The 72,089-nt window shown below is 33.7% G+C and overlaps 4 protein-coding genes across 4 annotated transcripts; all 4 read left to right on the forward strand.

Annotated features, from left to right (window-relative positions):
• Window positions 1–2,121: 2,121 nt before the first annotated feature.
• LOC128546040 (uncharacterized) lies at window positions 2,122–11,572 on the forward strand. Its single transcript, XM_053522654.1, has 6 exons — window positions 2,122–2,173; window positions 2,477–2,593; window positions 3,309–3,413; window positions 3,564–3,633; window positions 10,884–11,033; window positions 11,322–11,572. Exons 1-6 carry the CDS (start codon window positions 2,171–2,173, stop codon window positions 11,570–11,572), a joined length of 696 nt encoding a protein of 231 aa, XP_053378629.1. The 5' UTR covers window positions 2,122–2,170.
• A 460-nt stretch (window positions 11,573–12,032) lies between these two features.
• On the forward strand, window positions 12,033–27,003 carry LOC123527876 (C-type mannose receptor 2-like). The gene is made up of 9 exons (XM_053523600.1): window positions 12,033–12,215; window positions 19,352–19,504; window positions 19,816–20,058; window positions 21,122–21,400; window positions 22,136–22,312; window positions 23,382–23,408; window positions 24,623–24,907; window positions 25,105–25,299; window positions 26,910–27,003. The coding sequence occupies exons 1-9, from the start codon at window positions 12,140–12,142 to the stop codon at window positions 26,945–26,947; spliced, it is 1,473 nt and encodes a 490-aa protein (XP_053379575.1). The 5' UTR covers window positions 12,033–12,139; the 3' UTR covers window positions 26,948–27,003.
• Window positions 27,004–35,313: 8,310 nt separating this feature from the next.
• On the forward strand, window positions 35,314–48,799 carry LOC128548518 (macrophage mannose receptor 1-like). Its single transcript, XM_053523601.1, has 10 exons — window positions 35,314–35,374; window positions 36,090–36,330; window positions 38,314–38,383; window positions 40,899–41,021; window positions 41,865–42,143; window positions 43,070–43,237; window positions 44,322–44,348; window positions 46,419–46,703; window positions 46,894–47,088; window positions 48,714–48,799. The coding sequence occupies exons 2-10, from the start codon at window positions 36,097–36,099 to the stop codon at window positions 48,743–48,745; spliced, it is 1,413 nt and encodes a 470-aa protein (XP_053379576.1). The 5' UTR covers window positions 35,314–35,374; window positions 36,090–36,096; the 3' UTR covers window positions 48,746–48,799.
• Window positions 48,800–57,560: 8,761 nt separating this feature from the next.
• Window positions 57,561–68,631, forward strand: LOC123526220 (uncharacterized). The gene is made up of 11 exons (XM_045305273.2): window positions 57,561–57,619; window positions 59,540–59,780; window positions 61,333–61,402; window positions 62,391–62,456; window positions 63,483–63,734; window positions 64,077–64,355; window positions 64,648–64,824; window positions 65,545–65,805; window positions 66,735–67,019; window positions 67,408–67,599; window positions 68,512–68,631. The coding sequence occupies exons 2-11, from the start codon at window positions 59,547–59,549 to the stop codon at window positions 68,544–68,546; spliced, it is 1,851 nt and encodes a 616-aa protein (XP_045161208.2). The 5' UTR covers window positions 57,561–57,619; window positions 59,540–59,546; the 3' UTR covers window positions 68,547–68,631.
• The last annotated feature ends 3,458 nt before the right edge of the window (window positions 68,632–72,089 follow it).

Consider the following 72,089-nt stretch of genomic DNA (forward strand, 5'->3'; position numbering starts at 1 on the left):
ACAATGACGTCACACCTATAAAAAAGTGAAGGTCAAACAAAACATACAATTGTAATTATTTCAATATTTCTGTTTCATAAACAAAGTTTGACCGTAGTCATATCACATAGATAAACTGTATGCAGCGTACCTTCATTTCAGTGTAATGAGATTCAGTCATTATAGAGCATATACATAATGAAACAGATTTCAACTGAGTTCAATATTTGCATACCATACTAAAGAAAAATATTCACATATAATAAATCAGTTAAATAATTTATATTATTATTATACCAGATTTATATAGCGCCCTTTTCATGATAAACACGTTCAAAGGCGCTTTACAGCAACTTCAGCCACACAGGGCGCGAAATCATCCTCTACTAGTACAGACACAGAGCGATCTGACCAGAGGGACAGAGTGAGACAAAGCCCCCACAGAGAGATCAGAAATCCGATACAGGCTTGTCCGGCTAACTTAGCCTAGCTCGTTGCGAATAGACAGCCTGGTTCTTTAACGTGCCCATTGTAAAGCACTGATACACGCAAGGATTGCCTGGGTTCCTGACCAGTACACCTCTAGCTGGGTGGGAAACACTGAAAAGCGTTTCTGAAAATTCCCGAGTAGCTGCCGGGGATCGAACCCCCGACCTCAGGATTGGAAGGCCAGTGTGCAAACCACTGAGCTATCAAAGCAAACAAGTACTCATTTTAATATGCAATCTGTTTCATATACAGACGACAATTGTAACAAGGAAAATCTTTTAAAAAGCACTTCTCTACATAAAAGACTCTTATCACACCCTTATTCATGTGATACGCAGACCGTATTCAGCTCTTTCTTTAATTTGATATATGTTGGTATTTGAACAGGTTTTTATCATATTTATTAGCTTACTTATCATTTTGAGATATATCAATATTCTTGCTAAATATACTGAGCCAAAGGTAGCTTTAAAACTGAACAGCGTCGTTTAGGATAAACGCTTTGTCTACATTTCACTCAGCGTAGCACAATCAACAGAGTGAAAGAAATTGACACTCTCGTCCAATCAGACAGAGTGTTGCATAAATATTCCATTTTGATAAATTATCTATAATGCGTTATCAAGTAGTTTGATTTGCAAACTGAAGTCACGTGGCATAGGTAACGAAAACGAATTTAGACGGCGTCGCCGAAAAAGTGGACTATTTAATATACACTGTTTAAGTTTATCTTTCTTCAGTTGCAATTACTATATTAAAATGCTTAACCATGGCCTACTGATCTATTTTCTTGCTTTTGAAGCTACAGCAAAGAGATTTGGACCACCTGTATAATTTTTAACAGATTTCAGTAGTTAACTTGAATATTCTTTACCTAGCTTTTTGTTCTGTTTTTGAAGCTTTCGCTAAGAAATATGTTCTAGAGCAAGCAACTACACTCCGATGAGAGATATAAACCCTCTTGCTGATCATTCTGATTTATTGGATCGTAGGTCGTAAACAAAAAACAGTCATGCTATTTATTAGCTGATTTTACAGTAAGTTGTTTTTCGTGAAATTTGTATTCTTCCCTTCTTTCGTTCTGGATTTTATTTAGCTTCTAGGCTTAAAATCTTTTCGCAGATTTAGAAAGAGACATTGGTGTATACAACAACCCTTTGAAGTTTATCTATTCATATAGAGTAAGCCATCTATATAGTGTGCAACCTTCCTTTTTGACTGATCAGAGCGAGTTATTTTTCAAAGAAAAATGTAGTTTCTTATTTCTTAAGGCCAATGTGACTACAGCAATAAGAACAGCTCTACACACTGAAAAGCGTCGACTGAATGCGCATGTGACCCACTGACTACCCCTTCGTCGTATTTCAAAGGAAGCAAACACATTTTTGTTAGTCAAAGGTAGGCGGAGAATCCGACACGACTTATTCTGCAATTCTGAACGGTCAAACTTAGATTTCACACTATGTCACATAGAGTCCATGAAGAGAATTCTTCGAGAAAAAGAACCCTGGCCGGTCACTATGCTCCGTTTCCTACGCGATCGGTTTCTTTTTCACGAATAATTCACTTCATAAACGCTATATATACCTTAGAGTTTGTATGCCATTGTCGCTTAAAATGAGAACAATGCTATCTTAAAAGTACACAGACAAAAATGTTCTATGTTAACACTCATTATCAGCACTGAAATTAGATCGCGGCGATGGTAAGCAGGCTAGCAGTTTTAAATTGAATTCAATAAAAAGAAAATATTTGTTTATAAAGCTAATGAATATGTCTTGTACACTTACATATTTGATAAATTTACTACTAGTAATATTGAACATATTTTTTCTGCATACTTTTATATGAATATTAAATGAATGTGACATTAAAAGCGTGGCTTAAAGTAGTCATTTTATCAATAAGGAATATAAGAAGTATCTTCGATAAAAGGTTTATATATTTATAGCTGCAAAATATCATTTTTCTCACACACCAGTGTTTTACAAACGAATATTATTTCCAGCCGAGTTTATCTATATTGATGCTGTTTTGTTGTTTACTGTACAAGATACATCCAATAAGTGGGGACTACACATGCATATGCAACAATGGTAATTTGCCAAAGAACATATTCAAATCCGTAAGTATTGATAAATACAATATTATTGTTCCTTTCATATCTTGGAATCTGTTTGCAGTTTGTAGTGTTATTTATAGACTTGATTCTTTACCTAGTCGTGTCCTTAATGGTTGTGTTATTGGTGCTTTTACTTCAAGTTTGATTTTAACCTAATTGTCGTACTGTAAACCTTTAGAGCGTGGTAAGTACAGCGTAAAACCATAATATAAAGGCAGCGGGCTCAACCCCCGAACGTAGGTTATATTCTCCGTGACGATTTGTTTGGAGAGCAACTTGTCCTCCATCACAGTTTCAGATGAAGAAGTTGTTATCTGAGAACAAGTCAGTCATAGTACAAAACTAAGATAATCAATACTGGTAAGTTCAAATAACCTTTGTCACTCAGTTGAAAAAATGCAGAAAAACAACGTTAAACGCAACAAATAAACATTGGTCTACTGACACGGTTACTCCGGATTGACTGTGTTTATATACTTTATTAATATTAAATAAGCAATCGGGTGTATACGCTTTCGCTAACCTGTTTCCAGAAGAACTATCCTATGTCAAACTAGCTAAATACATAGTAAGTATGAGGTTGTTGAGCCACAAATGCGTTCCGTTTTCCAGGGTGGTGCACTTTACCTCTCTGTATGATTTGTTTGTTGTTTTGTATGTTCGTGGTCGTACTTTACCAAAACACACACATATACAAATCTAGTTTTATCTATTACAGCAAACAGGCGACAGTGATGTCCTAGGATACCTGAAAGTTGGTTTCTGTAAAGCAAATCATACTGTTACCAATGGACTGTGGCTGTCGGTATTGTATCAGCATCAGGTAAACGTTTTGGGATTTCTGCAAGGATAACTTTTTCAAAATGGTGCAGAATCAAATTAAAAAGACTTTAGGCACATTGCTATTTTAACTCTTGCGATACTCTTTTGTTAAAGACGAAAAAAGTAGTAATTAAATATTTTACACTTGTAGGTCGGATATATACAAAATGACTCAACCATTCACATTTTAAAATGTGTTGGCGATCCAAGAAAAGAAGACGGTAAGTCAAGCATTATGTGCGATTGGAGAACTTTCATTTTCCCTTTGCGTTCTTCATTAACAACAATTTGAATTAGAAATCGCCTGAAATACAATCTGTAAGTGAGATCTTCGTATCTTAATATAGAATATATGTATTTACCTTAAGGTTCTAAACCATAAGATGAAAGTTAATTAAACGAGAGGAAAGCAACCACGAAGTACAGTCAATTTAAAAGAATGCAGCTATATTACAACAAAACCCATGATAAGTGTATACTTTGATGATGCATACATTTTACGTACATACACAAAAGCATAGACAAAGTTAAGTACAAATGTAGAACCAAAATAGATGACATATTTCAATAAGCCTTCAAATAAACCTGTTTTTGTTACTCAGACAAACAGATTTATATTATCTTTTTCCAAATGGCTATGAATTGTATTTATAATGTTTTATAAAGTTGTACTAAAGTGTTGAATATTAATACATAGTAAACCCATAATTTCTAAAGGCATTTATAGATTTGTTAGAAAATCTTTTTTCTTCATATACCCTATTCTTAAATGGTAAAGTGCGGTCATTGTTTAAAATAAATAGACCATTAATTTAAATAAATACTTAAGACATTCATTTTAAACATAGTATCAATTAATTATAGTCAATGCATTTCTAAACTATGAGTAACAGGGTTGTAGTAAAAGTCTCTGCTGCAAAGAATACATTTTACAAAACAAGTAAACACGAATATGGTTATAAAATTAGGAATGTTATCTGATTTCTCCTTTTATTTAAACATCATCATATAAAAGCGCTCGCAAACGGGTCGATATTTACTCCAACACCGTACCAATTTGGTTGTTTCTAGGTTAAAGGTCAGTAATTCAAATCCTTCTTTTTTCATCTAAAAAAGGACAACTTCATGTCGTCTTTACATATCTTTAGAGAACATCACTTTTTCCTACACCAATTTATCATGAAAGTTCTATCACAAATTAACAAAAAAAAAAATGAAAAGAAAATAGGGAGTTGAATAGTTCCTTGTGAAATGCCAGTCAGTTGTGGTCTGCTACCCTAAAAATGGCACATAATTGCTCTCCTCCGCGCAATAAACACCTACTTCCGGTTTCGATCTGCAACACTTGCCATGTGGGTTGTATGAACATGAAAACCGTCTCATTTTATGCAGAATGTATTTTAGTAGCAAAAACATGTGATTAAAGCACTCGTTCTACACGAATTTGCGCAGAAAATGGGAAAATTAGGATCTATTCATTATGGATTTCTTTCGAATACACCACAGAAGCACATTTTCGACCGAATTACTGACCTTTTTTCCTCTAATCGATGTAGCTCATTGCAGACTTGGAACGGTCTTCTGCGCATGCCCGGAAGTGATTATCTAATGTCGCGTACGGCAAAAATGCGCAAATTATTGCATGTTCGTACGCATTTAGTGTATAATATGTATGATATACTGACTAGAGTTTAGGGTTAGTATCACCATGGTTATAAATTATATACATTTACAGTACTTTTAGTTCAAATTGCTTCAATCCGGCATATACCCGAGTCTGTAATTTATACCGACGCTCCAACTCTGCATTGAGTCACATCCGTTTCTAATCCCTTACCGTACCCATACCGTACATCCGTAAACTGTAGGTTTTGTTAGGAGAAAGGCAGAAACTTACATCGTTCTATGACATCAGAATACTTCAGGAAAACGTTAAAATCCGCTTATAAAGAAATCTGCCGTTTGATAATTTGATATATCTCTGAGTCATTTGCTCAAACACTGAAAGAGTTTCCGTGGCATTAGTCGAGAAGCCTTTAACCTGTACTTTTCAAACTTAGTAGGGTGATTGGCTAAATAGAGTGAATAACACCTATTGCTTTTAAGATCAACATGTTAAAGGTACGGGATGCGGCAGCCGAAATGATGTAAAATGATTTCTTCCTATAGAAATCCAGAGAAAAAATTTCTACAATCACACTTTCAGCGAGTTTATTCCAAATGTTCCTAAGGTGAGCGACCTTTGGCCATTTGATCCTCTTGTTAAATATCTCTGCCTTAAACTGTGGACAAATACAGAATAATGTCATGAGTTTGGCTGAATATATGCCCTTGTTTGAAATAAAAATTGATTCGTACCATCCTGTGTTGTATAAATGCTCGCCACACCCACCTCGTTGTAATTTGATTTAAGCGAAATCTAATATGGTGACCTATAAATCTTCTTTTTGTTTTAGATTAGGTAGATATAACAAAAGGTGTACAGAGTTGGATTTAATCCCTTTATGTAAAACTCGATAAAATAACAGAAGTACCAACTTAAAATTAACAAAAATATGCAAAGGAACTCTATTACATAGATAATGAATGTGACTCCTTGATCCCAAAGGACTAGAAAATATAACATCACTGAATTCAAGCACGGGGAGACATTTTACAGCAGCCACACGGCACTTAAAAACTGCTGTTATGATATTTAAAACAAAGGTATGAAGCTCCTTGTGAAACACAGAATTGAACCAAGTAAAATAATAGCAGACTCACTTTGACTGTGTCTGATCATGAGAGGTAATGGAAAGTGTAAAATATGGGTGTCATAAATCAGGTGTAGAAAATGATAACTTTAGGGCAACAATGAATGTATGACTATATGACTGTTAAGAATTGTTTGCAGCATGACTCAAACAAACACAAATTTCAGCATAGAACTAGATGGTGTAACATTAGTGCATCTAAATTTAGATATAATTAAATCTATCTTTATGAAATATTGAATTCCACATCATCCCGCATTTCCCCCACACGCTCACTGTAACTGAAATACCAGAAATTATTATAGTCTCAAATATTCATATGAATTAGAAATCCATTTTTCGTAGGAACATATTAGTCGAAATGAGAATAGATTAAGTAGTCCAACTACAAATGTTATATTTTGCACACACAAAAGCATTCGATAACCTTTTTTTCCGTGATGTGATAACTTCACACAATTGCTAAGTATTAACAGCTCCAAAAAAGAGACCTTATCTATCAAAAGTACTCATGAAAGAGTCTTGAACAAGGTCTTCTTATAGCACGTTTACGTTTCTTCAACAAAGTCAGCTCAACAGTTTGTCAACCACGAATATGGCAAACGTTTTGTTAGACTTTAGTGAGGCAGTAGGGGATTTTTACCATTCTCAGAATTATGTGTACCAGTGTCTATTTCTTGACATGAGACAGAAACTGAATATACAAAAAAGGCTGCAGAATAAAATGAAAGTGCCGTGGCTTGGCTTGCTTTACCTTTTGTGGTACCAAGAAATGGTAAGAGACCACATCCGAAAGGTGTATTCAGTATTGCATGAATCTGCTTAGATAAGGAATAGTTTTACTGTACAAATGTTAGAAGAATAAATATTGTCGTTTCTAGTTTAAGCATTACCAAGTCTTACCTTTGCACTTCCCTATATTCTTCCATTTTTACCGTCTGTGTTGGTCTTTTGTAATCTATTTCATTTTGGTCAAATCAATGTTGAAAGTTTTCTAGATTTCGAAAGAAATTTCTTACGCTACCAATTAAAATCCTGGTTGTATGTAAATAATTTACTATATTTATTATTAGGATTTATTAAAGCAAGAATAGCCAGGGCAATATCTTTCTATTCTGATAAAACCTTATAATTTAGTAATCAAGTTTGTCTCTAAAAACTGGGCTATGAAGTTCTGTTTTGTTGAGTTTCATATCACATCAAAAGAATATAGGACTATGGCAATTTTCCATCTTTGAATTGTATAGGGCAGTCCGAGGTGCCCTTACGGACATAATTATACGCACAGACGGGTGCCTGGTTACGTATAAACAATTGTCTTTGGTTAAATGCAGCTGCATTGCTACCTCATATAATAAATTTACGTTACTTGATGGGTTTCAACAAAGTAGAGGTGATTGGAAAGTGATTTGAAAATCAACGTCCTTTAGCCACTAAGCCATGCATTGCTCTGAGATTGCCGTCATTGAATAAATGTATAACACCATAAAAAGTAGAATAATTTGATAATGATAGCAAATAAATATCTTAAAATTACTTCCCTGTATCTTCTATTTATATAATCTAAGCTAAAATTTAAAAAAAAAGCATTTTGTTTAACAACGAAGAAAAACAGGTACTATCTTAATGTTCATTATGCATTTTGCAATTATCTTCTTTTGTATCAAAGTTTAACCCAAAATATAAACACTGATTAAAACACTAAAAGTTTACCTTGACTTATTTTAGACAGTAAATGTAATAGCTGATGAATTAATAATGGAAATAATATATATATCATGCCAAGAAGGAAATGCACATTTTATTATTATTAATATTATTATTATTATTTTTTTTGCCTTTTTAGCTCGACTATACGAAGTATATGGAGAGCTATCCTACTCATCTCGGCGTCTTTCCACGTCTTGGTTAAAAGTTTGTTTTTTACACTTTCTCGTTCTTTCTCATTCCATCTGTAATTACGTGATGGATTTGTTTTAAACTTAACATAGTTATTCCTCATCATCACCCACATCATCTGACATAAGGATCATAACTCTTACACCAATCTGTCATGAATCATCCCCATTTTTACTTAACATTTAAAGTTTTGGTGCACTTTCACCTTATCTCAGTTATTACTATATGGATTTGATTCAAATTTAAAATAATTGTTACACATCATCGCCACATTATTTGACACAAGATTCATAATTCTGGCACCAATTTTTCATAAATTTTGCCCCCTTTTTCAATTGAAATTTCAGGTTAAAGTTTTGTTGCACTTTCAATCTATCTCAGTTATAACTAAATGGATTTTATTCAAACTTAAAATAATTGTTCCACATCATCACCCGCATCATATGATACAATGTTAACTCTGACACAAATGTTTCATTAATTATACCCCATTTTTACACAGAATTTCAGGTTAAAGTTTTGGTGCACTTTCACTTTATCTATGTTATTACTATATGGATATGATTCAAACTTAAAACAATTGTCATTAACATCATATGACACAAGGGTCATAACTCTTGTACCAATTTTTCGTGAATTATTCCCTTTTTGACTTACAATTTCAGGTTACAAGTTTGATGCTCTTCCACCCTATCTCTGTTATTAGTAAATGGATTTTGATTCAAACTTAAAATAGTTATTTCACCTTATCACCCACATCACGTGACACAATGTGTATAACTCTGGCATCAATTCTTTATGAATAATGCCCCCATTTACTTAAAAGTTAAGGGTAATTTGGGGGCATTTTCACTAAATCTCAGTTATTACTAAATTACTTTGATCCAAACTTGAAGTAGTTGTTCCACATCATCACCCACATCATATGAGACAAGGTGCATAATTCTTTCACTAAAACGTAATAAATCCCCCCCCCCCCCACCCCCCAAATGTTCGCTTAAAATTATACTTATTTAGTGTTTAAATACACTTTATCCTTATCTCTCTTATTACTTAATATTTTTGACTCAGACGAAAGCTATTGCACAAGATTTCAATCCAACATTAGAATCATTTAACACTCCAGTGACACCTCTAGCTTCCTCAGATGTGCCTAGTTTTACTATCCAACATCGAAATAGTCGAGCGCGCTGTCTCCTGTTAAAGCACAAATAATTCAATCTTAAAGACACACAATATAATTTAATTGTTCCATTTAAATTTGTTTAACACACTCTAGCATTTATGTAACACGCAACATGCATACAGAACAATTAAGAAAAAAAAAAGATCTAGATGGCCGCCAAAATAAAGAGGATGAATATGATACCTATGGAGTTCAAGAATCTGGTTGTTTAAACAGTTTTGTAAAAACACTTGATAAAATAAAGCAAAAACGATCACAACACTTATCGTTTTAGACAATTTACAAAATTCACCACAGATAAGTAGACAAAAAAATAATCAGTTCTAAAGTGATAATTTATAAATATCAGTTTAAAGTTCCCTCTTGCTACAGGATCCCGAACTTACAGAAAACTACTTATAAATCAGGACACACTGCTCATATTTCTTTTCCGCTGACTTCGTATCTTACGGTCATAAAAACACATGCAGAAGTGATATGAATATATAAACTCTTATGTTAATCTGTTTTGGTCCATCAATAATTCCGGAGATGTTAGCAAAAACTGTTGAATATACATTACAAGTCTTCAAGTATCACAACTCATGATTTTCCTACCCTTTGTGCTAATTTACTAAATAATTATATAAAAGAAAATCTCGTAACCTTATTTTAGAAAACATCTGAGTACATCAAGTTTATCTGCTTTAAGTTTGACACACTTTTATTATGTCAATAATGTTACAGATTTTCTCAGCTGGGTATTATTTCATTTTCATTGTCTTGTCTTATAGTGCATTTTATTTGACCTGGCGGGGCGTGGTTTCGCGACGGTCCACTACATTATTGTGCAGGGTATGTAGTACATGTAACCATTGTAGCGTTGAATTTTAGTCGTTGGTTACCGAAGATTTCGGAATTAAGCAATTACATTGCTCTACCTATTTTGCTCGTTTTTTGAGATTACCATTATTTGCATATGTCAGAAATTAACTCCGCCCCTCCAGGCCGAATAAAACGGACTATACTAGTAAAAAACACAGAAAATGTGAAGTGGACACACTTCAAACTCGTTTAAACCTCGAGTTTCCTTTATATAGCGTACTGACTGTTCTAAGACTGCCCGCTTATGTTATATATATATAGCCTTGTAAGTTGGCGATGCTTATACCTTTCACTCTGATTCCCGTTTGTTTGCCATTCTACTATTGATACCCCAATTTTTATCATTTAACTTCCTCCGACTTTTTAGCAAATGCCCATTTTTGATATATCTCATGAATTAAAATGTACTTGATGTATGTTTGAAACAACCTAGTGTCTATTTTGTTATTGATCTGAACACCAATCTTAAGGTTTATCCACACAGTTGGACCATAACCCTTTTAGATATTACCTTTGATAAGTTTAATAAATACATAACGAAAAGATGACATCGAATTTGAAAAGTAAAATGCCTAATAAGACAGGGTTGGGTATATCTTGCCGTAGCATTGTTTTTAGATTGCCATAATATTTTACAACCACGTCACACTTTCAAAGACAGCTATCTTGTACATGCATGTTATTGGAAATTATTGTTCAAATTGCAACAGTGTATGCAAAAGGCAAATACACTATATGTAAAAATCAAATATAAGACATATAATTTTAGCATTGACAACACCTGTCCCACGTACAACTGCAGAACCAATTATATCTACAGTCGGCAGATCCGAAACGACTGACACTACTATGTTGTCATCGACATCAGATTATAAAGAAAGTAACACTGACAACAAAACCACAACTTCTGAGGCAGTAGGTGAGTAAAACTCTGTTGTTAAAGCGGGAAATAAATTATTTATATATATACCGTGTTGTACTGATATGCAGTTATAATTATTATGTTGAAATCAGTTAATGATATTCTGTTTTAAGACTTGTGTTAATATTTTTATTAATTACAGAAAAAACACTGTTGTATTCAATTATATACAGTTATTATATAATTACAAAAATACAACCGCAAATCTCTATGGAGCCAATATTTGCAAATAGCGATTAATTAAACGAAATGCTAACTTTAAGAATCATTGTTCTTTTATACCAGATGTGACTATACCTCGGCCTTACACAAGTATAGTATCAACAGATATTATCTCAAGTATAACGGAAGCAACAAAAAGGCCCGCTTCTCCGACATCAACATCAGTTGTTTTGACCTCCACAGTTTACAGCGGATCTGACAAAACAAATTTTATAACAACTGTTAAAACGATGCAAGAAAATAGTTCCGGAATACCACACACTACTATTTCAAATAAACTGCATAATTCAACTTCTGTTTTACTAGGTAAATAAGAAATAATTAATTTAAAGCTTTATGAAGATGTACGGAAAAATTACTGTGATTGGCATTATGTTTTAATGTTTTAATGTAGCAGTTTCAGATTTTCTATTTCTGGAAATGCATGATATTTGGTTCTATCCATCGATTAAAGTGCAACATTTTTAGAGCAACACCATTTGGTAAATACAAATATTTACTGTTATGTGGAGGTTGTTGCTCTGGGGAAGTTTATTTGATAGTATATTTCAGCATAAGGAAATTTGAATGATGTTGTTATAGAGATTTCTTTGCTGAACAGAGGGCCTTTTTGGAGAAGTTATACTGTAAATTGTATTTTATTCCGTTCAGTTGGTTTCTTGTTATCTAGATTGTCCAATATCTGAATTGTGCTGGCAGGATGTAATCCGTACATATATTTCGGGATATTATTCTTTTCGATAAATTCATTTAAATTCTTATAAATCCGTATAACGGAAGCAACAAAAAGGCCCGCTTCTCCGACATCAACATCAGTTGTTTTGACCTTCACAGTTTACAGCGGATCTGACAAAACAAATTTTATAACAACTGTTAAAACGATGCAAGAAAATAGTTCCGGAATACCACACACTACTATTTCAAATAAACTGCATAATTCAACTTCTGTTTTACTAGGTAAATAAGAAATAATTAATTTAAAGCTTTATGAAGATGTACGGAAAAATTACTGTGATTGGCATTATGTTTTAATGTTTTAATGTAGCAGTTTCAGATTTTCTATTTCTGCAAATGCATGATATTTGGTTTTATCCATAGATTAAAGTGCAACATTTTTAGAGCAACACCATTTGGTAAATACAAATATTTACTGTTATGTGGAGGTTGTTGCTCTGGGGAAGTTTATTTGATAGTATATTTCAGCATAAGGAAATTTGAATGATGTTGTTATAGAGATTTCTTTGCTGAACAGAGGGCCTTTTTGGAGAAGTTATACTGTAAATTGTATTTTATTCCGTTCAGTTGGTTTCTTGTTCTAGATTGTCCAATATCTGAATTGTGATGACAGGATGTAATCCGTACTTGTATCATAGCTTGGTGTTTTTTCTTAACAAATTTGGTGCAGGTAATTCGTATACTCATGAGTACAGGGTGCGGTAACTAAAAGTGTGCAGGTATTTAATACCCTCACGCTAGTTACCGCACTGTTAGATAGAAAAGTATGCCAGCGTGTCTGGAACAGTAGATAGCAGTGTATTTTATTGATTTTCTGCTCTTGCATTGGTTTATTTTACCTGGGCTTTACACATTTGTATAGCAAGGATTTTAAGTACTCACTGAACTGCTGTATATGGCAATGTGGACCGCCTACAACTACCATATATGGATGGCTATGATACAAAACAGAAAGAACATTTAAACTCTCGGGTAAACGATTTATACTCGGGGGCTACGCCCCCTCATACAAATCGTTTACCCTCGAGTTTCAATGCTCTTTCTATTACATATATTTCGGGATATTATTCTTTTCGATAAATTCATTTAAATTCTTTCTGTCGGCAGTTATATTGCCATAAATATATCAACGGAGGTAAATGTTTTAAATGTCGTTTCATACTGTTTCTGCCAGAACTGGGATGGGTTCCCCTGTTGCACTTATATGTTGATAATAATAATGATGATTATAATAATAATAATAATAATAATGATAATAATAATTATTATTATTATTATTATTATTATTATTATTATTATATTTTCACTTAACTATATGGATTTGGTTCAAATTTAAAATGGTGGTTAATTGAAATTTCATGTTTAAATTTTGTTGCACTTTCAGGCTATCTTAGTTATAACTAAACGGATTTGATTCAAACTTAAAATAATTGTTCCACATCATAACCCACATCATATGATACAAGGTTCATAGCTCTTTAAGGATCTTTGATGCACTTTCACTCTATCTCTATTATTACTAAATGATTTGATTCAAACTTAAAATAGTTGTTTCACCTTAACACCAAACATCATATGGCACAAAGTGCATAACTCTGCCATCAATATTTTATGAATTGTGCCCCCTTTAGTTAGAAGTAAAGGGTAATTTTGATGCATTTTCACTAAATCTCAGTTATTACTGAATGGATTTGATTCAAACTTGAAGTAGTTGTTCCACATCATCACCCATATCATATGACACAAGATACATAACTCTTGCATCAAAATTTGATTAACACACAATGCTCCATTTAAACCTGTTTAACACACTCATAATTTAATTATGCCCCCTTTTCGCTTAGAATTATACTTATTTAGTGTTTAATTACATTTTATCTTTATCTCTCTTATTACTTAAAATTTGTGACTCAGACTCATGCTTTTGCGCAATATTTTCACCCACCATTAAGGTCATTTAACACTCCAGTGACACCTCTAGCTTCCTCAGATATGCCCAGTTTCACTATCCATGATCGAAATTGTCGAGCGCGCTGTCTCATGTGACAGCTCTTGTTATTTTGTCTTTATCACATTAAAGATATGCTTTTAATGGTAAATATTTTAAGTTATAAGACAAGACATATGTTTGATTTAGACGCATTACTTAAAATTGTTTTTGTTTGTTTCACATCAATATTTTGAAGAAATAACAAATTATATGACAAGAGTTTTACCTCTCTGTAAGCACAAATATTTCAATCTTAAATACACACAATATAGTTTCGTTGCTTCATTTAAACCTGTTTAACACACTCAAGCATTTATGTAACACACAAAACGAATACAGTACATTTAAGAAGAAAAAAGGATCCAGATGGCCGCCAAAATAAAGATGATGAAAATAATACCAATTGAGTTCAAGAATATGTTTGTTTGAACAGCTTCAAATATATAAAACAACTTGGTACGATCATAACACTTATAGTTTTTAAATTAGACAATTTACCAAATTCACCATAGATAGATAGACTAATAAACAGTTCTAAAGTAAAAATTTATAAATATCAGTTTAAAGTCCCCTTCCTGTTACAGGATCCCAAAATTACAGAAAGCTCCTTATAAATCTGGACACATTTCTCATATTTCTCTCCTGTTGACTTCGTATCTTACGGTCATAAAATCACATGCAGAAGTAATGCTCTGTATAATATATGAACTCTTATGTTAATCTGTTTTGGTCTATCAATAATTCCGGAAATGCTAACAAAAACTGTTGAATATACATTACAATTCTTCAAGTATTAACACTCATGATTTTCCTACCCTTTATGCTAATTTACCAAATAATTTTATAAAAGAAAACTCGTTGCCTTATTTTAGAGAACATTTGAGTAAATCAAGTTTATATGCTTTGAGTTTCACACACTTCTATTTTATCACTAATGTTACGGATTTTCTCAGCGGGGTATTATTCTATTTTCATTGTCTTGTCTTACTAGCAAAGAGAAACCATAGAGAATGTGAAGTTGATACGCTTCAAACTCGTTAAACCTCCAAGTTCATTTATATAGCGTACTGACTATTCCCAGACTGCCCGCTTATGTTATACATTTTTGTATATATATTGCGTTGTAAGTTGTGGCGATGCTTATTCATTTCACTTTGATTCCCGTTTGATTGCCACCCTACTGTTTATACCCCCATTTTGTATTAACCTTCCTCCTCCCGCTTGTTATCCTTTGCCCACCTTTGATATATCTCATGAAATTAAACTTTATTATTATACAAAATTTGTTGAGCGCCCTTTTCATATGTAATATACGTTCAAAGGCGCTTTACAATTAAACATGTGACACATCGCAGATATGTAGGAAAATAACAAAACATGACATATGCAATCACAAAACTGAAACTGAACAATTTGATTAAACGTCTTTTTTATAAATGATATTTTCAATGGCGTTGTACATAATAATAAAAAATAATAGTTATTACAACAATATCATAAATGAACAATGATAATATTTACAGCCTTATTGTAACAAACAGCCATGACCGTACCCCCCACCCCTGAGGTCGTTTTACCCCTATTGCCAATACCAGTGCTTTAAACATCTGGTACGCCCAGACGGGCTGCATATAGTGGTTCAACCTCCCGGTAAATGGTGCCATCATGTACTGTTTTAGATAGAAATACCACACATTTCAAGTGAAACTCAAGCCTTGCGAAAAACACACACATAGAACGTCATAACCCTTAACATGTGACATGATGAAATAAAAGATGGACTGTCAATTTAGTTAATTACATGATGAATTGTACAGTTAAGAGATCTTCGTCAGCGACGAATGACCTGCTGTAGTTCTGTATTACAAAAATAACAATGGCATATTAATTATGAGTAGAAACAGTCTCAGTTGGTATCTATGTGTTGTAGAAAATTTTGAAAAGGTGTGTTTTGAGAGCTCTTTTGAATGAATTAAGTGATGAATTTTTTCTGAGATTGTCAGGGAGAGAGTTCCGTAGTTTTGCGGCGGCAACCCTGAAACTTCTATCCCCGTAGGTAACCAGTCGACTTTTTTTGTGGCACAAGGGTTGTTGCTGCATTTGCTGACCTCAGATTTCTAGTTGGCACGTACACCTCCAGTAAGTCTCTCATACACACCGGCGACTGTCCATGCAAGGCCTTGAATGTTTGAATGAGAATTTTGTATTTGATTCTATCTTGTATTTGAAGCCAATGAAGATCTTTAAGGATTGGTGTTATATGTTCAAAACGGGTTGTTTTTGTAATAAGACGTGCAGCTGTGTTTTGGACATTTTGCAGTTTGCTCGTTGTTGATTTTGGCACGCCGTACAAAAGAGCATTGCAGTAATCTAATCGTGAGGTCACAAGCGAGTTTATCAGGGTTTTTGTGGCTTCAGTTGTCAAATATGGTCGAATATGACCAACGTGTCGTATTTGGCCGTAGCATGTTCGAGTCACAGAATTAACATGACGGTCCATGTGCATGTTCGAACCAAGCGTAGCACCAAGGTTTCGAACAGTTTTTGATGGTCTTATGCTCGATTCGCCAACTTTCAGTTCTAGATTTTCAACATGTTTGGAGTGTTTTTGACTCGAGAAAAGAATTACTTCAGTTTTGTCTGCATTCAATTTTAACATGTTTGAATTCATCCATGAGATGATTTCTTTTAGGCATTGTTCAACTTGTGTGATTGTGGCTGCCTTTGATGCTTGGTCAACTGGTTTAAACGATAGATAGAGTTGGGAGTCATCTGCATAAAAGTGGTGGTTTAGACCGTGGTTTCTACAGATGGACCCGACTGGCTTTGTGTACAACGTGTAGAATTTTGGGCCTAGAATAGATCCTTGAGGAACGCTGAATTTCATAAGGACTGGTTCAGAGAGTTTGCCATCGATGCTTACTGTTTGGTAGCGGTCTGTTAGATATGATGCCACCCATTGAAGGGTTTTATCGGCGAATCCAAAATTAAATTTGAGTCTGTGAAGAAGGGTGTTATGGTCAATGGTGTCGAATGCAGCCGACAGGTCCAACATCACAAGTACTGTGACGTCACCGTTGTCAAGGGATTCGAGAATGTCGTTCTGAACTCTTAACAATGCGGTTTCAGTTGAATGAAATTTTCTGTATGCTGACTGGTTTATTTCATGTAATTGATTGTTCGTCAAATGTTCCTCAATTCTTCTGTTTACCACTTTTTCAAGGATTTTTGAGAGGAATGGCAGATTGGAAACAGGCCTGTAATTCTTGAGTGTGTTTTGGTCAAGACTTGGCTTTTTTAACAATGGTCTTATTCGTGATGTTTTAAATGATGCTGGCACGATTGCACTTTCTAGAGAGATGTTAACAATTTTCGTCAATATTGGGAGAAGTTCGTTTATACAAGATTTCAAGAGCCATGTAGGAAGAGGATCTAATTCACATGACTTATTAGCTGACTTTTGAACAAGCTTTTTCACCTCCTCCTCTGTTGCTGGACTGAAACTAGTCAGACACGCGGTATCACATAGTGATATGCGTCCGTCTTCTGGAGTAAATGATTCATTCTGATCCTGGGATGCAATATTAGTTCTGATTTTTTATATTTTATCTATGAAGAAATCGCTGAACTCCTGTGCTAGTAGTTCTGGGTTCTTGCCTGATGGAAGTACCGCTTCACTTGGACCGTTCAATAAATGTTTCTTTATTTTGAACAAGCTGTTTTGGTCTCGTTCACTTGATTCTATTTTCTCTGAGTAATAACCAGTTCTTGCCTTTTATAACATTTTGTTAACGATTGCGCATTGGTTCCTATACATTAAGTGGTAAACGGCGAGTCCTGAAGTCTGCCATTTACGTTCTAGTTTACGTTTCAAATGTTTGGCGTCGTGGAGCTCCTCCGAGAACCAGGGACAAGATGGTCTTAATGTGATGGTTTTTGAACTCAAAGGCGCATGATTGTCAATTAAAGCTGAATGTTCACTGTTGTATAATGAGACGAGAGTTTCTGCATCTGATGTACTCTGTGACAAATTCAAAAGATCGGATGATAGAATATCAGCTTTGAAAGTATCAACGTCAATCGAATGGAGTTTCCTGTATGTCACAGTCCTCTTTACCGGAGGGGGTTTCGCGGCAAGTGCATTAAACATTACCACAAAATGGTTCTTGGCTATTTTTCCAGAGCTATCTGATAACCCAGGATCAGTCACTGCTACTGCCGATACTGTTTTATCTATGTCTCTGGTGATGACCACGTCTAGGGTATGACCGTGGACGTGGGTGGGCCCTTTCACATGTTGATACATGCCACAAGATTGCAACACACTGTTAAATCTGATGGTGTCACGATCAGAAGGAATGTCTAAATGAAAATTCGGATCGCCAGTTATGATGATATTCTTGTCAACTTCGGCGTATTTTGAAAAGAAATCTGGCCAATCGGTAGCCAAAAAATCATTTGTATTCAGACCATTTTTCTTTGATGGAGGAGGTCTGTAAATAACGGCCATGAGCAATATGTAGTTGTTGATACTAACATTACACTCAATATGTTCAAATGTTGAAAAAGTATTGTCACTACTTTTACATCTATTACCGATCTATAAATGAGAGCCACCCCACCTCCACGCCTACTACCAGGGCGTGGCACATGCTTGATTTTGTACCCATCAGGTAACAGTTCACCTAGACATGCTTTATCGATGGAGGTGCCTAACCATGTCTCAGTCACAGCAATAAGATCTAGCTCATTCGAGATAATAAAGTCACAGAAGGCTGTCGTTTTGTTTTTCAAGGATCTTGGGTTTATGCAACAAATGTTTATATTTTTCTGGCCTTTAACTATTGCTTGAGTTTCATATTTTATGTGGGATAAATTCATTGTTCTTTTCGAATCAAGCACTTCTTTGTTGATATTTTTCTTATGTTTTGGTCTATCTGTTGATATTACAGTTGAAATTGCCTCAGGTAATGTTCTAATATTGTCCAGTTTACTTTACTTGATGTATGTTTGAAACAACATAGTGTCTAACTGTTAATGATCTGAGCAACAATCTTAAGGTATGTTCACACAGTTGGACCATAACCCTTTTAGGTATTTCCTTTGAGAAGTTTAAAAATACATAACAAAAAAGATCAAAAACATCTCTGGAATTTGAAAAGAAATATGCCTAATAAGATAGGCTTGGGAATATCTTGCCGTAGATTTTCTTTTGATTGTTATATTATTATTTTAAAACTACGTCACACTTTCAAAGATAGCTATCTTGTACATGCATGTTATTGGAAATTATTGTTCAAATTGGAACAGTTTATGCAAAAGGAATAGACACTATAATAAAAATAAAATGTAAGACATATAATTTTAGCATTGACAACATCTGTCCCACCAAGTACAACTGCAGAATCAATTGTATCTACAGTCGGCAGATCCGAAACGACTGACACAATAATGTTGTCATCGACAGCAGACTATAAAGAAAGTACCAATGACAACAAAACCACAACTTCTGAGGCAGTAGGTGAGTAAAGCAGAAAATAAATTATTTTATGATATATATATATATATATATATATATATATATACACACCGTGTTGTACTGATATGCAGTTATGATTATTATGTTGAAATCAGTTAATGATATTCTGTGTTAAGACTTATGTTAATATTTTTATTAATTACAGAAGAAAAAACACTGTTGTATTCAAATATATACAGTTATTATATAATTACAATGATACAACCGCAAATCTCTATTGAGCCGATATCTGCAAATAGCGATTAATTAAACGAAATGCTAACTTTAAGAATCATTGTTCTTTTATATACCAGATGTGACTATATCTCGGCCTTACACAAGTATAGTATCAACAGATATTATCTCAAGTATAACGGAAGCAACAAAAAGGCCCGCTTCTCCGACATCAACATCAGTTGTTTTGACCTCCACAGTTTACAGTGGATCAGACAAAACAAATTTTATAACAACTGTTAAAACGATGCAAGAAAATAGTACCGGGATACCATACATCACTACTTCAAATGAATTGCATAATTCAACTTCTGTTTTGCAAGGTAAATAAGAATTTAAAATTGTTTGTAGAAGAACAGAAACAATACTTTGATTTGCATTACATTTCAAAGTAACAGTTATGTAGAGCAACACCATTTTGTAAATACAAATATTGACTGTTATGTAGAGGTTGTCGCTCTGGAGAGATTAATTTGATAGTATATTTCAGCATAGGGAAATTTGAATGATATTGTCATAGAGAGGTTTTTACTTAATAGAGGGCAGTTCTGCAGAGGTTATACTGTAAATTGTATTCTATTCCGTTCAGTTGGTTTCTTGTTGTCTAGATCGTCCAATACCTGTAATTTGCTGGCAGTATGTAATCTGTACATATATTTCAGGACAGTACTCTATTCGAAAAACTCATTAAAATTCTTTCTGTTGCCAGTTATATGCCATCAATATATTGACGGAGGTAAATGTTTTAAATTTCGTTTCATATTGTTTCTGCCACAAATGAGAATGGTTCCGCTATTGCACTTACATGTTGATGATAATGATGATGATGATGATAATGATAATAATAATAAAAATAGTAGTAGTAGTAGTAGTAATGCTAATAATAAATACAATAATAGTTTTACTATACAATTTTCAACTGAAAAGAATCATCAATTTAATTGTATGGTTTACTTCAGTTGCACTTATGTTTCATGCTATATGCATGCATGCTTTCTTGCTAATGATTTTTAAACAATGAACATATCATACAATTGTATTTAGTCGCCAATTTCTCCAAAACATTTTCTTGGAGTATTATCAGATTATTCGTGGGATTAATTTGGAAAACATGAATTTGCGCTTACATTAGTGTCTTAATAGATAGTCAGAGTTTATCTCTAATTTATTGCAACGAGGAATTCACTAAACTGTCACAGTTGATTTAAAACATTTTAAGTATATACATGGAGACATTTGTTCTGACATCAGTTTTACTGGAATTAAAAATCATTTATTTTAAATCAGATTTTCATATTTTCAAAACTGTACTTCGTTGTTTTGGAATAGGTAAAATGATAAAAATCCATTGTCGAACTATTTTAAGTTGTTAACAGTTCTTTTTAGGTCATATTGAATTGTGCCCTAAGAGAATACAGCATCTCTCGAAGCAGCCCGGAGAACTGATAGCACAGTTAGGAAAGAATTGCTACGAGATTGTTCAGGCAGCTGTATCCTGGTCTCATGCTGAGTCAAACTGCAAAAGTAATGGAGGGCATCTGATACATATTGCTAACCAACAGGAACAAGACTTTATCAACAACTTTCTTGTTAAACATCATAGTCATGAAGTATGGTTAGGTCTACACGATAGAAATCAAGAAGAAAATTTCGAATGGACGTCAGGTAATAGTCGACACCCTACTTACACACTAATCTTTACTTCATTACAATTGCTAACACAGTGATATCTGGTACTTAGGAATCAAAAATAGTTTGTTTTTGAATTAAAAAGATTAAATTTAGTAGATGAAAAACGAATAAATTTCACTGTGTCATTAATATAAAAATGCCCGTTTAAATACAAAAGTAAATTTACTTTAATAATAACTCCTTCGTAGACTTTTTCAAAATAATTATCTAGACCAACGAGACCAAGTAAATGTAAAAACGTGACAGAACATATAATTTTGAAGAAAAATGGCTTTTGGCAGATTTCCAGAAATACCAAAATATCAGGATTTTCGGACTTCACAATTTGACTAAAACCTTCTTTTACACTGAATTCTTGGTATTATTGTAATATTAGTTAAATATAAGTTTATGGTGTGGTTGATCTATTCTAAATAAGTTTGCCTCATATCTGATGACAATGTTAAGGGAAAGAATATGCTACATGTAATAACAACCGTATTAAAAAGGTCTCAACAGAAGTTATGTAGAATGGTTCGTAATGTGATTGAAAACAAATATTAGGTTGAACGTTCTGAAGAGTTAAACAATTGTTAAGCTTATTGCAATATTCTAGTGTGTAGAACTGATTTTGTGCAAAAAATATATCTGTGTTTTAGTGAAACCAGTCACGTGAATGTTTTTCGATATAAAAATGGAAATGACGTCATTACTTGTAACATTGTTTAGGTAACACCATAACGTACACAAATTGGAAGCCTGGGCGAAAAGATTACAGGTATCACAATTCCGAGGATTGTGTTTATATGTCACCATCGACTGGGCAGTGGGATGATGTACAATGTGGTGGTGATACTTCGTTGTCAGAACTCTTTCATATACGTCATGCGTATATATGTCAATATGGTATGTTTTATACTTTAAGTTAGTATTTTAGCTACAGAGTCTCATTTCCATGTGTTAAGAGTTTGGTTTGATCTTAAAGCAGTCACAATAACGAAAAACGCATGCACATGTAACGGTTTTGTGCCTAATTGGTAACATGTTCCAAGGAAATTTCCGGAAGTTGTTACTGCGCAGCCTTTAGCGCATGTGTCGATCTATTACTTACTGTTTCTCATTTTGGTTTAAATATGAAGTTGAGTTCTTGCGAGCGGTATCGGATTATTTTTGTTAATTGCACGAAAATGTTTCAGCTGATAAAAACAGTTTTAAAAATGGTGTTTTATGTATGGAAATTAAGCCAAATGCTATAAAACAAAAATGTCTGTTTGCAAGCAAAAAATCTGAAAACAAATGAAAATGCAGTATATGGTTATTACTGTATACTTTTTAAAAGAAGTAAGTATGCTTCAGTGACAGTTTATCTATTGTTAATATATATACATGAATTCATTCTTACCAGTAGATGCTAACAGAAATAAACTAAGGAAAGATATTTATTTAAATGTTTGTGTAGAAATGAGTTTTTTTTTTGTAAAAGTCAGTCTGAATACGAGTATTTTATCTAAATATTTAAGAAACAACATTGATATCAATAATTATTATGTTTTCGTTCTATTTATAATTTAAACCACTTAATAATTATACAATAAAAATGAAAAAAAAGTTGTTTGTTATGGTAAAATGTTTTTGTTAAATTTTATCTAAATACACAAGAAATTTTCTCGAAAATATAAACACAAATAAATACATTTCAAGTTAATTTTGGAATAATTTGTCTAGAGATTTAATGCATAGTTTGCTTCTGTTCTTGGGTCTCTTATTTGAAAACCAAGTTCTAATTGGTCATTCATTTATTTTGTCTATACTTTTAAACCGTGCACGGTGACATATTCTGGTCGTCGCTGAAAATGATAGAGTAAATATTGAAGAAGATATGACTGAATTTAAAGACATCTGTTTGTAGAAAAAGCATTCTAAGACATGTTCTTAATATATTGTCTAAATATGATGTTATATGTTTTTTTTTCAGCTACAGTTGATGCGGCAACTTCCGACGGTAATAGCACATGGTTATTTTATGTTTGATAACAAATTACTAAGAACATAAAATATGGGATACAATGTTCCTTTCAATTAATCCGTTTTCCTTCATTATGATAAAAGTTTATCAGGAAAATATCAATACGACTGTTAATTTGGTGGTTGTTTAGAAACGAAGTGTATAGAACAGTGACATAGGACGTAAGTCTTTTATGTAGAGTTACTATGACTGCATGAGGGTTTATCGTAGGAGATATATCAATGTCAAATAAGTCATGAAAAATCAGTTTAACAGTTAGTTTAATATAAGTAACAGCTTTGGATAAACCTTACAACTAACATTTATGTACAGGTATTGCAATGATACCCCACGTGTTAGTTTTGTTGGGTTTAACTTTTACCCTTCTTAATTTCTATAATGGTTTTGTCCATCTTTCAATTTGGACAGTACCATTAACTGCTTAAAAGTGTGCTTACCAAAAAGATACTGACTGAATAGCGAACACTGTAGATCATGATCAGACTGCACGGATGTGCATACTGATTTTGATCTACACTGGTCGCAAAGGTAGAACCAATCGTGTCCTGCACGGTAAGGGTTAACAAGTTTGTTTTATTTCAGATATAATACTAGTGATGACACGAAGATAACTTAACCCGAAATCCTTAGCCAGTATAATTCATTTTCTTCGTGAATGTTCTGGGACTCGAAATGATTCCGCTTTATTATAGACCGGATATTCAAATCCACAGAGCACCTGCGCTATGTTAGTTGTATCACTTCAATACTAATAGATATTTCTTATATTCGTCCATATGCATATCCTTGGAAACAAGATTGCATATAGTCATAATACATGCTTATAACTAAAACAAAGGAATTTTAAACAATTATACTGTGGTGTTGCATAATAAAGAATGGGATATTTGTATTGACTGAATTATTCCTTTACTACGCTATATAGCATTGCACCTGTGGGATAAAGATCCAGTGACAGACTGAACAAGCCAATTTACATGTAGTGCTGTCAATGGAATGTTTGCACACTGTCTTTTAATATCAGTTGTACATGGTATATATTACGCTCCTGTCCATATGTTTGTATACATTGCCTACTCATCACTGTTACTCTGGTTTGAATCGGAGGTGTATACAGAATTTAAGAATATACTTGAAGACTTTGGCCTTGGCCTGTGATGTATGGTATGACAGTTTCCGTGCTATTTCAGGTAACATAAATATGTGTTCTTATAACCTTCATCAGCAAGCAGAGAGAGACAGAGGCGTTCTTGGACAGTATGACCATAGTTGTTACGAAATCGTTCCAAATGCTAAGGTTGCTTGGCAACATGCTGAAGACATATGTCATAGTAGAGGAGGTCATCTTGTCTACATAAGTAGTCTACAAGAACAAGCATTTATCCAAAGATTTCTGAACAGATATTCTCCAAGCCATGCTGTTTGGATTGGCCTTTCAGACCACAACTCGGAGGGACATTTTCAGTGGACATCAGGTTGGAAATTTATTTAATCTAAATTAATTAGAATATTTAAAATATATTCTAGAAATATACTTTGATTGATTTGTTGAATAAGAAAACACTTATGTTGAGGCATATGCGAATATTCTCGGACAATTAACGTTTATTTTTATTTTAGTGAGAAAATGAAAACAAATTTATGAAAACGTCATGTGTTTTTTTCATACTAGGAGCTCCTGTGCACTTTACAAATTGGGTACCACATCACATGTCCAATTATGTCAGTTCTAGTCAAGAAGATTGTGTTGCATTTATGCCATATAAAAACGGACAATGGGATGATATACCATGCGGAAGCACACACCATTCCATATTTGGCGGAACGTCCTCATCCGGAGAAATACATCCTCTATTATGTCAATACCGTAAGTATTGGCGTTTTAGAAAGGATGCAATCAAGTTGCAAGAAAAATAGCAAGATCAGTTAATAAAATTGACGTTTTTGATCTATAGGTTTTGAAAAATAAAGAGTATTAGGTTACTGCCTTCCTTAAATTGGGTCTATTCCACAAGTCGGTAAAAGTGTTATTCATCCGAGCTTCTGCTTTTGGGATAAACTTTTAGGATAGAAGCTGGATAAACTCAAGTTCAAAAACACAAGTAATCTATTATTTTGTTTATTCTTTAACTGATAAAACCTGTATAAAAAGTATTTCATAGCAAATTGCTCAGTATAAAATATTATATCAACAGTTTGCAGGCGTGTAAATTCCTTCACTAATTGCTCGATTCAATTTCACGTATTTGCTCAAATAATGAATAAAAAAAATCCTTAACTTGCAATCTGACAACTGTGTTTCACGGCCATGCATTCGTTTGCAAAGGAAGTAATAACGTTTTGACTTGAAAATACTGTGATTTAAAATCAAATGCCTTGAAAGCAATCTTAAATTGTTCCATTTCCAGCAAGAAAGTGAGATTATAGTGCACAACAAATGCTTTAGATCCAAAAATTGCTATAAACGCCTGCCTAAAAAGGTTAAAGCCTCAGTTTCTAACCAGAAATGTAGTTCACGTAACAAACACAAACGTTTACAAGTTCAGGATCGATTGAAATGTTCAATACCCCTAGCGCCGGCTTTAGCAGACCTCTATTTTCCGTAATCTTTGACTGGACTCCAAGATCCCAATAGCAACACTGAGTAAAAGTACCAAAATACTACAAGCACTTAAAGGCTGCTGTTCTCATAGATTAAGCAAGAAAATCTGAAAGGCTATCCTGAGGAAGAACAGGACGCTACCTAGCAAAAACAATAGCAGACTGTTCACGAGAGGTAATGAAGTGTGCAACATTCCACATGCCCCCTAGCACCGTCTTCATACCGTTTCGCATTGCCCTGGAATAGATTAGTTTTGAACGATTATTCAATATTATGAAATCTTTACAAAGATAACAAAGCCTGCTGCAAATCTATTTTAAACGTAGTTCGTCAGAAACTGCTTTGTAAGTCAGTCGGGCTAACATGTAAATAAAATCTGTGAAAAGATTCTTTGTATGCATAAAACACAACCAAGCAACATAACAGAAGACAGTTTTATTAAGTCTGTTCATGAGAAGTTATGAAATGTGCAACACCACTCACGTACCTTAGAACCAGCTAAAGCAGAAGAATTCGATTAGGGTAATGAATGAATGAAAGAAGGAAGGAAGGAAGGAATGAATGTACTTTCAGATCAAGTTGATACGCAGTCCGATTTGAACGAAATAAAGTGGTAGTCTTTATAAACAAAATCCGTTCAAAGGAAATTATTCACAGCATGAGAGCAGTACATTCGCCAGCTGCAAGTATATGCACAGTGCAGTCTTTAAATTATTTAAAATGGGGTTTTGAAGAATTGAGTTGCCAAACATTTAGTTTTTAACAATTTTTGAAAGAAAATACGTTCATAGTTTAACTTGTTGAGTTTTTTCAGGTTTATAGTGTTTTATTTGAGAACATTAGTAATATGCTTCTTATATTTTTTCTATTTCAAGGTATTCCATCTGTCAGTGAACCATCGTTGATTGGCTAAATGGATTTAGTTATGTGTCTTAGGAGAATATATTCTGAAATAAAATTGAAAAATAATGTGTTGTTTTTTCCTGTTTGTGTATAGAACGCAGTTAAGAACGTAAATAAACGCGGCAAGGAATAACAAAAGAAAACATTTCCAGACCGACTACACAGTCTGCCACCGAATAACTGATGTTGACAGCATTGTTTGTCTTTGTTGTCAGCAGTGTAGAAAATATATATTTTTTCAGGTACATAAGCTATATCTCACCAGTAAGTGAGATAGTTTCTGTATATATAAGACATAGCACTACAGGTTTTCACCAACCGCCAGCCGCCAGTATTTTTATTTGTAAAAAATCGTATAGACATGGCATATCTTTGTCTATGTCTCATAAAATATTATGGACGTAATGTAAAATGACCACGTCTAAAATAATGTGTTAAAGGTTATTGGATATCAACAGACAGAAATTCGAAACTAGAAAACTAATACATTGTACATAAAAACAATATAGTTAGCAAGAAACTCCATTCCAGAACTAAATGTATTTACATTAAACAAAAAAATCAAAGTATTCACTGAGTAACATAAATGTGGAAAATGGTTCTACCCAGGTGCCCGCTCGTGATGAAATAATTCACGGAGGGCCACCTGGGGTCTTCCTCCACCATTAAAGCTGGAAAGTCGCCATATGACCTATCATGTGTCGGTGCGACGTTAAATCCAACAACAACAAAAAAAAAATGAGGAAAAGCATAGAATCAAGAAGTATAGTACATGGAAATTACAGATTCACTGAAAATTTTTCCATTTGATAATTGACAACACTTGTAATTGTTTCTGGTTCACTTTTTGAAATAGACCTTTCTATGGCATTTGTTTTTGTTTGGAGAAAACGAATTGTCTGTTGCTGGTTTCTTGTCGATCTAACACTGGATCACCACACAATCCTTAAAGATGCGGAAACATGTGTAACAAAACAGAACAATTATATCTTACATTAGGAAAAGCACGATATAGTAAAATATGTAATTGTTATTCCTACAAGTGCCTGTGCATTAGACATATCATAAACAACAACAACAACTAAACATAAGTTAACACCATATTAAGTACCGTATGAACGGCTTTAACATCCAGGATTATAATCATTGGCAGAACAATTATTGTATTTATCATTTTATGCAGTTTGGAAAAAAGCAAGAATTAAGCAAAAATTTGTTTCCAATGTGTATGTGTATTCCATCCATCATCACTGATGATGCTATTGTTTTAAAATTCTAATTGCTGTCAAATCTTAGTAAATCCATTATTTGGAGAAGTCAGAATTCAAAACAACTTACTTGCACACTTTCTTACAGGATTTGCTCAAACATACTCTAACGTGACAAAAATATAACTCTTATGACAAGAGCAAGTAATAGTACTTTCTATCAAACGCAAGGGACAGTTGAGTGATCTCAGTTTTCATGTTTCTTGGTCTAAGTCGGATAGATATTGAATAGACAAGTCTATGAGCTTGTCTATCCTATCTTTTACTTAAAGCCATTCTAAATGTCATGAATATGATTTATATTCTCCCCAAATGTTGTCAAAACATATGTAGGTTCGGTAAACTCGGATTTCGGGAATGGACACGAAAAAATTGAGAAAAAGTCGTATTTGACCCGCACAAAAATGTCCCGTGCGTCGGTTCGAACGTTCTGCCCCTTGTCAATCAAAGTTCCGGTAAATGTTTATATCGTTCGCCGCCACAAGCGGAAGTATGTCAGTAAACGGAGCGTCGTATATTAATAAGCTACTGACAGATGTCAATCGCGCCATGCGCCGACTGCCATGTGGTCATCTGTCGGTTTTTATTTAGTACAATAACGTACTTTATTATCAAAGTGTTTATTGATCAATGTGTAGAAGAGCAGCCTATTATCGTGTTCCTACCACTTGTTAATTAGCGGTACACAGAAGGGTACAAGGAAAGGTTGGAGACAATAATGAAAGGTTTGTTAGTTCTATAATTAGGAGAAATCAAGTGGACAACGCCTCTGATCGTTCTATCTTTCCCAGTTGCTATAAATCAACATGTTGTCATATTTGATTGTTATTTTAAAATTTAAGCAAATTTTCATGCCGTTATTATCCGTACGAAAGAAATAGCTTCACTTATATTAAATTTTCGAAAACGTTCAGACTTGAATTTTGCTTTGAAATCGTGGTAATTTTGTGCTTATATAAACTTTTCTTAAGCATTTTGTGGCACTATGGCTCAAAGAAAACTATTTGATTAGGATTTGTAGTTGCTTAGAATTTCAGTTTTAAAAATATTATACAATAATTATTAACTAAATTAAATATGCATATTCAATGACCTATAACTGAATCTTGGTGTACACAGTTATATCGTTATTTGTTACTAATAAACATTATAATTAAAAAATGCGTAAATAGATATAAACAATTGCAATATTTATTTTTTTGTCTGAATATGCCATGACCTAGAATTGAGCCTTGGGTGTTTCTGAACTTTTACATTTTGTTAAAAGTATGCATCAGTGAAGCACATACCTAATTATGTATTAGAAGAGACTATCACAGATTAGTGTGATAAGATTGTGATGATACGAAGAGACTGGTGTCAGTGGCTAGTGACGGTGCTATTGTAATGACAGGGCGTAAAGATGGTGTTGGTGCACTGTTACGGCGATTAATCCTAGACTAATTCAGTACACTGTGTCGCAAATAGACTGGCATTGTGTGCCGGCCAGGCTTGTAAGAAACTGCCATTTTTTCTGATTCTCACCTGACAGTGAAAAATGTGTATCGGTGCTTTAAAAGCTCAGCTGTTCGATACAATGCCTTTAGTGAAATGGAGAATGTGCTAAATGACGATAAAGGTATTTCTCACATTACCTTTACGGAATCAGCCAGCTTCCGCTGGTTGTCTCTAAAATCAGCAGTCAAAGCTATCCACAAGGTATATCCAGCATTAATTTTAATACTTGAATCTGAAGCGGTATCTAGTAGGGCCGAGGCCAAGGGTCTCCTGAAGTCTGTCGAAAATGTCAGACTTATTCTAAGAACAGCATTCTTGATTAACAAACTATTCCAAAGGGATATGTTAAACATTGAAACCGTGACAGTAAATGTAACCTACACCTTGGCCACACTTGAAAGCTACAAAGTGAACATGGCAGTGAGGTTTGCAAATGCATTGCTCTGAGGCTGTGTTTGTAGTGCTCTGTGCTTCCGTGGAATCTATCCTTACCTATTATCATTTTCAGTTTGTTTTAGTGCCAGTAAATCAGTGGTAGTTTTACTACTGACCATTTTCATGTGGTGTCCTGCTGCGTTCCTTCTTCATTCCTGTGTGTCTGTTTAAAATGTCGTTGTTCTCATTAGTTTTTATACATGGCTTAGTCAGTCTACACGTGTGCAAGTGAATACATTTACATGTTCTCTATTTATCATATGAATTGTTGTATAGTTAGCTTCGTTCTTTGCATGTTGCATTTTTCGTTGTACGTTAGTTCCTGCTTTGTAAACAGCAACAACGAGTATTTTTTTCTAGTTACATCATTAATAACTGTTTAATATTTATCATTTAAATGTGCCATCTATATATATTCAGTTTAGCGATCATTTACAGAGTCTAGTTAAACGTCCACAGGACAAACAAATATTAATAGTAAAGATGTGTAAAAACGGATATGTGCGTTGTACTAGTTATTCGCTGTTTACTACAATTAAGTATTTACACGACAACTCATAACTAACATAATGAACACTTGCTCGACCAAAAGCCTCTTATATAAACAAAGTATGTCTTTCTGAATGTTTTCATCTACAATTTCTTAAGATTAATTTTCAATATGTTAGCTTATTAAAAACGAAACGAGGCGTCCAGCTTCATGTTATAAAAGTAATGAGCCGCCTTTTACGAAAGTAAGACAGTATAAATTACAAGCTCATGTAAGTTTAAACGTTATCTAAAATGGTTCTAAATGAAGGACAATATACATAATATATCGGCAAACTTCGCAAGATAAATTTTCTCCGAAGTGCCAGATAAAATTAAGCTTAGAAAGACAGTAACCTAATATTCTCTATTTGGTATTATCGTTTAAACTGCTCTCTTTGTCTCTGTCCTAAATATCATAGTGTTCTTTTTATAAACAATTACACCTTTTCCTTGCATTATTATATAAACCTGTTTTTTGGTTGGTACCTAATTAAACATGTATAAAGGATATTACAAGAGTGTTTGTTCATATTGCATTTATTAAACAAGTTGAAGAAAATGATAACATGCGAGGCTCTTTCGAGCATTTTATCAATTTTATTCAACGAGTTTAACAAAGTTAATGTGGAAAGTCACACACATAATATTCGTTTTATCACATACTAGTTTTTTCTCTGCCAAAATATCAAACATTCTTCTGTCTTTAGCTATTAATACAAGTCAATTTGTCCAACGTCTCCTATACTTTAAACAGCGTCGACGTAAAAGCTTTGTTACACTATTATATCATCATTTTTAAGTAATGACTTTATTACACTCCCGCGACGTCAAACATGTGATAAAAGGTAGTTCATATCTGAAACAAGTGTCATTAAGTTTGCGACGAGAATGAATAATTATCAAAAATACGAGGGTTGTTCAATAAATATGTAGAGCTCGACTAGCCCTTCACCTTTGTTTCCGTCATGTACAAGGTAGTATTATATATACCGTTATAACCAATATTATGTCTGTTAGTAACTGACATGTAATTATTGAAACAGAATGACATTCCAAAGTACAAAATGAGGAGACTTTTAATACCCAAAGTTACGTGCTTGTGGCCCAATGGACGTTTCGATGTATTACTAAAAATTCATCTACAACTGAAAATAAATCTGCCACAGAAAATCACCTCAAATTCGTGAATATATTTTAATAAAAGTATTTAAATGATGTCTCGTTGAAATTTAATGTCCAATAAAAGATTTAGTTAACCTTGACAGATAGCTCAATCATCTATTAGAAATAATTTTGATAGTTAAATTAGGCATAATACAACTATAAACGAAGAGGCGTCGCGATTAGGACGGCAGTTACGATAAGAGGGCAATTTGACTAAAGTACTTGATCTTCTAAACGAAGATCAGAAAACGACCCATTCACATTCGTCTTCTGTATATTTTGGATTTCCAATATTGCTATTTTTATTTTCGCAAATCTATTTTTGTTTGAACCAATCAGACAACTTGTTCGAATGTCAAAGAGTAAGAAAAAGTTTTAATTAATCCAGGGCTCGAACCTGGGACCTCTCGTTTACAGCCCTACCGACTGAGCTAACCGGCTATCTGAAATCTTTCGACATAAAACTTGTTGATATCGAAACTCAAGGCTTTATAAAGCTTACAGAATGCTGTAAGGTAGCTTTTAATTGGCTAGCGGAAGGGTTGTCAGAACGAGGCCATCAATAGCTCGTTGTCAGATCCTATGCGTAGCGTAATAGGAGATGTACTTTAGTCAGATTGGATAAGAGGGTGTTTCAAATATTTTGAAAATGTCTAGATTTTCTCATCAACTTTCTACGCTCATGCAAAATTGGAGAGGCGACACGGCGGAAAGCGATAGAGCGTTACCAGGGACACGTGTATTGTCAGTTAACGGAATCACCACGTGTCAAAATCAATAAGTTAATTAGGGGATTATCTTTTTTTGTGGTGGAGCGGCAGCACGTCATGTACGCTCGTCATTTAATAGAGCAAAAGTGTAAACTTTTCGATATAATTGTATACTCTCCAACTTAGTTGAGCGCCGTTATTATTTTTGTTTTTGTTGTGTTGAGCGACATTTAAAGTTTCCACATTTTCTATTTACAATAGTATGACATAACTATGAAGCAGGTAACATATCAAAAGCACGTGAAGCAAAAATATTAAGTGTTAGTTATCTGTACATGTAGAATATATATGCAGAATATATATGCAATTTTATTCTATAAAAACAAACGAGCAATACTTGTCTTTTACATCACTCTTTCTTGTTTTGACCCCTCCTATAAATAGTTCGTTGCTTCAATATTTTCTGACGATGCTTGATACATGAGGAGAAAATATCATTAAATATGTTATTAGCTTAAGTAGCTCCGTTTGATAAATGAATGTCTACAGTTTGCAAGACAATGAAACGTTCTGAAATTTCAGCAGCTTTGAGAATTATTTCCAGCATTGCTTAAATAAAGCTTCTTGATAAGATTGGCACAAATAACGTCTGGATGTGTTAATTATATGGTTAAGGTAATAAGGTAATCTAGGGCATATCTATATAAATATAAAATGACCATCTTGTAAAAGTTTGGTTGCAATTTCTGTTTTATACTGCCAAAAAATATCAGGTAAGTATTTATACTAGTTATTTAACATAAATTGTTAAATACAACAACAAATATAATCTGTTACCTTTTTCAGTAGAATAAATACGGCAATAAGACATTGACCTGGTATTCCATGTGGGAAAATTTGTTACAGATAATCAGAGGGTCGCAATGGGGTTTGTTTTCATATATTAACCATGCATTTGAAGGTAACGATAATATTTGGTTGTTTACATTTAAATTTGCTGTCTATCTGGTAAATGTACATATGTTATGTTCGGGAGGAAATAAAAGAATCAATTAATCATACTCGGGTTTAGTATTGTGTAACCCATGGATTGAGAAAGAATAGTTTAACGTTGGAGGTTATTTCTAAGGTCACAGAGTTTTATTGGCCGGCTTGTAATGACAACAGCTTTCGGTATCAGTAGCTCAGTCAAGTGTGACTTATTAAACTGTAATATTCCTTCTCAAGAGAAGGAATAACAAGGAAATCGTGTCATTTATGGTGCAATTTGCAAAACATTTCCCACAGCCTGGGACGGGGCATCCCTCCCATACATAACACATATCACCCACCATATCTCATGTCGCTCCAAGACCAGATGAATCCCAATGCCCCTTCAAACGGGGTGTTTTCTGATTTCTAGAGAAATAAATGACAATAACATATAATATCTACATGCTTCAATTTTGTTATTTTGTTGAAAATGCATATTCTTGTTCTTAACTGACTGTTCATCACATTAGTTGATCATATATCTTATAGATTTAAAATAATACATAAGTTACAGAATTGATGTTATGAAGACATCGCTGACGTGGTTCCTGATGCTAACCCTATATTAAAACAAATGCCAAACTGTATCAGTACGTTTGTAGCAGATCATTTGGTGGACGGATAGCTCAGTGGTTTGCACACTGGCCTTCCAATCCTGAGGTCGGGGTTCGATCCCCGGCAGCTGCTCGGGAATTTTCAGAAACGCTTTTCAGTGTTTCCCACCCAGCTAGAGGTGTACTGGACAGGAACCCAGGCAATTCTTGCGCGTATCAGTGCTATACACTGGGCACGTTAAAGAACCAGGCTGTCTATTCGCAACGAGCTAGGCTAAGTTAGCCGGACAAGTCTGTATCTGATTTCTGATCTCTCTGTGGGGGCTTTGTCTCACTCTGTCCCTCTGGTCAGATCGCTCTGTGTCTGTACTAGTAGAGGATGATTTCGCGCCCTGAGTGGCTGCAGTTGCTGTAAAGCGCCTTTGAACGTGTTTATCATGAAAAGGGCGCTATATAAATCTGGTATAATAATAATAATAATAAGAAGAAGAATCTTACATTATAACCTGTGTAAGACAGGATTTTTAAAAGCCTTGGTGCAGCGCGGAATGGAAAACCGGGTGCTGGCGATGTGTTTTATCTATTAGAAAGCTGTCCCGAGGGTTAAAAAACTTCTGCCGATTACTCAGGCAGTCATGTTAAAAACAATTTTCTTGCCTATCATTGCTATAATTGCAATAATTTCAAAAGTATTCTAAATTCTTATATGCTTGTTTCTGTTGAAACATGCTTACGCTTAAATGACACCGCGTTAATGTGCAATGACGTCAATGGTTTTGTAGCGACCAAAAAAAGAGCGCTTCTATATTCTTACTACTGTTTTAGATATAAGGCATATTAGAATTGAAATAATGTAAATAAAAATCGTGTTTGAAATTAACTGAAATTAATACACTCAAAATCGGTTAATAACGTTAAAACACGGTTTTTATATACATTATTTCTTCATTCAAAATCACTCATACACAATGACGTCATAACAAGATGTCAATATGCGCAAAAATGGTAGCTTATCTTTTCGTTATTCGTCTGAACATTTTTGTACCCAACAAAATAAATTTAAGGTATCTTTGATGGCAAATTAAAGTTATGCATCAGTCTGTCTACATATTTTGAGAACGACCCTCGTATTTTTCGACGACAATATAACTATTCTAATTTGTGACTTTAGCTAAAGATAAGAAAGTGTACCACATTTGTACGTCCCATCATTATTCATAATTCAACTTTACAGTGCCAGTGCATCGTAAGTATTGATAATTACTTGTTGAAAAAATAGATACATGTAATATTCCAATCATTATTAAATCACAAAATATCATGGGCTCCGATCGTATTTGGGTAGCATATAATTGCAAATCTTATGTTGCATTTTGTTTGAACTCATGGGAGAACAACATGCTTAAGCTCATCTTTTTTATCAGTAGCCCTCCGCCGTTCGTACGTCCGTCTAAAAAACAACATCAGAAACCATGTGGTGGTGGAAGTTGATTAAACTTGGCATATGTGATCTTTGGGTGTCCGCTTCGACGAAGTTTAGAAATTTCATATGATTTATAATTATCAGAGTAGGAATTAATCAATATAGAGTTTTGTTTAATTTACATTAACAAAGAGAGCCTAAAAATATCAATTTAAAATAAGTATATAAAATGTTTTTGTTATATTAAGCAGAGCATATATTAACGTTGTTATTTATTAGGCAATGTGTTTTAACCAAATGCATGCACTAGTTCCTGTAAAAAAGTTGGAGTCGCTTTACTAGTGATCTGTGTAAAAATAAATTACGTTTATTCGTACAAAAATAATCACAATGACGGTCACATTCATGTATTACTATTCTGAAAATTTCACCTCTGTAGAATTTCACTGTTTACTTTGTTCTTTAAATAGTTCAATTTTAAAAAAGAAATTGCAAACTTCATTGTAATATCAAGATATAATGCTTATTTTTCTTTTAGAATCTTTATGATGACAAGGCGACTGGAATGGCACACTGTCATCTGGCTGTACCTTATCGTGATGATATCGGCCGACTACCAGTGTGTCTGCAACTACAGCAAATATGGAGTTCCAGTTTACCAAAATACAACAAGGACTTCAGTCTCTCTAGGAATTGTGGACGTAGATGTCTGCAAACAGTATTTGTACACTACAAGCGAACAATCGACTGCATTCTATGCAATCATGTTTAGGCACCAGGTTGTAAAATAGATCAATAAAAGTTTCAGAATGATTAATATTTAAAAGCAATCACTAAATAATTAGTTACTTTCGAAATATCAGCACTTACTTTGTACTAATACCCGGCTTTCCAGATTTCCGTTTATACTTATCATAAACTGTACTTTACCAATTATTGAATTAACATTCACGTTATATTGATAATGTTTCATATACTGAAGTTATGGAAATGTTCATTCCGTCCGGCCATCCTTCCGTCCATCCGTCCGCAATTTCGTGTCCGGTCCATAACACTGTCATTCTTCAAGGGATTACTTATTACTTACAACAAGTATTTCCCATTCAAGGACGACTTATCAGCTATAAACATGGACTCCTAGCTTAAAGGTCAAGGTCACACTGTGAGGTCAAAATTCAACAAATCTCTTTTTTCATGTCCAGTCTGTAACTCATATATGTTTCCTATAATAAGATAATGTGTCTTATCCCAAGGTCAGAGGTCAAGGTCATACTTGGCAGTCAAATGTTAACATTTCATGAACTGGGTCTTTCATCAAAGGATTTTAATATCATTTGTCACAACTATTCCCCACAACCAGACAACGTGTCATGCGCTAAACCCGGACCCTTACAGTCAAGTTACATTTGGAGACCAAAGTTCAACAGGGCTTTTTCCCGTTGTCCGGTCTGTAACTAAACAATCCATGAAGGGATTTTGATATTACTGTTACATGTTAACATGGCATGAGCAGAGTCTATTTCGTGTCTGGTCTGCATGTCTGTCATTGATCAAGTGATTTAAATAGTGCTAGACACAAATGTTTCCCATAATCAGACGACGTGTTATGCGCAACTTTCAGAACACTAGCTCAAAAGTCAAGCTCACACTTGGAGATCAAAAACGAATAAGGTTTCATTTTTTTCAGGACCATTACTTTGTCATTCAAAACAGGATTTAAATATTACCTGGCACACATTCTGCCCAGGTTGAGTCGACATGTCATGCTCGAATTCCAAACTTCAGATGAAATGTCAAGGTCAATGGCCAGCATGGCTTTTTTACATGTGCGGTTTGTAACTCACCAATTCTTAAAGGGATTTTAGTATTACTTGGAAAAAAAGTGTACTAAGTGTCCCTAATAAAACGGCATGTCATGCGCAGGACTAAGAGCCTTAGCTCAAACGTAACTGTCACACTTGGATGTCAAACGTAAATAGGGACTTTTTCCTGTATGGTCAATAACTCTGTCATCCGTGGACGAATAATAATATTACTTTCAACAATGTTTACCATAGTGAGACAATGTGTCTTAGCAGTTCCCTCATCCCTTACTCAAAGGTCAAGATAACAGTCGGAGGTTGAAAGTTAGTAGGTTTTTTCTCCTTTCTGATTAAAAAAAGCTGTCATTCATTAAAGATATGTTAATATTACTTGACACAAATGTTCCCTATAATGAGTAGGTCATATGTTATACCCGGACCCTTTGCCAAAGGTCAATGTCACATTTAAAGGTCAAGAGTCAACATTGCTCTTTTCCTGTCAGGTCTGTAAATCATTTCAATATAAGCCTATGTGTCGTATGGAACCAAATAAATAGAACGTTGGTGTTTTATCTTCAAAATTACTTCTTTTAAAATGGCAATTTATTTCTTCATTTTTTCTCATATTTTCTCACCAATTTCAGAATAAAATGTCATTCAGAATTGAAAATAAATATTTTGTTTATATTTATAGATGTTATCAGCAGTCAATTACTGTAAAGTTTTGTTTATGCAAATTTCAATCCAAGTGTTATGACATATTGTATATATAGTACACTACTGCTTGCAACATCGTTGACAGATATCAGATCATCATGTAATACTACGTTAGAGAAAATTAGTTGCTTTCCAGCAAGGGACTTTGTATTGCCTGGCAGTAGTTCGTTCACTTGTTCTTTCACTTCTACTTCCACTTCTACTACTGATGGCATAATACTTGATTGTTCTTGATCGTTCTAGATTGGATTTGTGATGGATATTTACATTACAAAACAAAACTGTCAAGGAACACCTCCAGTAAAGGACATAGGTAGGACATTTTTTTTGCTTCTTTTTGGTTTTTTTTTTTACTGAAGTCAGAATATTATTTTCCGATCTTGAAAGCCAAATATTTTTTCAGGGTGACCAAAGATAATTTCTACTTTTTCTCAAAATATTTTTGTTACAGTATGTGTTTTCAAACCTAACAAGCGCGATAAAGACTTATATTCTGTATTGCGTGATTTGCATAAATACACATGGAATAGCGAAATGAATGTCTCTTAAGAAGCAATTTGACTTAAATTACAAAAGTAATAAGTTTCTCTAATTCTCTAAGCAAAAATGGTGAACAATGTTTTTTTAATGTTAATATACATCACTTATATAATTGGAGTTGTATATTCCCCACTCTTTTGATCTCATGATTATAGCAATCCTGTCAACATCATAAGCTTATCCTGACGTTTGGAACTGTGTAGCTTATGGCATGAAAATGCAATAAAAATGTCTGATAAAGTTCACCAATATATTTGAATAAAAATTGTTTTAGGTAAAACAAAAAGGATAACTGTTTAGATCTAATACAATGTACGAGCAGTCTAGTGGATAAAGAAAAGGAGAAGGAGCAAAATATCATGTATGAGAAAGAGTCTGTTTTCTGCTCTCTTCTGGACTTAAGCTTAACATAGTACTACTGATACCATTTTAAAACACTACATTTGAGTTAAAGTTTTGCATGCAAGTTACTATCTCCAAAACTAATGCAGATACTGGATTTAAACATTTATGAATATTTTAACATTTAGGGTAATACCTGCTTCTGATTGCAATAACGTTGAGAAAATAATTAAGGATTAATATGGAGTTCTTCCATGTATCGTTCAAATTGCTTTTATACGTTTTTGTAATTGCCTTGCGTGTGCGTTTAAAATTATATTAAAACACGTTCTGGTATTCAATTTCACTTTGAATTGTTTGACCAAACATTTTTGCTCTGTCTGCTTTAACACCAGCCCCGGCAATAGTTACAATTTCTATATAATTCCTAAACTAGATTAATCTGAGAAACGATTTCTCTCAAGGGGACCATCATATATGGTGAGACATCCTTGCAATTCTAGCAACTGAGCCATCTGAGCCTCTGACATGGACCATTTGACACTTCACATCAGAAACTGTTCAGTAATTATATATATATAATTATTGAACAGTTTCTGATGTGATATATATATATATAACCAGATTTAAAATAAAGGTTGTGCCAGCTGCTGGTTACATTTTCCGCATTGCAAAGCGGCCATTCCAGTTTTTCATTCCTCTGTTTGCAATAAATCACTGAATTTAAAGTTGTATTGTTTTGCAGTCATTAAATGACTTTGATTCTACATTTTCATATTTCGTTTTATATGTTATGAATATTGAATTGTATGTTGGCAATGCTCATATCTTTCACTCTCACGCTTGTATGCTATGCCACATTTATTTATCTAATTTTACCCTTCCTCCTCCCATTTTTGCTCGATTCCTAGTTTTTATTTATTTCATGTAATTAAAATGTACTTGTCGGTGTATGATTGAAGTAACCTAATTATAATATCTTTCCACTATAGGTTATTTTGTGTTTGGTCTATTTTCACTTACATGACCTTTTAATTATTATATAAATGCCAACTTGTTCTAATCCGATACTGTCAGCTCCTTATGGTTAATAGACTAATTAAAATCACGTATAAGTCACATAAATTTCCGAATTGACCACACCTATTCCACGTACAACATTACTACAGAACCGGTTAATAGTATATCTGCATTAAATGGATCAGAAAGGACTGTTGCTATAATTTTGACATCGATATCAGATTGTAAAGAAGGTGTCACTGACAGTAAAACTCAAACCTATGAGACACAAAGTGAGCAAATGTCTATCACTAAGTACTAAACACCTTGTTACTGAATATACAGTTACTGTAGTAATTTATAATCAAATGAAAAAATATAACTGTATTATCTCTATTAAGCATATATAAATATCTAACGTAGAACGTAAATGCATTTTTACATACCAGAGGTCGTATTTATAAAGCATCTTAAGTATAAGTATACGAAATTGATTATTTACTTAAGTATTACTTAGGTAAGAAATTAACTTTACTTAAGTATATTTGTTATTCATAAAACAACTTAATAAGTAATTCTTGGCTTTTATTGTGAACAAAAACATTAAAGGAAACAACATTAATTTCAGACAGATACAACATGCACAATTATGTTTAAAAGTGCTTTTATCTGAAAAAAACATCAGTTTAATCGTACTCACAACGCCATTTTGTTTTCTGACTTAAATTATTTCTTACGTATCTTAAGTTTAAGCTGTTTAATGAACAGGACTTAAGTTCTTTACTTAGACTGAAGCTGAAATCACCACATACCTAAGTAATATCTTAAACTTCAGTCGAAACTTATACTTTAGATACTTTTTGAACTCGGCCTTACATAAGTATACTACCGACAGACATTATCTCAAATATCCCCGACCTCAGCATCCATTGTTTTGACATCTACAGATGATATCGGACAAAACAGAACAATTATCATAAAAACTGTTGAAACGGTGCAGACAAATACTACCGGAACACAATACACAACTACTTCAAATGAATTGTATAATTTTACTTCTGTTTCACAAGGTAAGTAAGAAATTTAACACTGTAGAGGTTTAGTTACGCTAGTGTGATTTGGATTATATCTTAATGTAACTGATTTTGAAAATTTGGTTTTATGCACAGAATAAAATGTATTTTATTCCGTTCAATCGATTTTTGTTACCTAGATCGTCCAATACATGTTATTTGCTTGAATGATGTAAACAGGATAGTATACTCTTCGATAAATTCATTAAAATTATTTCCGGCGGCAGATATTTGCATTAATGCGTTCAAGGAGGCGACTGTTTCAAATTTCGTTTCTTAACTTGGAAGTGTTTACTCTAATACATTTATGTACTGTTACTACTACTAATAATAATAATGATATCAACAAAAATGATAATAACAATAATCATAGTTTCAATATGCAATCCTAATTTTACATTAATTTGATTGTATGGTTTACTTCAGTTGCAATTATGTTTCGTGTTTAAATTCATGCATATGTTTCGATGTCAATAAAATTTTGAACATACTTACTTGCCAAAATTTATCAGATTATTTGTGCGACTATTTTGAATATCTGGATCTGCGCATTTATTAGTATCTTAAAGAATAGTTAGAGTTTATCTCAAACTTTATCGCAACGAGGAGTTTAATCACTAAACTGTTAGGTCAAAAACCTCTTGGGTACCCACATCTCACAAAATGGTAGTACAAATCCTTTTATGACATTAGTTTTTCTGGCGTTAGACATCATTTCTTTCAAATCAGATTTGACCTATATTTTCAAAACTCTATGTCATTGTTTTGAAATACAATATATGTAAAATACCTAAATCCACAATTGGCCTGTTTTCAATTGCTAACAGTTCTTCTTTTTAGGCCATGTCGAGTTGTGCCCGAACAGAATACAACATCTTGCGAAGCTGTCCGGAGAACTGTTAGCACAGCTGGGACAAAATTGCTACGAGGTTGTTCAGACAGCTGTTTCTTGGTCTCATGCTGAGGCAAACTGCAAACGTAATAGAGGGCATCTGGTACATATAACTAACCAACAGGAACAAGACTTCATCAACAATTTTCTTGTTAAAAACCATAGTCGTGCAGTATGGTTAGGTCTACACGATAGAAATCAAGAAGAAAGTTTTGAATGGACGGCAGGTAATAGTTGACCCACTACTTAAATTTACTAAATTTAAACTTAATTACAATTTATCTTTACTTAATAACAGTTGATAACCCGATGATTTTATGTACTGAGGAAAGTAATCGTTTGTTAGGAAAAAAAATGTGAGAAAATAAATTTCACTCTTCCGTTAATGTAAAAAGGCCATCTTAAATATAAATGTAAATTTATTTTAATAAAATCACCTTCAGAGGTATTTTTTAAATTTTTCCTTGGCCCAACATGACCTATAACATTTAAAAGTTAATAGATCATAGATGTTTGTATTTCTAAGATTGATAATGTGGATAAATTGCCAAAAACAAAAATATGGGATTTTTTTACTTCACAGTGTGACACAAAATGTTTTACAAAATGTTTACACAGTTTCCCTGGTGTCTTCGTACATCGTAATGTTTGATCTGTTCTTAGATTAAATAGTTTTCCATTATATGACATTGTCTAAAAAAGAATGTGCTATATGTAATAAGTGAGGCACAAACCAACGGCATTCAACAGCAAATAAAATTTCTTTGCACGGTTAGATCGTAGCAAAATATATGTTTAAAGTCCCAATCTTTACATCTGACGTAAAACTTCATTCGAATAGTAGCCAATATAAAATTATGTATTTTTACGAAAAAATAACGTGTTAGATATAAATAAAAGATGGGTTAACATTGCTGGTTTTGAAACATTTTCAAAAGTTTGTGTTTTCGATTTTACTGCGAAGACATCAAATAATGTGTTTAAAAGCAGTTATTGTAAATGAAACTTCGGATGAACTAAACAATTTTCAGACTTATTACAGTAGTCTCTATGTAAAAATGATTTCTTGCTAAATTATAAAAGTGTTAAGTGCAATCCGTCATGTATATGCTTTTTTAAAAAAAGAAAGAAAATGACGTCACTACTTGCTTAGGTAATACCGTAACATACACAAATTGGAAGCCTCGGCGAAAAGATGATATATATCACGATTCCGAAGACTGTGTTTTTATGACACCGTCGACTGGACAGTGGGATGATGTACAATGTGGTGGTGATGATTCATTGTCAGAACTCTTTCATGCGTATATATGTCAATATGGTATGTTTGTTACTAAGTATTTTAACAATATATTCATATAATAGTAGTTTCGTTTTGATTAAAATATGTCTTTTACCATGAACATCTCATTTATGTAATACTATAAAAGATCTATGCCTAGACTTTAACATGTTTTAAGGACTCTAGGAGTTGTTAAGTACTGTGCAACATTTAGTGCACTTGTCAATCTGTTACTTACTGATTCTCATTTTAAGTTAACTATGGCATTGAAAAGTTGCGGACGGTATCGGACAAGACTAGTTTATTGCATGAAAATGTTTCAGCAGGTAAAAACTTAAAATGTAATAGGATGGCAAATGCAAATGTCTGTTAACAAGCAAAATGACGGAAAAGTAACGAAAATGCAGTATAATTATGGTTGTCATTATTTACTCCTTTCAAAGCGTATCCATGTTAAAAGGACAGGTTATATCTATATTGTTAATTCATGACTGTACAGAAACAGGAAATAAATAGTTGCTAGAAATAATTTATAATTGTTAGATCAGTCTAAATCAAAGTATTTAATGTAAATAAATCAGAAAAAGCATGGATACCCATGATTTTTGATGGTTTGTTGTTCATTATGATGAAAGCCACTTATACATGTACAGTAAAACAGAAGTTGTAGGAAGTATGATAAAGATATGCTATTTTGCTATTTTCGCTATACGTTTAGAAAATTACACGAGGAATTTCCTAGAATTAAACTCATTAAAAACATTTTAAGTTAATTTTGGAACCTAAAATTAGTTGTGACAGAACATGTACAGAATTAAAATTTTAAGACAGTTATAGATTACATTTTCATGAAATGTATTCCATGGTCTGCTTTTGTTCTTGGTTCTCTGATTGACTTCCAAGTTTTAATTGGTCAATTATTTATCCTGTCTAAACCTTAAAAAGAGCACGGGTGTGCGTATTTTTAAAGATACATTACAAGTATCATATGTAAAAAAAGTTTATATCAATAGCCACTGTCTTATTTCTCATTTTTTAGAACATTTTGTAGTCTAAGACATAAATGTATGGGCGAGCCGCTTTAATACACTGTCTAACTAAGATATATCTTGTCTTTTTTCAGCTACTATTGATGCATCAGTTTCTGGTGGTAATTATTCTTGGTTCTTTGTATCTTAATAGTAAAAATGTAAGAATTGTTTTCATCAGAAACATAAATTAATGAGTTTTCAATACTTCCGATAACATTTTATAACGGCTATTTCTTTGATGCTGTTGAGAACAAAGCATAGAACAGCGCCATATGACGGTACGAGTGCTTATCTGAAGGAGATATGTCAACTTAGTATGTGTGAAAAATCAGATTCATAGAAATAACAGCTTTCGATGAGCCCTACAACTAACATTCGTGTACATGTATTTTAATGATATCCCACGTGGTTGTTTTGTTGGGTTTAACGAGTTTTTTCTTCAAGTATTATTTTAGGGATATCCACAACGATCACTTAACCAAACAGCCTTATCCAGGATTACTCATGCTATTCATGGGACCTCTGTGGCCGAGTTGTTAAGATAGTAAATCACTTGCCCCTCATCGAAGGGTTCGAATCTCTCTTTCATGTGAGGAAGCCATCGAGCTGGCTTACAGAAGGTCGTTGGTTACCCCCAGGTGCCCGCTCGAGATAAAAGTATGCACGGGGAGGCATCTGGGGTTTTCCTCTGCCATCAAAGCTTAGAAGTCGCCACATGACCTATATTTGTGTCGGTTCGACCTAAAACCCAACATAAACAAAAAAAAAACATCATATTCGTGAATGCTTACTGTTGGGTCCGAAAGATTTATAGTTATTATGGACTGGTTACTGAAATGCGCATATTCGTCATATGCGTTCTTATGCGTATCCATGGCAACAAAACTGCCTGTAGTCATGATCATTGTGTTTAACGAAGCCAAAACAGTTTTAAACGGTAAAGCTATGGTATTGCGTATTGTATTAATAAAGAGTCACTTGTTTGCTGCCGGCTGAACTATACACTTACTAAGCTACAGTCGGCGAACGATAATAAAAATAGCGCGAAAATGTCAGGCAAGTCTAACAGATAATTTAGGCTGGTCAGATGTCACGGTAAATAAGATAGGAATTCGTATGATACTTGTCAAATAGAAATCAACATTTACTTGATTGGTGAAATAACTCAGGTGGCTAAGCTGTCGGTTTTCAAATGCAGGGAGAAAATAGTACGAGTTCGCAAGAGGTTTTTTTTTCTAAGGAAAAGAGTTTATGTAGCCCTGCTTTATGTTTGTTTTATTTCAGTTTCATTCTCAGTTTGTCTTCTTTTTTTATTTCTTTTTATCTTATTACGTTTATTTCTTTTTTCTCTTTGTTTTCTATTTTGTTTTAACTTGTTTTAATATTTATCAAATTTTAATCAGTAAAATTCATTCTTTTTATTTCCGGCTCGTCCGCTGTATCTGTTGCAGAATCGTCAGTTGTGTCCGTTTCAGAATTTCAGAATAATGAAATCGCTCATCAGAAGCTTTTTTCAATGTTCGCCATTTCGAGCTATGGAATGGTATGTTAGTGTATACTATAATGTGGGAGTAATGTACTAGTCTTATATTCCATCGGTAAAAATTGGACGTTCACAAAGAACCCGTGTATGCTGTATTACGGTACCGTACTATTTTTAAAACCAGTTGAAAACCCGGTATTGTATCTATGCAGAAAAAAAGGTAAAAAGTATACTTCAATCCAGTATCGAACTCCGGATCTCGGGTGTCATACCTAGCGGCCTAACCAATTGCGCTAATACAGTACTTCGTTCATCAAGTCTCAGTTTGAGATACTAATCCATATCGTCTATGCGTGATTTACCTAAACGGGCAAATAATAGGGTCGACTGCGTTTGTTTACAAATATCAAACTATCGTTGTTTTTTTTGTGCAATTTAATTGACCTGTCAAAACATGTTCCCGGCTTTCATGTTAATCTTTATATAGGCTCGAAAGCCGGGTCCATTTTTTGACAGGTCAAATAAATCGGACAATACTGTATATAGCACTGAGCCTAAGTAATATCTATGTGTTTGTAAACATTGCCTACTCATAACTATTAAAGTAATTCTGTTCTTAATCTGAGTACTACACAGAAAAAATCTTAAAATCTGTGCCTTTGACCCCGCTGTGATGCATTGTATGACAGTTTTCTTTCTATTTCAGGTAACATATATTCATGTCCTTATAAACTTCATCAGCAGGTTGAGAGAGAAAGAGGCATTCTTGTACAGCATGACCACAGTTGTTACGAACTCGTTGCAGACACTAAGGTTGCTTGGCAGAATGCCGAGGACCTATGTCATAGTAGAGGAGGTCATCTTGCTTACATAAGTAATCTACAAGAACAAGCATTTATCCAAAGATTTCTGAACAGATATTCTCCAAGCCATGCTGTTTGGATTGGCCTCACAGACCACAACTCGGAGGGACATTTTCAGTGGACATCAGGTGGATATTTATTCATTGTTATATATATTTTTCTATAAATTAAGAATTACAAGTATAATTAAGGTACAAACTTTTATTTTGAAATTCAATTTTGTTGAATGGGAAAAACTCATATTCGGGCATTTTTGTTTCAAATTTCAGTGAGATATTTCAAACAAGTATATTTGGCATTGTGTGTTCTGCATTCTAGGAGCTCCTGTCCATTTTACAAATTGGATACCAGGTCACATGTCCAATAATGCTAGTTCTAGTCAAGAAAATTGTGTGGCGTTTATACCATATAAAGGCGGAAAATGGGATGAGATACCATGCGAAAGCACTCACCATTCCATATTTAGCGGCACCTCCTCATCCGGAGAAATACATCCTCTTTTATGTCAATACCGTAAGTATATTCCATTTAGTCAATCGAGTTGCATGAACAATAGCGAGATCAGTTAATAAAATTCGCGTTTTTAATTTAATGGTTTTGAAATAAAGAGAGTGTTAGGATAATGCCTTCCAGAGCTTTGGTTTATCCAAGAAATCGGTATAAGTGTTATTCGCCCGATGCTCTTCCATGGAGATAAACTTTTCGGAGACAAGCTGGATCAATTTAATTTAAAAAGGCAGTCAATATTATTAACAATCTGTTTATCCTTTAACCGATAAAACCTGTTTTATTAATAAACTGTATTTCATAAAAAATGCACAGTATAAAATATTAACAGTTTGCTAGTTTGTAAATTCCTCCACTCATTGCTTTATTCAATTTGACACATTTGCTCACATATCAAAATAAAGACATTGATACTTACCTTACCGTTTTACACCTGTGTACATCGTATAATGAACCAGGTATTCATTTACAGACAAAGTAATAACGTTTTGACTTGAACAAGACTGTTAAAATCAACCTTAAACTGCTCCATTTCCAACAGGAAAATTTGAATTTAGTTCACAACAAATGCCTTAGATCCAAAAATTGCTATAACCGTCCTTAATCTGAAATGTAGTTCACGTTACAAACTTGGGCAAGGTCAGTGTCGATTGAGACATATAGAAATGTGCAACACCCAATTCGGCTCCTAGCACCGGCTTTAGCGGAACTCTACTATCCGTAAACATTGACCGGACTTTAAGATTCAAAGGACCAATAACAATAGTAACACTAGATTAAAGTATGAGAAGACATTTCAAAGCCGCCACAACCACTTAAAGACTGCTGTTTTGATAGTGAATAAAATCCCAAAGAAAATTCTGAGGAAGAAAAGAACACAACCAAAACCAATAGCAGACCCTTTCACCAAAGGTAATGGAAAATGCAACACTCCGCATGCCCCCCTAGCACCAAAGTCATATCGTTCAACGCTGCCCTTTAATAGATTAGTTTTGAACGATTCTCTTATATTATGAAACCCTGACCAAATTAAGAATGACTGCTGCAAACGTATTTTAAAAGTAGTTCGTCAGAAACTGCTTTGTAAAGGCAGGATGGTGTGTAAATAAAATCTGCGAAAAGATACTCTGGGCGCATAAAACACAACCAAACAATGTAACAGAAGACTCGGTTTGATCGATTCTGCTCAAGAGAAGTTATAAAATGTGCAACACCCCTCCCGCCCCGTAGAACCGGTTGAAGCAAAATTCTATTACAGTAAATACGAGTGTACTTTCAAGTTGATACGCACTTCGATCTGAACGAAATAAAGGGTTAGTAGTGATAAAAATAAGCATTTGTGGTTAAGGAAGTTTATATCAACAAAATCCGTTCAAAGGAAATTATCCACAGCATGAGAGCAGTACATTTGCCAACTACAAGCACATTTTAGTGCTAAAATTAGGTTTTTGGAGAATTGCGTTGCAAACAATAAAACATTAACAAAGGAAATACATTCTTATTTTAGCTTGTGTAACTCTTTGTCCGAAATGTTAAGATCTTTCAGGAATTCATCAGAGATTTTATTCAGGTTTATAGTGTCAAAAAATATACATTAGTAATATGTTTCTTATATTCTATTCTGTTTCAAGGTATTTCATCTGGACCATCGTTGATTGGATAAATGGATTTAGTTATATGTCAAGGAGCATATATTCAGAAATAAAATTGAAAAATAGTGTGTTTTTTCCATATTCGTGTATAGAATGCAGACAATAACGCAAATAAACTCGGCAAAGAATAACGAAAGAAAAAATTTTCAGACCGACTATACAGTCTGTCACCGATTGACTGATGTTGACAGCATTGTTTGTCTGTATTGTCAGCAATGAGGAAATTATACGTTTGCTTTTCAGAAAAAACACTATATCTTACCGGTAAGTGAGATAATTTCCGATATTAGAAGTAGCGCTACAGTTTTTCACCAACCTCTAGCCAGTATTTGGATTGTAAAAGCTTTATAGACATTGCATATCTTTGTCTATAGGTTGGAAGTTAAGATAAGTGCGAAAGCCTCATAAAATTTTATGGTCGTAAGGTAAAATGTCCATGTCTGAAATAATGTAAAAAGTTATTGGATATCAAATACGAAACTACAAAATTAATACATTGTGACAATACATGAATACAACAAACAAACAATATAGTTAACAAGAAACTCCGTTGCAGGACTAAATGTATTTACATTAAAGTAAAAAGAAACATTTGATCACTTAGTAACATATTTGTAGAAAAGCATAGAATCAGGGGATATAGCACACGGAAATTACAGATTTCACTGTAATTATTTCTTGTTCAGTCTTAAATAGACGTATTTATGGCAAATTTCTTCTGGAGATATTGAAATCTGTGCTGCTGATTTCTTGTCGGTCTATAAAAATAGAAGGTAAGGGTAGATTTCACGGAAGCACAGAGCAGTCCAAACACAGCCATGCACAGCAAAGTAGGCCCACAACAAAGAGATGTTGTAACGGAAAAATATTGTAGACAGGTTGCTCCAGAAATCCAACAAGTACATTTAAATTATGTGCAAAATACAGAAGGGGGAGGGGCAAGGGGTAGATAAACGGATCGGGTGTCGGGGTATAGCGGAGCAAGAATGAATATTCAAATGGGAAAGCGAAAGCCACATTTCTAAAACGCAGTAACCCTACAACGTAAATCACGGCAGCGCAGACATCAACGTACAAAAAGCAAATATGCGCACAACTAACAGGGGAAAGGAAGGAAAGGGGGCGATGGGGCGAGTGATGAGAAAGAGGAAAGGAACGCCAACAAAGAAGACAACATACTCAACACAAAATACGAGACAGACAGAAAACAAAAGTTGAAAATAGGGGCACCGCCTTGGAACGGTCAGTAACCTATATAAAGGAAACTGTTGTTTTAAACGCGTTTAGGACATATCAACCTCGCACTTACCTCTATTTTCAACAAATTAGACAAGACAATGTAAATAAAAGCACTTCCCGCTGAGAAAGGCTCTAATACTAATCGCAAAATACCAGATTATATCAAATAGCATGAAATTAGGGTCAATCCAAAGTATAATTACACCAATGTACTTAACAACCAATAATATCAATAACGCCCCTTTGAGAAAAATAACGTAAGGATTACGTCCCTTTATATTAACATCGCATTACTACCATAGTAACGTCACGTTATACTAATATGTACACTGGAGCCGATGGGCGAAACTAGTTTGTATTGTTTTATAATTTAATACTGCTAGAAAGGCATGTGAAGTCGTTTTACAAGTATACGTCTTTACTCTAGATAGTTGTATTTTACAACATGTTTGTTCGTTTGTTTTGGGTGTAACGCGTACTTTCAACAGAATTTCAGTTGTTTAACGGTGAGCAGTTAAACGTTAACAGTGTTCATTGATTTTGTACTAGTACAAACCTGTTCTCCGCAAGTAACTGCCAACTTCCCCACGAATCAGATGGAACATGATGTCAAATTGTCTACAACGTCATGGACAGCGCTCTCGGTGATCGACTTGCACTGCTCTACTAGTAACAACAGGTTTTCAGAACGTGTTGTGTGGTTACAGTTATGTGTGCTACGATTTACCTGACTTGAAGTAACCTACTTTAACATAGGAACATTATTGAGGCTAAAAGTAAGGTTTGTTGCTAGTAAACCAATTTCCAGTTTTCATGCGGTGCCCTGGGGGTCTCCGTGGCCGCGTGGTTAAAGTCGCTGACTTCAAATCACTTGCTCCTCGTCGATGTGGGTTCGAGCCTCACTCATGTGAGGAAGTCATCCAGCTGTGTAACGGAAGGTCGATGGTGCTACCCAGGTATCTGCTTGTGATGAAATAATACGCGGATGGGCACCTTGGGTCTTCCTCCACCATCAAATCTTGAAAGTTGCCGTATGACCTATAATTGTGTCATGTCTAAGGAACGGATTTGCGCACAACAGATGAATGTTCATCAAGGAATATATATATATGAGAAGACAATGTGATGTAGATCTTCTAAAACTAAGAATGGGAAAATATGACAATTTTGGCATTCCTTTCAATTATTTCAACTGAAGCACACACCTGATCCTAGAAAATAAAATTTGCTATAATCTTACTGACGACGAAATTATATTTTACCAAAGAAATAAGATGTAAGTTTGCCATATCAGAATCACAAAATCATATGACAGAAAAGATGGTAAGAAATACTATTAGCAAGCAGTGAATAATTTTACAAAATACACCTATACCATGCTTCTTGTAGATTTTAGCTCTCTGTATATACGTTGTAATTCATACTAACATGTTGCATTTTGTTACCCAAATATCAGCCTGTCGTTATATCGTCACTGCAGTTGTAAGCTCTCAATAGAGAGATCTTACTACATGCGAACGATCATAATCACACTGTCGCCATCACAAATTTGTAAATCTCATTTAACAGGGAAGGATGCCAATGAAGATGGGCGAGTTCGTTATAGAAATTTAGGAGGTTAAAGGCTAACGCATTTCATAATGCTATAAAAGAGCGTGAAAAAATGTTTATTTCGACGTCCTTGTTAAGTTCTCTAGACAGATAAGTTTTGAATTTAGAATGAAAATACCCTCGATCCGAATTTAATTATATGAACAAAGTATGCATTAATATTTCTAGAAGATTAATTTGCAACTTGTAAAAGTTATTAAAACGAAATAATATAAAAAAAAAATTGCGCTATGTCAATGCAATTGCGACTATTAGTAAGCACTAATAACAAGTTATTGTAAATTGAAACGTTTTCTAAATTGATTTCTATGAAAAGACAAGATAACAGATACATTGGCAATCCTATGATTGTTCTTCGACGTGCCCGATGAACAACATCTTTACCAACAATCTTTCTGTCCATTACCTTTACTACCGTAGTGTCCTGTACAACTGGATATTTTAGTTGCCCCCTTTAAAGATCATTAAATGAATGCCATTTGTAAAGAAATAAAGATAAACAACTGTTGAAATCTACGTTCCACTTAGTTTTGTGAATTGTCAGCTCTGGGACATTGGTTGCAAATGGATCAAAACGAAGATACAGTCCCTGGCTCGCGGATTTTGCTTTTTCCGCGTTACCGCCGGCACAAATATTTACCCTGAGTGGGAAATTGCGATGCTTTTTCACATTGAATCACTACTGAAGACTATGATAAATCGCGATGATTTTGTAAGACCCCGCAATCTATTATAGATAAAGTGTCCGCCGCGACCCGCGATGAAAAATCTCAGTGGGTCGCGGTGTATTGCGATGGATCGCGGAGAATCACCGGCAGACATTGCGAAATCCAGGTAAGGTTGCTAAGGCGCATATTTATACACTTAACGAATTTTTTCGAACTATTTGCAACTGCGTTTATTGCAAATACATGTATCTTAAAAACTAATTAATAGAGAGTTTGAGATTTCAAACTTCGCCTTCCCCTTCAACGTCTCTCATATATATTTTGGGTAAAACGTCACCGACATGCGTGTATTTTATTTAAATCACACGTTGCTACTAAAGTTTTCCATGTTATATCACGTAAGCCTAAGACTTCGCTTTATTACTATGCGAAATAAAAAGCTTAGTTTCAGGATTTCTGCTTATTAGGTTATTTGATTATCCATATATATAATTAGACTAAATTTGATGCGAAACACTATCAACAGGTATAAGAATAATGAAGTTTTGTATGGCTAATGATTTTAACTAAATACATTGAATTGAACCTGGAAGTATAAAGTTAACAACTGACTTTGAGATTTTGTTCAAACTTTAACTTCTACGGCATATTTGTGTCCCCAGGCGGTATCGATTATATCAGATGGGCCTTTTTGTCGTATGAAGTGAAGTTTTGAACGTCCGAAGATGTGATATCACGAAAGTCGAAACTTCATTCTTTTTACATCTACTCAGTCCACATACTCGGCATCAAAGACTGAAATCTGGATGGAGGCACATGGCATGACAGTCATTTTACTTGAAAAATAAATAATTACGCGCGATTATCATTTGGTGGAACATTTTATTTTCACATCCAAATAAAATCAATCTGTTTCTGTCGGACACTTAGTACGACAATTGCGTTTTAATTATAAACATAAAATGGTACTAGTAAGACGGAAAATTCTTTTGAAGTAACAGACAATTTCAGATTTATGATATCATGATGAGATACTTTTCCTGTTAGCCGTATGGGATAACTCCATTTTTTAAATGCACGGAACCAGAGCCTGGCAGAGAGACATTGGGGGTTAATTCCCCCTTTGATTCTTACATTTTACAAAGAAAGTCAGTCTTGAAACTCAGTGTGACCCTACCCTACCCCCCCCCCCCCCCCCTCCTGGAATGGGTGACCCCCTCTTTCATGTTGGTGTCCCTCTAACAAAAAGTCCAGGATCCGCAGATGCTTTACTTATAAAATAGTATATTAAAATCATATTGTGCTGTCTGAGAGTTTGGCATTATACAGAGTCATACAGAGTGTCATTATCACTTTGATATGATCATAATAGGCTATTAACTTTGTATGTGGATATATGCACGAGTTCTGCAGCGGTAATATTGCGCGACTTTAGGAACGAGTGCATATATCCACATACAAAGTTGATAACCTTTTTATTACATAATCACTATCAAATGATTAATTTATATCTAAATTATCGTTCTGTCACGAAAGACAGGAAAAAATACGGAAAAAATTCTCCGAAAATGCAATAAACAAATCAAACTGACGCGCATTAATATTTTCCGCGAAAATGACGTCAACTTGTTGTCGCAACGTGCGCGTGGACGCCATGGACGTCACGCGATTCTTTCCATTACAACGTTAAGAAAACATTCCACGTCCTATATTAGACCAACTCATGACGTAATTATAACTTTCATTTTATTTCAGTCTGATAAATTACTACGTGCCAGTATCTAATAGGTCAGATTAATCAAAGTGTAAAAGTAAACAAAATGTTGCATAAATTACAAATTAAACAAAAACACAATAGCAACAAAAATCTAAAGAAACCAGATTCGCAATGGACGGACCGTCAGGGGAGGTAACTAGAGTCACGGATTGGGACTAGTCCGATATGAAAGCGTTCAACGTCATGATATGAAAAAAAAAATATTGCACGATTGCGGTCCATTGAAACCCAATGGTAAAAGATTTTAGGTATGTAATAATCATTTTTATTTCCTCTCATGTATGATTTACAATCGTGCATTGTATACTGACTATACTGACATAATTTTATATAAAACCTAAATGTTTGGAGCAACACTAACGAGTTTTTACATTGTTTTATCGTGTTTTTTTTTTTTTTTTTTTTTTTTTTTTTTTGTTGTTGTTGTTGTTTTAGGTAATCGCTCTAATATCCATGCGATGATTATATTAATTGAAATGGTTTTTTTTTCATTTAATTTTCATTCTTTTCATTTTTAAAACCTCTTGAAAATTCCTGCCCTTTCGGACAGTTGGTATCAAAATGCACGAAAAAAAAACGATCATAATTACGGATAAATTGAATGGGTGGATTAAAAGAAGTAAGGTTCATTCTAATGTTTGAAATCTCAAGGAATTTTAATCGAACTTCAACTTCATACGTTAACTTCGCAAGAGACGTTGAAGGGGAAGGCGAAGGTCGAAATTTCAAACTCTCTAATGTGTCTTTATAAACTTTTACTTTTATCAAATACACTTTTCATCAACGCAAGGGTATTTAAAATGACAATTTTACTTTAATCACGAAAACGTAGACTATAATAGGAATTAAAATAAAGCGGCGCCGTTATTTCTATCAACCACATATTCGGCTAAAAGGACAATTTAACGCCTGCATGTAGCTTACATGTTTTGAAAGGAGTATCGGGCACATACAGAAACTTAAGATATTCTTGCGTATATTCGTGCAATTTTTAATTCGTTTTCTTATAATTTTGTTTATCATTTCAACAAGTACTTCTCTATACAAAAACAGAGTTTATGCGCCATAATTAAGGGTTACCTTGTAATTTTATTGCAATAACAAGAAAAGAAAAAATGGTTCACATTTTTGTATTTTACATCCCTTTATTTTAAAACTTTCTTTATCTTTTAAACTTTAAAAGATTATTTCATTTCGTGTGTGTATGTGTGTGTGTGTGTTTGCGTGTTTGTGTGTGTGTGTGTGTGTGTGTGTGTGTGTGTGTGTTCGGGTTAAACGTCTTTTTCAACAATTTCTCAGTCATTCAAACGACCATGTCTACTTGTAGCAATGAGCACAATGCCCAAATTTATAGTGCTGCCTCACTGGAATATCACGCCGTAGACGCGTGGTATGATACCTCATCCAGTCACATTATTCTGACACCGGGCTGACCAGTCCTAGCACTATCCTCTTAATGCTGAGCGCCAAGCGAGGAAGCTACTAGTACCATTTTTTACGTCTTTGGTATGACGCGGCCGGGGATCGAACCCATGACCTCCCGCACTAGAAGCGGACGCTCTACCATTAGGCTACCGAGGCGTAATATTTATGCACTACCTTAAAATTTAGTTAATAATACTTTTGTAATTGCGAAATGTAAATTTCGTAATAATTTTGGTTTGCTTTTGCCCAGGTTGCCCCATTGTGAATTTAATTATTGTATTTATACATGTATCTAGCGGAATGTCACATTACTTTCACCGATTTAATTTTAAAAGTGCGTAGACTGTTCGTATTGCAGTTTAAAGCGACTGCATACATATCATTAACCTAAGACAGGTTCTTTGATATATATGCGACTTATCTTACCTATTCTTTCATATTTATTATCATCAATTTTGACATTTCCTGTACAGGTGAAACTCTATAATCTGAGTTTATCCTGATGTGTTATATTTCAATAGCTATGCATGATTGTACGTTTATGATAAAAAACAACATTTTACCATTCTTTTGTAAGTTTTTTAAATAAATAAAAATCAAGTAAACTGACTGATATGACATTCTTTTCATTATTTAATTATGATACTGAAAACAATTAAGTTTTCACTATATAGAGATTTTTACATTTTACATAATACGGTCAGATTGAAAATCAAACTTAACATATTATAAATGGTAAGACAAATACTGCATTATTTTATATACAGGTAGTTGTTATCAAATCTTGTCAGTAGATAAATTTTATATTATCAAAACACTTTCAACTGAAATAATCTATGCAAAGTATATTTGAAATTATTATAAAAGTTGATGAAAAGCCATTTACATTTCATTTTCCTCTAAATTATTAAAGATAAAATTCCTGTCAGTTCGTATGCATTCTACACTGTATATACATGTAGCATTTATATCGTCATTCTCTTCCCTGTAAATCGCGGCGATCTATCGCAATTCACCGCGAACCACCGACACTTCACCGCGATGCGATGCGATATGTCTTCGCAATACACCGCAATCGATTTATTGCTTTAGGTCGCGGTGGAAGCTGTAAAATATATTGCGGGGATGCAGGAAAAAAAGCGCATCCCCGCGGCTCATAAAAGTGTCCGCGCTAGGGTCTATTCGCGGGGAAGCGCGGACGTTGAAAAATCCGCGAGCCAGGGACTGTATGTAATAGTTCATTGAGTTTTTAAAAGCATTGAACTGCATAAAAGTGTGGGTCCTTTTTGCAGTCCTTTACCGCGATTTAGTAAATTGTTGTTTCGTATTGTTATAATACATGTTTTATTTGTTGTTCAATATCGATGTTATCTAAAAACAACCCTTTTGTTCAATGATTCGGTGTTTTTTCTTGTTTCTTCAAAATAACCGTTTATATGTAAACCTGTAATATGTTTTATAGCAACTAGATAAAATAATCAGTTAGATTAAACTTAATATAAACGTGTCATTCCGTTTGCGACGAGGAAGATAGATAGAAGGGTTGTCCGATAGATACGTAAACTGGCCCTACAGCTCATTTCCCGTTATGTGCAATTTAGCATAATTCAAACCGTTTTAGCGATTTATATATCTATTAGTAACTGTAAATATCAGTTGCTATCAAAACAGAATAATATTCCACAGACAGTACAAAATGGAAGGTAATTTAAAAAACCATAGCAAAGTTTGTGGCAGATTCGACGATATCAGCATGCTTCAGTTTAATGTATGATATCTCGTTGAAAATGCATATTCTAATCTCTATTGATCGTTCACCACAATAGATGTTCAATATCGTTTATATATTTGATATAATTTATTAATTACAAAATAAATCGTGAACAAAATTAATGATATATTCAAAGCGGGCAGTAAAGCCTAAGTACGACATATAACGACATCACTAACAATTTGGTACGTTGGAGCAGATACATTATTGTTCAAGACAGAACAAATTCAAATATCTTTGATGTTTAAGGTTTAAAGTTATGCAACAGTCTATTTTTAGAATGACCCTCACAATATAACTATTAAATGAATGACTGAAGTTAAAGATAACAAAGTTTAACACAATTGTACTCCACACCATTGTACATAAATCAACTGTACAGTGTCAGTGCACCGTAAGTATTAACAATTACTTGTTGAAAAATAGATACATGTATTATTCTAATCATTATTAAATCACAAAATTTGGCGCAGTTAATATCATTTATTTGCACAACATCTTATCTGAACTGACGAAACTTCGAGTATGTGTTCCATTTGAGAACATATTTTCGAAACCCTTTAAAAATCCGGAAGATGCATGTGATTGTTATGGCAACAGAAAGAAAAATATTAATGGTAGTCTTGTCAGAAATCGTTTGCCTGGTTTTTAATTATTTCACAGAAAGGCCTCTGCCGTGAATTATTCCGCTTCATTAGTTTTCCTATACACCCATATAGTGAGAATTATAACGACATCTATACTTGTTAGAGACTTCATACATGATTATAAAATAATTTCGAAGAAATGTTCTTAAGGTGACTTCTATCAAGTCTGCTCCAGTTATTCTAATTAGGCGAAATTATTGCCCGAGACAGGGCTCGACAAATAAACGCGGCTTGTTTGTGCTTTTATATGTAAAATAATTCTGCTTGACTTAAAATGATTCATACGACCTGCTTAGCTTAACTTCTACAATATTGTTCAGATTGATCATGCCTTCTGTATAAAACGATCAAAATCATTGAAAAAACTTCCCTTCCGAGGCCTGGTCAGTATGTATAATGTTGAAACTTCAGAAATCTTGTTGGAAACTCCAACATTCATAAAACAATTATTCAGATTTTATCATCTCATCAAATATATTTTCTTTAAAGCTGAAAATTAATTTCGTTTCGTTTTCGTTAATTTCGTTTAAACGAAATAAAAAAAAGTCTCACATTACCTAATTGGAAAAAAAGTGTGTAACATGTCACTTTAGGGGCACCGTAAGAAACTACTCGCCGCCCCGATTTTTTGACGCAATGATGTCTTATTACTGTTGTTCAAATTAATATTGTTCTCCGAAAAACTTGACCGCTAAATACCATGAACACTATTCTTAAGATGTATGTAAAACCTCTGTTAAAAGTTTTAATGTCAGCAAAGACGAATCTTAGAAATTACATATAATTAATAACTGTTTGAGTAAGAATAAAGCAGTATAATAGTTTTGCTAAATTCAAAAACAAGCGAGGCTACAAACTAATATACAAAATGAGTTTTGTTGTGATTAACTGTCTCCACGTTAAGGAAAAGAAAAGAGTTTTCACCCACTGTATACTCTCGTAATAAAGATGGTTTCTCTTCATTAAGTCTATGGACTTGTGTAAAAATGTAATTATCTTTATTCGAACAAACATAATCACAGCCACAAGGGTCACTTTTATGTACTATGGTTCAAATAATTCCATGTCTTTAGAATGCCATTGTTTACTTTGTTCTTTAAATTGTTCAGTGTGAAAAGAAATATTGCAAAATTCATTATTATGTAAAGGAGAAAAGCCGAAAACTGTCCATAATGTAAAAGAATGGACAAATCGAGGCGCAACGCGCCGAGATTGTCCATTCTTTCACATAATGGATAGTTTAAGGCTTTTCTCTGACTTAAAACGCGGTCCTCAAGAACAAATCAAGATTGTTGTGATATTATATAATGTCTCTTATATTTTCCTCTATGAGGCAAAGACAATGCATTGATTTGTTTCTCTGTCGTAAATAAAAATACCAAATCAAATGGAGTTTTAATTAGATTGCATATAAATATTTATTGCAATTAAATTTTTTTAAACATTAATGATATTTAGTGCTGATTCTTACGAGTTTCGAACATTTCTCGCTTTGTCATATTTATGAATGATTTGAAGTACCTTTAAAAAATTAAAATTAACTTGACCCTATGATGTATGTATTAATATTTGTCCATGTTTTTATGGTTATATAATGGACAAAACTAACAAAGGATTACATCACAACCGTGTTTTAAATCAAAGTAGAATGCATATTTTTCTTTCAGAATATTTATGATGGCAAGGCAACTGGAATGGCACACTGTTATCTGGCTGTACCTTATCGTGATGATATCGGCCGACTACCAGTGTGTCTGCAACTATAGCAAATATGGAGTTCCAGTTTACCAAAATACAACCAGAACTTCAGTCCTACTCGGGATTATGGACGTCAATGACTGTAAACAGTATCTTTACCCTATAAGCGAACAATCGACTGCGTTCAATGCAATTATGTTTAGGCATCAGGTGGTTAAATGGTCTATAAAATGTTTTAAAGTGACTAATATTTATCAGCAAGACACTAGGAAACAGTTACTTATAAACTAGCAGCACATTCTTAGTACTACTAAATCTCTGTATTAATACTTTTTCATATACTACACTAGGACCCGAACATTAGTCCCCTACCGGTGGAACACCGGAGGTGACTATAGGAATGCATTCCTTCCGTACGTTTGCCCGTGCTTACGTTTGCATACTAGATGTGGCTTTAGGAAAGTAGGTAACTGTACCTTTTCCGTGATGTCATTCATTACGTAAGATTTGTGTGGCTGCTTTTCTTTAAGAGAGAACAAAAACGAAGCCACATAAATATTTATATGTATGAATATCCATCCGAAAATGTGGATCCTGCAAAAACTAAAAAAAATGTATTCAAGCTAGGTTCATAAAATTGTGTATGTAAAAAGAAGGCAATATGTATATTATTCAAGTACGGTTAAGAAAACGTTTCTGCTCCATAACTTGCATATGCATATTTATAGATTTATCTTTAAGTTAGTGCTACAACAAACGTTCCCCTGATGAACAATGTTAACGTATGCTTTATGCTTGTCGGTTAAATGCAATGTCAATGTTTCAAGGTCATTTTTTCTGCTCAATTACATTAATTTCATCCTTGTGATATGAATATAAGCATTTCCTAACTAATATCTGCCGAATTATCTGAGAATTGTCTTGTATATTTCTCTGTAATCCGCTGGAATTGCGGAAGGAACTTCACATCTTGGTCTTTATTAAGATAAAATATTGCAGTCGATCATGTGGAGATGCAGTAAACGATGAGGAGGAGATGCAGTAAACATTGAGGAGGTGATGCAGTAAACGATGAGGAGGAGATGCAGTAAACGATGAGGAGGAGATGCAGTAAACATTGAGGAGGTGATGCAGTAAACGATGAGGAGGAGATGCAGTAAACGATGAGGAGGAGATTGCAGTAAACGATGAGGAGGAGATTGCAGTAAACGATGAGGAGATGCAGTAAACGATGAGGAGGAGATTGCAGTAAACGATGAGGGGGGGGGGGATTGCAATTAACCATAGGGGAAATTGCAGTAAACGATGAGAATATTGCAGTAAACGATATGATGCTTGTAGTAAACCATGAGCATATTGCATACGGCGAGGAGATGCGCTAAACGACGAGGAGATAGCAGTATATGATGAGGAAGTTATATACCACCAGAAGTTAAAGTAAAGGAATAAAAGATCGATATAAAATGTACTGTAAGTAAAGTATTTGAAACAGCAACATAATCAAAACAAATTTTTCTTGACTTTCAAAAGTGCCATTGGCCTTTGACCGACAACCATTGGTCACATGCGCAACACATAGTCTAATTATGGGGAACATGTCTGCTTAGTACTAAAATAAATCCCTCAATTCAATTAACTACTTATGAAAAAAAACGTATATAGAAATAAAAGGTACACCTCCTGAATTCTATTAAGCTTTGAAAGGTAATTCAGACATATAATTATATGAAAAATATCTTGTGTTTCTTTTTGTTCGAGATAGATTGCATTTGTGATGGATATTTACATAAAGAAATTAAATTGTCATGGAACACCTCCACTTAAGGACATTGGTAGGTTGTAATTTTTTGCTTCATTTTGTGGGTAGAATTATTTTGTTATATTTGAATCTGCTTGGTCGATTCACTCAGTTGTACCACTATTCTGTGCCGTAATATTATGTATACAAAGGCGAGCTAATCAACCAACATAGCAGACCAATTACGGTTTAATGTAATACAAATTTCAAAAATTTCACATTTTAATCGCCGTTAAATTTACGATTTTGACATTCTATCAATACAAAATGCTGCTTTCATTGTATATCATAAACGGTACTTATTGTAAGAAATAATTCTTAAGTTATATACTGTCATATGACGAACTCATTTACGACTATACAAAACACTGGGTATAAGGATAGATTGCTGTCAAAAATAATGTGTTTACTTGTTAAAAATTATGTAATATGTTCCATAAATTTAGACACGTTAAAACCAAATGATACGCGCCATGAGAAAACCAACATATTGGCTTGGTTGGATCCTTGCTGGTCGCAAAGCGCTATGTTGGTTTTCTCATAGCGCGGCTTAAATATCGATGGACTTCAACTTTAAGATTTAACTTTATTAAACAGAGCACATGTCTGTGCATAGTACAAATAGCATTAAAAATTATATAAAAAATGCAATATATGTAATAAGAATTCAAATGAATATATTGAATAGAAAATGAGTGTATTGATGAACTCTCCGTGACAATGAAAGTGTAGTTTTTCAATTAATCACAGTTCAGCGTATACAGATCAGACAGGTTTTCACTTTTCTATACAATTTCAAAGAGGCATTCTTAAAATCACATTTAACCGTACAAGTACTCTTCAGTTTAGACTATAAGATCAAACATTTTCAAGTTGCGTTTACCAAACGTATAAATCGAAATTTGGAATAGACAGACAAGTCTATATGTAACATTTCAGTGAAATAAAAGTTGTCTTGAATCTATCATGAAATATATATCATAAAGTAGCTCTACTGTACACATAAGCGATTTTATTTGCAGTAACTATCTCAACCATGCAACCGACTGTTATGGTATCACGTTTGACATCCCGTTCGTCTGGACAAGGTATATGTCTTTTATCTATTAATAAACTACTAATGAATTAATAGATAGTAAACAAACTGTTAAAAGTGAAGAACTAGACCCAGTTGTTTTTAATATTTAATCGATAAATTAAATTTTCTGCTTCTAAATATTAATATATCGGCGGATTAAACACTAGTGTAATAGGGTAGTAGTTCAAATTAATCAAAAAAATTAGTGTTCAAAATCTCTAATTCATTTGTTTAAATTACTAAGACTTCTAAAATGTCGAAAGTTTAACATAAAAGTTAATCGCCGATTATGTTAACACTCTCTTTCAATTTCGAACAACTGGGTTCTGATGTTTTTTGAAATCATTTTAGCTATTGTTAATTAATATTCCCACATCAGTTGTACTGACGGACGATGAAAATACCCAGTAAGTAGTTCAGTTAGTTTCAACAATTACCATTTACTTAAAAATGATTGAAATAAATTGAGACTTTACAATATTCCTTTACCTTAAATATAACTTGGGAATAACGGGACATAAGGTTTGTAAGTTCAAATCACAGTTTTAGATGCCATATCATCTTAAATCATTCTGTTACTTGAACATCCTTAGCAGCATCTTATGAAACAACAACAATTGCTTGGTTACAGTTTGTTGATGATATACTTAAATAATAGTACGTGAACTCCCTGGTCGCACACACCAACATACAACAATACTCCTCAGAATCAATAGAACGGGTTTTCTTAGTATTTTTTTCAGTATCAATTCCTACGTACATCTGTGCGGCCTCCGTTGCCGAGTGGTTAAGATCGCCGGCTTCATATAACTTACCCCTCGCAGATATGGGTTTGAGCGTACCTAAGACCGTTGACTTTTATATGGAAGGAAATCATTCAGATGGCTTACGGAAGTTCGCGGTTCTACTCAGGGGCCTATTTGTGAAAAGATAATACACGGATGGGTACCATCAAAGCTTCTAAATGACTTATTATTGTGCCGGTGCGACGTTAAACCACACCAAACAAACACTCAGATATATACATCTTCTGCAGCTAGTACAAAGACAAATGCAGTTACAAAATCTTTAAATGTGACAGCCATACCTGTATCACTGCGACAATCCAGTCAAACGTTATCAACAAAGTCTAGTTTTATGAACAAAACAATGTCCTCTTCTACAACAAGAAGTGTTTTTACAACAAAACCAACAAGTACCACATCTACAACCATGCCTACATCACTGTCTACTATATGGTTGAATTCGTTTGCACCTCTGGCTACACTGGATCCAACCTTAGAACAAGGTAATATATTTATGTCACTTTTTCATGACTTGTCTTAAATATGTCGTCGCGTTAATGGAACACGAGCTTGGTACTGAATGACAGTAAGGTCGGTCATCCCAATCAAGTGTGCAAAATGAAATATATAACATCACGATTAAAACCATGTTGTTATTTTTTACCGCATAGAAAAAAACACTTATTACCCCCACCCACTTCCCGTAAATTATGACGAAATGCTGTCATTTAGATATTATCATTTGAATAAACTGGGTGCGGTTTGTTTAAGCTGGATTAACAGAATTTAAAACGTTAATTTTACTTTGCTGTTTCAGCAAACGACATGCTTTTTTTTTCCTGTAGGACACATTGAATTGTGCCCCAACCGAATACAACACCTTGCTACGCAGCCCAGAGAACTCGTAACACAGTTAGGAAAAAACTGCTACGAGGTTGTTCAGACAGGAGTATCCTGGTTTCATGCTGAAACAAACTGTAGAATTAATGGAGGGCACCTCATACATATTGCTAACCAAAAGGAGCAAGACTTTATCTACAGTTTTCTTGTAAAACATCATAGTCATACTGTATGGTTAGGTCTGCACGACATAAATCGAGAAGAACGTTTTGAGTGGACATCAGGTATTGCTTGATCTTTTGGTAAAACTGAATTGTTGTTCGTTTCACAAAAAAGATCAAAAGACGTTATCTGATATTCATACGTCGTGAATATTAAATAAGGGCTCATTCTAACACGGTTGTGTGTAAAAATGGGAACTTCTAACAAGCATCTTTATTCAACAGCATTGTCATTTGGTAAACAATTATTATACCTTATTGCTCTGTTCTGCTTAGCATTAGGCTTAATTGTGATTACAGCATTAAGTTCATGTCGTGCGTTACATGCTTTTTAAATGGTGTCAATCATGTTTAGGTAACAAAATAACATACACAAACTGGAAGCCTGGTCGAAAAGATTACAGGTATCACAATGCCGAGGACTGTGTTTATATGACACCCTCAAATGGAATGTGGGATGATGTTAAGTGTGGTGGTAATAATTCCTTGTTAGAACTGTTTGGGACACGTAATGCGTATATATGTCAATATGGTATGTTTGATACATTTGTACTTAATAGATATACATGTATTACGTGCAACTTTCCCTTAGATATTCCATCAATAAATATTAAAAATGAATAAAATATTCAACTTGGCGGTACAGATGACTTTATGACTAGTAACACAATTTTAATTATGTTATATTTAGGTAATGCGGCAGTTGAGTGGTTAGAAATAAACACGTTTATTAATTGTAACTTATATCAATAATCACATTATCATTCCTATTAAGATTTGACAGTAAATAAAATGTTAATATTTACTTAAAAATTAATTGGTTCACTCAAATTAACACTTACACTAAACGTGTCCATCTTTCAATTTAGACATGACCGTTAACAGTTAAAAAGTGTGCACACCAAACATATACTGACTGAATGGCGAACGGTGCAGATCATGATCAGACTGCACGGATGTACAGGCTGATCATGATCTGCACTGGTTGCGAAGGCAAAATTGATCATGTCCAGCATGATAATGGTTAAACAATGAATTTTCTTTTCATACAGTTAATTGCAACGCTGTCCTATTTTTCTCATAACACCCATTACTGCTTGTACATACATACCTCGTTATTTCATGCTTACAAATTTACACAGATGAAATGAAGTATAAGAAATGTTCTTGTTTTGTTTCAAATATGTAGTGATTGTAAAGAATTTTCTTTATATTGTTATTACAGTCTGTAATATTCATTTTTAAATTGCAGCAGCTAGTACAAAGACAAATGCGGTTACAAAACCTTTAAATGTGACAACAATACCTGTATCACTAGGACAAAGCAACAAAACGTTATCAACAATAACACAGACTAGTTTTAGAATCACGAAAAAGTCCCCTTCTACGACAAGAAAGGGTTTTACAATGAAACCAACAAATATCACTTCTACAACAATGTCTACATCACCATCTACTATATGGCTGAATTCGTTTGCACCACTGGCTACTCTGGATCCGACCTTAGCACAAGGTAATGAATTTATGTAAATTTAAGATATAGCTTATAGCAAAGTGTATTAATCACTATTTATGCACGGTGGGCGGTCCAAATGCATTAGTTAAAGCAGGTTTCGTCGTTATAGGACTAGTTACACAATGGTTATGGAATACTAATTATTAAGGAAAATGTAGTAGTTGATCGAATATAAATAAACACGTGTGTTATAAAAAGCTGATATCAATTACCACACTTTCTCAGTATATAAAATGTTAATATTTGCTTGATTATTACTAAAATTAAACAATGAACGTGTTCATTTCAAACAGCTTTTTTGCAATATTTTACTTTCCTTATAACCCGCACACACATATATGTACTTGGTCATTTCATGCTTATTTATAAATCGTATACAATTGAATATAACAGAAAACTTCATGTTGCGTATCACCCAGGCCATTCGACAAATGAAAGCCTTGTATCTTGACATAGAAGGCAAGCTTTGCACATTCCTATCTTAAGGTCATCATCTACACTTAACGTATTTTGAAAACTATAATTTCAAAAAAAAAAATCGATAAAGTACGTGGCTTTGCCTCTAAGACTCTTGGCTGAATTACAAAGTTTTCGACTCAGAAATACATATCAGCTTTCCAACTAATTTAGAAGTCAGAATTTCTTGTACTTTGTCAGTGATCTTTACTCTCAACCAAGCTTAGTCCAGAGATTAATTACAAAATTAAATTAGAATAATACAAGTAGACACTTGATTATGTAGGTGTCATGCTATAAGGTTTGTTTTTTTTAAATGCCACAAGTTATATGCTACAAATAGATAACGTCGAATAGCTTAAACAAACCTAATAGATCATTCTTAACCGCAACTCGAGTATATCCAAGTAAAAGATGTGTTTTTATGTCGCTTTCATACTTTGTACAACAGTTTTCTTGCACCTTTACAGGCAATTTACATTTGTGTCCTTATAAACTACATCAGATAATTAAGATAGACAGAGGAATTCTCGGACAGTATGATCTCAGTTGTTATGAAATTGTTCCAAACGCTAGGGTTGCTTGGCAGCATGCTGAGGACATTTGTCAAACCAGGGGAGGCCACCTTGCTTACATAAGTAATAAACAAGAACAAGCGTTTCTTCAAGGTTTTCTTAACAGATATTCGCCGAGTCATGCAGTTTGGATTGGCCTTTCAGACCACAATTCAGAGGGACAATTTAAATGGACATCAGGTAGGCTTACTTTCTTCTGTTAAGGATTTCTGATCTACTTAAGAAATAATAGTTACCAAACAGTGATTTTTTGTTGAAAAATAAATAATAAATGAAAAGAGTCCAGATGTGAAAGAATTATATCACGAGTGTGCAATTGAACTACAAACAACGGTTTTATTCCAGAATATTATCATTTCGATCCTTACACGTTATCAAGAAAAATATCTACAGCATCAAATATTTGCCACTTGATATGGCGTTGTTATGACGTTTGTCGCTATGAGGTTATATTCTTAGGTTCTAGATACAAAGAGGAATGTGTGGTACCTATTTTCAGCAAATTTGCCTTTATTTATTTCAGTGACATGGTGACAAAAATATCTAGGTTGTATGTTCTTGATTTTAGGAGCTCCTGTGCAGTTTACAAATTGGATTACGGGTCATTTGTCCAATTATGTTAGTTCTAGCCAAGAAGACTGTGTTGCATTTATACCATATAAAAGCGGGCAATGGGATGATATTCCATGCGGCAGTACACACCATTCAGTTAACGGAATATCCTCATCGGGGGAATCACATCCTCCATTATGTCAATACCGTAAGAACATGATATTTATCTTATTAAATTCGAGGTAATGTGTGAAAGAGCATCAACGTCATAGAACAATTATAATTATGATTTCGTTCAAGCGCTAATTAATTTTTGCATTGTTATCTTGAAGCCATCTTTTTTTCATTTTTTCCTCGAACACTAATAATTGTAGTGCATACAGTTATATATTGTTCTAAATATTTGTTAAACTTTACAAATAATGTTGACATTGAGACGGTTAATTACCGACAAATTTACCTGAAATTCACGATGTACGCATACATAACGGAGCTAATGATATACAGTTGAAAATATCTGTGATTCAAATACTAAGGGGACCGGGTCAGTTTTACTTCTAGTCAACCGAAATTCTACTTAAAACAATATTTTGACTTTACGGTTTTGGGACGGGATTTGAAACTCTGTCGGAATATTTAGATTGGCAAATTCAAAATATCAGCTTTTAACTTTATAAATGTTTAACGAGCTTTTCACGTTACTGAGGAATGGAAAGGAACCCGGGCTAGCTTTTGTTTTCAGATGCCTACTGAAACATTGGCCTACGTAAACTGACATCGGGTATTTCTACACGCATGTCAAATAAAGTATTTATGAACTATGCATACATGTAACATATCTCACACGTTGCAGTATCCACCATTTCCATGACGAAGTACTGTATTTGAATAAATTTCTGTCATTCTAATTACATTTAAGTGAACATTTGTATATCCTGTATAGCATTAAATGAATCAGCTCGTTTTAGTTTTCATATCTTTGCTTGTTGCTTTATTTTCGCAGCACATTCGACCTTCACACTTAAGATAGTATCAGCTATGCCTTTATGTTACGATAAAGAAAAACTACAATACAACTGATTAGTGCTGACATTTTTTTATTCTTTCAATTTATTTTAAGGTATTTCAACTGCTGGACCATCGCTGATTGGATAGAAGCAAGCTGATGTGCATTTGTGGTAGAGTTTTAATCATTACGTTACAAATTACATATATATAATAAAACCCGGAAAAAAAATAACAAAACTTGTTGTTGTCTCTGAATATATATGCATATTCGTAGAGATAGGGCTTGGTGGAAATATTTTTATTTTTCAGTTGCATGTATATAAAATGTTGCATAAACCTACAGCAAGAGCTTATAATCTTTTATATGAAAGTCAATTCCACAAAGATTCTTAAAGATTAAATGTATTACGCATATTATTCTATATCTATTTTAATTAATCAATCGTGAACGGTTATTTGCAATGCATAACCGCACAATAAATTACATTATTTTGACGCACTTGCGTACAAAAAAAACCCCCAAAAAACAACAGTACTTTGTTGTCCGTAATGGACGATTAAACAGTGCCATTAAAACATAAAAGTCAAGCCCGAAACGCAAGAATAAGTTCCGAATGTAAATCGGATGAATTAGGGGCTCTATGTACAGAGTTTGGTTAAGCGTCTTAAATATACAGAAAAGGAAGAAAAACAATATTCAGTGAATCAATTTTAATCCAAACTGGTAAAATAAAATAGATATAGAAAAAAAGGTTATTAAATACTGTACTGTACAATACGAGATATATTTGGACTCATACCCAGTTAGGAAAACCATACTGGAATCACCTAGCGGTTGTCTCAGCTGGGTACTCGTTCAAATATATCTCCGTATTGTACAGAACATTTAATTTAGTAAACAGTGTTATAATATTTGAATTTGTTTGCAAATTGTAGATAATTATCCTTGAGCAATTAGAATACTGATCCATATCCCGCGTTATCCCTCTCTCATTTCGTAGGTAAAAATCTACTTTTCGAAGATAGGTTGAATTTTCTATCAATAGGGTTTTAGTATCGTTATTTGTTTCTTGTTGCAAAGAGCTATTATGGCATACGTGATAGTATGCAATATGGTTAATTCGTAGATCTAAAGCAGGACTGATTCCAAAGTAAATGTTCACTAAACTTGCTAGATTACTATGTAGACAGTCCATAATGTTTGGAAGATTAGCTTATTATAACAGAATATCCTTTGATGCTTAAAACATATTATTATTCTCATAGTTTTCCTTTAGTGTAATACTATTAGGTCATTTAACATTGTTTGGTACAATACAGAGATATATTTGGACGAGTAACCAGCCTAGCGGCTCGTCCAATATGGTTTTCCCAGCTTGGTACGAGTCCAACTATATCTCTTATTGTACTGTACACTGTTGAATAACCTTTTTATTCTATATCTATTTTGTTTTAGTTTAAATCTAAAATGATTCACTGAATATTGTTACAGTCGCTATTTCTGCCTTTTCTTAACATATAACTCTGATTTCAAGACGCATAACCAAATTTTGTACATTGAGCGCCTACTTCACCCGATTTACATTCGAAACATTTTCAAGCGTTTCTGACTTTATCGTATGTTTAACATGGGACTGTTGAACTGTCCAAATACGGAAAAATACAGGTTATTTTTGTACGCATGTGCTTCCAATACAGTAATATATTGTACGGTCACGTCTTGCACAAAAAACACTCTCTCCTGGAGCGTACGAATAAAAGTTTGTAAAATACCTCTAAATGATAAAAAAAAAATCGGTATTTCTGTGCAAGATATCTAATACTGCTTTACAACATTTTCGAGTCGATATCTAATACTGCTTTACAACATTTTCGAGTCGATATCTAATACTGATTTACAACATTTTCGAGTCGATATCTAATACTGATTTACAACATTTTCGAGTCTAGCATTTAACCTACCCACAGTTAGGAACTTACAGCAGAAACACATGACGTCAATGAGCAACAATGAGGAGAAACACAATATATTATAGGTACGAGATAAAAATAGGGCTCTGCATTATATCAATATTAGTAATACTTATGATTGAACAATTAGTATAAATATGATAAAGGCTTTCACCAAGCAGTTTTGACTTACTGACTTTCTTTATCTAACCGGTAATTTTTTAATATTATTACAATAACAAGCATGCGTGTGCATAATCTTCTAGGGGTTCTTTGTTTTGTCTCAGTGATAAGTTTCGGCTTACGGGATGTATATTGTGCAGATAACAACTTTTAATCCATATGAGTTTTTGAATTATACTTCCTTCGTTTTACAGCTTTCAGCATCCACTAATAGGTTTTCTACTTCTGATTTTTACTATAGATTACTGTATGATTTACTGACTTTGCCAGCTGAGTTACACAACCAATATATTTATTATGGAGGAGCGCAGGAAAACCACCATGCAATCTATCTTAAATATAATTAAACTTTAAAAAAAAGCTATATAGAGCATAGTCAAGCTTAGATGTTTAGAGTTGGGAAATGCCGTTTTCAAGGGAAGATAACTCTTTTTCGATACCGGTGACCTATGATTTTTATTGCATTTTTTTGTTTCTTAGATGATTGTCCTTCAATATCCAAAGTTTGAAGAAATTCTGTTATTGGGAAAATTTTCGCACCAAATTCTAGCATACGTCCTTAAAACTTTTTAAAAGATGAGAATAACAATACATTCTACAGAACATTTAAGATTTTATTCCGAAAGATATGTAGAATGCATTACTGAAATATTCTTCTGTTTAAAATGCTTTTATATACGTGCTTTTCGTTTCTAAGATACACTCAACAAAATTCCTAATCGGTCAGTTTATATTGTATTACTTTTTTTGTTAATAATGCATGTATTTATAAGACATTTCACATACCGACATTTAAATAGGTACTGCAGATAATTATTGATTTATTTATGGCCGACGTAACCGCATTAGCGTTTTAACCAATATAGCAAATTATGCACGTGCCCATCGTTTCTAAGCGATATTTTGTAATTAATGAAGTTTAAAAATAATAAGATAGTTCTCATGTATGTCTGGACAAAAGAGATCAATAGTAACCATTTTTTCCTTTCGTTTGAAGTGTTCATATCAATTACATGAATCAAATGTTCGTTATATGTACAAAGTTTTGTTTCCTCAAATAGTTTTGATTTGTTATGGATGTGTACATAAATTGAACGACTTGCTCGGGGAAACCTCCATTAAGCGATATCGGTACATGTCTTCTTGAATTTTAAACAGATATTAATTCCAAAATATTTCATACATGAAAATACTAAAAGTTATTATATGTTTGTAATAGTAACGAAAGTAAATGCCAGTAGCTTAAATGTGCAACATTTTGTTAAATGGTATAATTTCTTTTCTAACTGTGACATAGCAAAGGTGTTTGTGTACGTTTTACTTTTTGTTTTAGTGTTAATATTAAATTAATTTTGTGCACACTTATGTTGTTTTGTGACTTTTAAATAAAGGATTTTGGTCGTAAAAGAGTAATAATATTTTACAGCTAAAATAACTGACTTTACTGTAACAGTTTCTTAACGACATTAAGAAGATAATTGTCTAAACGTATGTGGAATTTCGGAAAAAAATTGCTATAGGTAATAATTAAGATATTAGCCCAAAGTAAGACTGGTA

This window comes from Mercenaria mercenaria, chromosome 14 (genome assembly GCF_021730395.1).
Source record: "Mercenaria mercenaria strain notata chromosome 14, MADL_Memer_1, whole genome shotgun sequence".
Taxonomy (NCBI): domain Eukaryota; kingdom Metazoa; phylum Mollusca; class Bivalvia; order Venerida; family Veneridae; genus Mercenaria; species Mercenaria mercenaria.

Excerpts from the sequence above, each read along its gene's own strand:
- LOC128546040 (XM_053522654.1), top strand. Across the intron at positions 3,634-10,883 it reads CGATCCAAGAAAAGAAGACG|CATTGACAACACCTGTCCCA; the intron begins GTAAGTCAAGCA and ends ATATAATTTTAG. Across the intron at positions 11,034-11,321 it reads CACAACTTCTGAGGCAGTAG|ATGTGACTATACCTCGGCCT; the intron begins GTGAGTAAAACT and ends CTTTTATACCAG.
- LOC123527876 (XM_053523600.1), top strand. The coding sequence starts at position 12,140 with ATGCAAGAAAATAGTTCCGGAATACCACACACTACTATTTCAAATAAA. Across the intron at positions 21,401-22,135 it reads AAATTTCGAATGGACGTCAG|GTAACACCATAACGTACACA; the intron begins GTAATAGTCGAC and ends AACATTGTTTAG. Across the intron at positions 23,409-24,622 it reads TGATGCGGCAACTTCCGACG|GTAACATAAATATGTGTTCT; the intron begins GTAATAGCACAT and ends GTGCTATTTCAG.
- LOC128548518 (XM_053523601.1), top strand. The coding sequence starts at position 36,097 with ATGATGACAAGGCGACTGGAATGGCACACTGTCATCTGGCTGTACCTT. Across the intron at positions 41,022-41,864 it reads TTTTACTTCTGTTTCACAAG|GCCATGTCGAGTTGTGCCCG; the intron begins GTAAGTAAGAAA and ends TCTTCTTTTTAG. Across the intron at positions 43,238-44,321 it reads TGCGTATATATGTCAATATG|CTACTATTGATGCATCAGTT; the intron begins GTATGTTTGTTA and ends GTCTTTTTTCAG.
- LOC123526220 (XM_045305273.2), top strand. The coding sequence starts at position 59,547 with ATGATGGCAAGGCAACTGGAATGGCACACTGTTATCTGGCTGTACCTT. Across the intron at positions 61,403-62,390 it reads ACCTCCACTTAAGGACATTG|TAACTATCTCAACCATGCAA; the intron begins GTAGGTTGTAAT and ends TTTTATTTGCAG. Across the intron at positions 67,020-67,407 it reads ACAATTTAAATGGACATCAG|GAGCTCCTGTGCAGTTTACA; the intron begins GTAGGCTTACTT and ends TCTTGATTTTAG.